Below are 62,575 nucleotides of genomic sequence, written 5' to 3'. Positions count from 1 at the left end.
ATAAGTAATAAAATAATTCGGGTTGTCCCTGATGGAGACAAATTCCCCATTGGAGCCAAAGATGGGGGATAATTTTTCTCCCTGATAGGGATTAGGGGCGGGGATGGGGGGTTATTCAATAATTGGGGATGGGAACAGGGAGTGTAGTCCCCACCCTCGAACCAACCCCATTGCCATTTCTAATCAAGTGGTATATATCAAAATCCACGGGAAGGTTTTGATTAGCCAAATCTCTTTAGGCATCATGCCTTTTTGGTAGCATAGATTTTCCTCTTTCAAAAGTGGAGTACTTCTATCACAAATTAAGCTTTGTTTAATCTTTTAATTTAAAAATAGAACAAATTTCTTAAAGTACCCCAGTGGTTTAGGAAATTGACTAACTCGCCCTTGTTGTTTACATATTGTCTTAAAGTACCCTTAAGTTTGTTGACAATTGTCTAAAACCTCTTTTGTCGTTGAACTTTTTGTCACAATCCGTTCACATGTGACATCACGTGATTGATATATTTTTTTTAAAATTCCCAAAATACCCTTTTATGATTCCACTCCATCTCCAACTCTGTCTTTGTCTTTGCCTCCATCTTTGTCTCCAACTCTGTCTCCGTTTATGTCTTGTTCTCTAATCGTATCTATTTAATCTTTTACACATCCATCGAACACCTGAAATTCTCCTCTATTTCGCTTGGGAGAAAAGTAGGAAGGAGATAAAGAATAGCCTAGTGAGAGTGCCAGAGCTATGCTCCTATATGAACCATACTTTCTTGGCCTCCCTCTCATCTTTCTACCCATCATGTCCATCCCCACTGCTCCTCCTCCGAGGCTTCTCTCCATTCTCATGCTTACTGCCATTATAATCACCTGTGGCACCACTCCCACTACTCCCGACCCTGGCCCACCTTTTCTCATCGGAGACTCAGTCTCCATGTTAGTGTTAGTTGGGGAGCCATAGACCATGCTCTCTATTTCTGGGCAAAAAATGCTCTAGACCAGTAGATTGTAATAAGCCCAACATAGGTGATAGAAAGGGGAAAGAGAAAGAAACAACCCAAGAAAGTTTTATCACCAATAGTTATTATATCTATCGATTATGCTCATTCTCTTCAACTAATGTTGTGTTTGGTTGCAATGCAAATTTATTTGCATTTATGCAAAACTATGGCAGTGCAAATGTTTTGGGTGTAAATTTTGGTATATTTTTGTCTCGAAATTTACCTTATTTTGTTTGGTTGCAGTATAAGTGAAGTAAAATAAGACCTCAAGCAAAATAAAGTAAAACCCAAAACAAAATTAAACCAATTTTGCATTTTGCATTTTTTTTTTCATTTGCACTCCTATACTAGTACAAATAAAATTGCACTGCAACCAAACACTGCCTAAATCAGTCATCCCACTTGAAAGTTTGATTGCAAGCTGCACTAAAAAAACTAACATGATAAGATTAAAAAACTGTTAATAAGTCGAAGCGATCAGTTTAGCTGGATTTCTGGAGAAGCAATTTCTTTGGTGGGATAGTTCGACCGTGAGGTTTGGGGATGCAAATGTATTAGACCTGGGCTGAGTGATAGTAGACCCGGTTCCAACTGTTAATAATAGATACAATACAGAATTAGCCCTATCCAATCGAGATTATCATGTCTGATCTAATAAGGTATCTTTTTTATGTGCTAAATATACATATTAGAACGCGGTCGGAACCAAGGGAGGGGACAAATGGTGTATAATTCTTGATTTTTTATTTTTGGTTTTATTTTGAAAATTTTTCGTAGTAGTGGAGGATAAATTTGATATTTCATTTTTTCCATTAGTAGTTAACGATGATGTCAATTATAAATAGTAAGGGTAGAGTTGGTCAATTTCCTAAATTTGCCTTTAAATTATCACACATGTGAATGTGGAGACTAATAGCAAGGATAAGTTTGGTTCATAAGCTTTCCTAGACTTTAAACAAGAGATTACAATCTCAAAAATCTATTTTGAAAGTTAAAAGAACGAGTTCCAAACCTGTAATGAAAACTTTCAAGGTTTCTAAGAGTTAAGCTGTTTGTAAGGCAAGATTACCCAATATAATTGACAATTTAGAAATTAACCATTAATGCTTTGTCTAAGAGGAGTAATTGATTAATACAGGGGTGTTCACCAACATTGTTGGCTTTATTTTTGAAAACAAAATCAACTATCGCGTCATCAAAAAATAACCATGCTAGTTGTTTTGTTTTCCAAAAAAATCCATATTGTCGAAGACCCTTGTAGTGAGCCATTGAGAGAGAGAGAGAGAGAGAGAGAATGCATTGCATTTAATTGGATGAAGAATTTCCATGATAATGGTAATTCAGATTGAGAGAGACAATCTGAATATATTCTGAAGAGGCACCATTAGAGATTTCTACTAATTATGGATTTAGATGAAATGGTTATTCACAATTAATTAATTGTTAATCATCGTTAAACTTTAAATTGATGTTTCTTAATCGTATTTGATCAAATAATGATTATTGCCGCATGGGTTGGCCAAGGGCAACAAGGTAAATTCACTCTTCAGGTTTTGAGCGTTAGTTGAGGACCTTAGGACCTTGGAAGAGGTTGACCATAGCCGAGGACAACAAACCGAGGTGAAGTACTCCTTTCGAGGACTACAAGTTGAGGCAAGTCCCTTGTGACTTGAGATATTGCAAGATAGGGAGTGTCAGAGGTGGATTCCCAAGGCAAAGGCTCCGACGCTCAAGTTAGTACGAGGTGTAAAGAAGGGGAGAGTGCAAAAGTGCTCATGGAGAGAGTCATCAGATGCACCAGATCTCCCTGAATTAATGCTAGGTAGACAATGTAAGTGCAGGAAGTAAATGAGTGAGTGATATTGGGGTTACTCCGTTTCCAACCCCTTTTAAGGGACTTCTTATTTACACTTGAGTGTGCGGGGGATAGGTGAAGATGAACGCCCCAAATGAAATTCATACGAGGCTAGGCTACAGGCCCTGGCGGGTATGCCGGACAACTATGTGATTGGCTCCGTATGGAGGCAATAATTATTGCTAACACTAGTAGGCATTAGTGGGCTGGGCCAAGCTAACCCACATCAATGACCATTATCGCAAATTTTGATATACTTTTATAAATAAAATTTTGTAAATTAAATTAAAAAATATAAATTAAATATAAAATAATACATATATTAATTACAGAAAATAATTATACATTATTTATGAATATACATACCTATACACACGGTTCAACCGCCGGATCGGTTTTTAAAACATTATTATCATCTTGTCAGTTGTCAATGGGCCATCTTGCAACTTGGCGTGTCTGCAACCATGATCGATAGATCAATAAGCCACAGTCCACACTCGCGGTGCACACGCTCGCGCATGGACACACAAATGGAAGAAGGGAAGAGCGAAGAAAAACAGGGCGTTGATTCTCCAACTCATTCACAGCAAACGGGTGAGTTTTCCCGCCTTTTCTTGGAGCTCCTATTCCAACTTTCTGTTTGTGTGTTTTAGCGTTTTGATTTTCGATTAAATCTATTCTGCTTTCTGAAACAATCTGATTTCAACCCTAAAACCCCCATCTTCGACTTGTCAAAATTTTGGGCACTCTTCTCGTTTTCTTCCTGTTTGAGTGAAGAATTCGAATGTGCACGTGGTTGCTCGGCCTATGAGCGAAATTTGGGTATCAGTGAATTTTAATTTAGAAAGAGGTAAAAAACTCGATGGATAACTCGGAACTTGGCCTTGTTGACTCGGCTATGAAATGCCTGGATCTGTTAGCATAGGAGATTCGGCCATGAGAGATGACTCAATGGTAGCATTATATGGTTCAAGGTAGCATTATATGGTTCAAGGATGGGTAGAGGGATGGAGCTGAGAAATATAGTGGTCTAGAGGCAGTAGTGGCCGGTTCCTGGTTGCAAGGTAGAATTCAAGGAACCTGGCAGTATAGACACACTGTTAGATCCATTTGTCCTACATTGGTAGCATGGGATGCTAATGTGAAGTGTCTCACATCGGTAGTATGGGATGTTGTTGTGGGGTATATATTTGCTTGGATTCCCTCCGTTTAACAGCTAGCTTTTAGGGGTGAGTTTTTGCACATAACACACATATTAAGAAAAATCAAACATTTACCAGAGGGTTGTACCAGTCACATGGGTACAACATCAGCAAATCACATGGCTGATACACTTTCCAAATAGGGGGCTAACAGGGGATAGATGTACTGGTGGATAACAGATGAGAATTATTTTTAAATCTGAAATTTAAAGTAAAATGGGTTTAGGTGGTGTATTACCGGCCTAGAAAAGAAAGCCTTTTGTACATAACATGAATTCATTTTTCACAATCAGTAATGCTACAATTGACAATAAATGATTTATATGATGAATTGGTGGAGCATTCTAAGACTAATATCGATGACTATTGGGATGATATTATTGGTAAAGTGAAGATAGAAGTTCCAAGTTTTAGAGGTGATATCAATCCACGAGCTTTTTCCAATTGGTTGGCAGAACTAGAGGGATACTTTGATTGGTTCGATATGTCAGATGAGAGACGGGTTAGATTTGCTAGACTTAAACTTGTAGACCATGCAAAAATATGATGGAGTGTGGAGAACATATAACAAATATGGGTAAGCGCCCTATCACCCGTTGGGAAGATATGAAGCATTACTTGGAGGAGAAATATTTGCCTAATGACTTCCAAGATGTTCTTCATGATGAGATGATGGAATTGAGGCAAGGCAACTTATTTGTGGCCGAGTACATGCAAAAGTTTGATGAGCGTACTATTAGATGCCAATCTACAGAAAGTGAGAAGCAAAAATTAGCCTGATTTCGGAATGATTTAAGGGCTAATATTCAAAGAGAAATGATGACTGCACGAGTTTATGATGTAGATGATGCTTTTCAGATGGCTCTTAAAATAGAGAAGAGCTTGAAGCAAGTGAATAGTAAGAGGTTTGGCATTCAAGCTGGGGAGGCAGCAGCATGTAAGAGTTTAGATGAGGGTAGAGCCACTAGACCTACATCTCATAATGCTGTTCCAGTAAGGTCTAATGGTTCCAAGTATCAGGGAGCTGATACCAAGGGGGAGAATATCATGATTGATGCTAATAAAAGGGGAACAACAGAAAATACTTGTTTCAAGTGTGGTGGAAAGGACCACTATGCATTTCAGTGCCCTAATAAACAAAAATCTACACATAGGGAGTGAGAAGGAAGGACAAGTGGAAGATGATGAAGGAGGCCTTGGTGAAGAAGAGTACACTGGATCTGAACATGAAGAAGAAGATGACAACAATCTTGTTAGAGTAGTTAGACGCATTTTAGCATCCTCCTAAGAAGAAAAGAAAGAAGATTGGCTCCATACAATGATTTTCCTAACCTTTGTCAACAACGGAGACAAGCTTTACATGCTAATAGTTGATGGTGGTAGCAACATGAATGTGGTTTCTGTAGTAACTGTTGAAAGGCTCAATCTAGTTGCACAACCTCATCCTCAACCATACAAGATTGCTTGGTTAAACAAGATGACACTTCAGGTAGAACAAAGAGCTCTTGTTTCTATTTCCTATGGGTCTTATGTTGATGATATTTGGTGTGATGTTGTTTCTGTGAATGTCACACATATTCTATTAGGCCGACCGTGGCTTTACGATAAGGATGTATACCATTGTGGGAAAGAGAATACATTTTACTTTCTATTTAATGGAAAGAGAATTGTTATGAAACCTATGTCAATTGATGAGATCAAGAAGCATACTAAGGCCCCTCAAGGCAGCTCCACCCTAGAAATGAGTAGTTGAACAAAAGAGGCAATCTCTCTTGTTGTCCAAAAAGCAATCTGAGGAGGAAAGTGTTGAGTTTTGGGCTGATATCGTTTGTTTTTATTTACATAGCATAGTTAAGGAGCTATTGGGCCCAAGCCTAGTAGTTTGTGTTTAAGTTAAGAGTGTTTATTTAGACTTTACAAGTAGCTGACTTACTAAAGGCATACTTGTCTTTTTATTCGGTTTTATTTGTGAGTATATAAGCTAATGAAAGGGGTGGCCAGACCTCATTTTTTTTTGTCTTCTCTCATTTTCTTCAATTTCCCTCATCTTTTCTTCTCTTTCTTTTTTTCTTCCTACACAGATTTTGTATCAAAACAGATCTTCTACACTTTTCTACTTTGTATTAGAGCAAGCTTAAGATTGTTTGAGCTGTTCATCATGCAACCCTAGATCAGCCGACTGCATGATGAGGTAAGGAGCTGATCGAGGACATCAGGTAAGCCCAATTTTTGGATTTTTTTGGTGGATTTGCAATCCCTTGTAACTGGTCTAAGGTTTAGCACCAAAATCAGGAAGAAATGGGGAAAAGGGAAGAGTCCTGATTTAGGACTCTTCAATTTTGACCTAGGAAGTGGTGCTCTGGTTTTTTAGGGTTTCTTGAGGCTTTTTGAAGAGGGTGGTTCAAGTCCTAGCCTTTTTGGTGGCCTTTGGAGTAGGGATGAGCATTCGGTTTATTTGGTTAAAAAGCGAACCGAATAAACCAAAATAAAAAAAAACTAAACCGAAACCGAATTACAAGAATACCAAAACAATTGAAATCAGAATTTTTTGTTCAATTTTTGTTTATTTTGGTTAAAACCGAATTTCATTAACATACATAAAATATTGTATATTATAACGTATAATATATGTGTATATATTAAATATTATAATATATATTATGAAATTGAATTTCATTATAATATACTAGTATATAATAATATATAATATATAATATATAATATATATTCCGCCTCCAAGAATGAATCCTAATATCTAGAATGACAAGACAACCTTACCTCGATGGGATCACTTTTGTATTCTTCCTTATGAAGAACTTCATCACTAATACAAGGGAAAGGAATGTTCTCCTCCAGTGTTTCCATTCTCCCCCTTATATATTATATATTATATGTTATATGTTATATGTTATATATATTATATATATTATATATTACATATTATATAATGAATTTTGGCTAATTCGGTTTTTTCGGTTAATCGAATTTTTAATTCTGAAAACCGAATTTTCCAAAAACTGAATTAACCGAACTGAAAAAAACCAAAACTGAATTTTTTCGGTTCAGTTTTTAGGTTTTAACAGAATAATGCTCACCCCTACTTTGGAGGGAGCGGTAACCTCTTCTCTTTCTTCTGCTCCCACAGAGATAAAGGAAATAAATCTCTTCTAGGGTACCAGGAAGGTCTTTGAGTTTTTTTTTTTTGATATATAATGGTAATTTTATTAATTAAAGAACTAAGTGTACATCATACAATTCCCCACAAAGAGGTGCGAGGTGCAGCCTCCAAACTACATCATAAAGCTTACAATTGAGCCCAAAAGAGCTGATTCCTATGTACTCCTTGTTTATCTAGGAAGTCTGCCAGCCCATTTGCCGATCTTCTTTTCTATTGAACTGTGACTGAAATATTTGATGTTAGTCACTTAAATCTTCTTAAAGCCCCCCTGTATGGCCAGGCTGCCATCTCTGGTTCTTTTAGCCATCCAATAACCAATTTGGAGTTACCTTCAATCATTAAATGCTCCATTGCCAACTCTTTTGCAATTTCTGCTCCTTGTAACACAGCTTGGAGTTCTGCATTTACTGAATCTCCCCACCCTATAGGACTAGAAAATAAAGCTACAATCTGACCCTCACCATTTCTAGACTCCCCCTATTCCAGATGGCCCCGGGTTGCCCAAACTACTGCCATCAAAATTTAGTTTAATGAAGCCTGCATCATGAGGCTTCCAATCCACCACCAGCTTGCTTCTGACTGTAGAACTCTTAGCTAGTTGTTCCCAATTCCTCCTTATGTCATAAAAAATGTAGGATGAGAACAGGTCCAAGGATTTTACCCAACTCATGGCCCTACATAAGATACTTTCTAACACACGTCTGATCCCTCTCCTTGTTATTAAAGATTCTAGCATTTCGTTCCTCCCACACAGTCCACACCAAAGCAGCTCTAACACACCACCACAAAACTCTTCCTCTTCTCTTTGGCCACCTGAAAGTTGTAGGATCAAAAAGATTGCAAATCTGCTCTGGTTCTGTCCACCTGCACCCAAAAAGATCAAAAAGCTCTTTCCAAAGGCCTACAACAAAAGGACAAGTGATTAGTATATGGTGGTCTTTGAGGTTTCTAAAGGAGATACATCTCTTTCTTTTCATCTTAAATTGATTTCCTAATTTATTTTGGGAGTTATGGAGGGTTTTGGAGTTGAAAACAAATTTGTAGGTGAAATGGGACTAGGTGGAGGAGGTGCTGGTGATATCTTTGGGGTTGGGACCATCAATACAGTCAAGTTGGATGGTACAAACTATTTGGAATGGTCACAATCTGCAAAGATGGCCATTGGGGTTTATGAGAAATTGGTGATCTCTTTGGGGCTGGAATCATTACTACAATCAAGTTGGATGGTACAAACTACTTAGAATGGTCACGATCTGCAAAGATGGCCATTAGGTCTTTTCCTCTACAAAGTATCACAGATGTTAATCTTTACATGGTATATGTTGTAATATGCACTTGTAGTTGCAGGGGTAATTTTGTCTTTTTACTTCACTTTACTGCCTGCTTACCCTAGTATAAATAATAATAGTGGGTGCCACCATTCTATTCTTTTGGCACCGAAACAACTTTTATCCTCTCCTCTCTGTTCCTTCCTCTTTCTTCTCTCTACAACTTCTATGCTGGATTATATTGTACAAGAACAGGCGCTTTAGCAGATCAAGCAGTTTCTTCTCTTCTCTTCGATTAAGCCTTCCTATTCTGGTTGGAGTTCTCAAAAAGACCTCTCGGTCTTATCTGAAACCTAGTTTTCTGTTGTTTTCTTCTTCCCTCCTTGGTTGGGAGGCCTATCTTTTGTGGCCAACTGGTTTTGTAATGTGGTAGAAGGAACTGTTTTGCTGGTACTTACCTTTTAGGAGTGTTCCTAGTATGATATTGATAACTACATTACAGAATGTGCTAAGGGGATATCTTGAGTCGCAGCTGCTGATTTTGTATTCAGTTGGAGAGCTTTTGGCTGCAGACATTGGTTTTCAGTTCTGGAAGTATTCAAGAAAGGAGGAAATATATTGGGAGGTTACAAAAGGAAAAAGTGGGTGTTATAGATGTAAGCAGTGATGTTGGGAAAGCTGGTGATTTCCATCACTAAAAAGGAAGAAGATACTGGACATTAATCATTGTAATTATGACACTTTTTACAATAAATAAAGTGAATGTTACCAATAAATGAAAAAAAGTTTACGTGAATGTGAGAGAATGAATCCTATCAAGCTCTCTCTCAAATTTATATATTCTCAGCATATGGGTACAGTAACATGGATAACTGTGTTTATGACAAGAATATCCCTATCCACAAGTTTTGTGAGATTTACAACATTAATTGTATTCAAATAGTTGCTTACTGTTCCTTTTTATCAGCCACAATTAATTTTATTAATGGAAAATTGATTGTGTAATTTTTTTTCAGTTTCTGATGATGATGTAATAGACTATTCTATCAAGCCAGAATTTTATGATTCAGACCTTGATGAAAAAGACGAACGATGGGTTCATAAAAAAAGAAAAGGCCGTACTTCTGATGCTGTGCTTAGCTGTCCAGCTTGTTTCACTACACTGTGCCTAGAGTGCCAAAGGTACTTAATTTTGTTTTATCTTTTAGTATAGTAGTATTATTATTGTTTTTTATTAGGAATTGTACATTAATTGCTTTTCTTTCATGTAATTGCACCTGTGGAGATCCTTTGCCCTTTTTTGCTTTTTTCATGCCTGCATATCTTAAGATGAACTCTGAAGTTGTACTTTCGTGTTTTATTCATCATGTGCAATTGGAAAATACTTATTTTCTCTCTATTGTTCTCTATTCTATCAGTAATTTATTTTCTCCTTTTTTCTGTCTTTTTTTATGGCGGGTGGGGGATGGGGGGGAGCAAGTCTGAAGATTCCACCAAGGAAACTTTCATTGGAAATCCAGAACTCTATTCTTTACCATGTTGTGCAAATCATACAACTTAACTCTTAAAAACCTTAACCGAACTCTATGGGGTTAACTAACTTCAATCATTGTCTTTTTCAATGTTCTCCTAGTAGAACCATCTACTTACAACAGATTGCTTCTTCTTACTGATGCTGTAGGTCGTCTTCTATGTACATGCTCAAATTATCTTAGTTTAATTTCCCTCATTTTATCACCTATTATGACTTCTCCTAGATTCCTGTCAATGCATTTATTTCTGTTCCCATTGCTCTTTTCTACTTTTATAGTCATAATTGATTAAAATTGAATGGTGGATAGGGGTGTCCAGTTGGTTCTATTGACAGAAGATGAGAACATCAATGAAGCTTCACAAGCAACTTTTTCCTGTCCATTCCTTTCCACCACTAGTTACTCCTTTAGTGGGTTTCATTGATTCTTCCATGAATTTCAGTAGTATGTGACTATTTATATTATTCAAATTTTAGATCTTATTGATTTCTTTTATCTATATTTATGCTACTAGAGGCAGAAAATTGAAGCAAAGTTTGTATCCAGACGCTTGAACTGGGACCTAGACATTTCTGCTATATCTTATGACTTGTTCAGTATGGAATGGAATTGTACAAACTCTTTGGTTATTCACTATCTTATATGTCTCATTTATTCTTGAGGGGGCATATTTGTAATTGTACTTATCCGCATGGACATACCTTTCTTCTAGTCCCTTTTCTTTCACAAATCAAAACTTCTGTTGAGAGATTCGAAGTAGAAGTGGGTGGACCCTTGAGTGCACAGTTATTAGTTAATGTTTTTGTTTCTGTTTTATGTTATTGGTGGACAGGGGTGTTTCTGTAATATTTGTAATATTCTGTATTATTTAGAGAGTCATAAGTAGCAACTAGAGGGTCTTACTCCCACGTTAGTTCTTTTTCTCTACAATCTGATTTCTTTCTCTCTTCTTTTTTTTTTTTTTTCCTTTTTTTTATATCTTCTCTTATACTTTTTCTGTTTAGCAACTATATTCTGAGCTGTTTTTCATTTATTTACTTATTTTTCTGATATCACACATGACAAATCGGTATTCGAGCAATGACCTCTCTCCCTTATCTGCACACAAGACCCATACATAACAAGGATTATTGATGTATATGGGAAATTGAAGGAATGGTCACGTAGGGATCATAATGACTGGTTTTTGGTGGATTTTTGGAGGTTGATTTGATTGGATGCCTAGAAGGTGATTCTAGAGAACTTTGACCAAAAATCATGAAAAATCAAAGATAGGAGAAGCTTCTGGATTGAGTACTCTGGAACCCATTTGAATTTGGCACTTGAGATTCTTTTGATCAATTTCATCCCTATTTTGAGATTGTCGCTTGTTTTAGGAGATTCTGGGGTGTCTGGAGAGAGCATCCACTATTTCTCTCCCATTGTTCTTGTTGTTAGGTTGGTTTACCCCAAGAATCCTTGGTTTTACTTGACTATATGTTAGGGGTATTTATTGCTATTGATTCATTGATTATTCAAAGGTATAATTAGAGTTTGTTTGAATTCAGTGGATCCTTTTGAGACTGATTCCAAGGCAGTCATGGATTAGAATCTTGATACAAGTATTATTGGGCTGACTGCAAATTCTTTAGGCTCAGTTTGGAAGGAGTACAAATACAAATATGTAGAGTGCAAAACCTTGTATTTTGTATTATTTTGTATGCGTTTGTACTGTACATATTTGTATTTGTACTCTTTCCAAACTGAGGCTTAGTGATTATTGTAAAGTTGGATGGTGTCAATTATCTCAAGTGTGTTCAGTCTGTAAGAATCTATATTGATGGGTGTGGAAAGCTTGGATGCATTACTGGAAATGTAGTGGAGCCAACTTCTATAAATCCACTTCTTACTACATGGGTATAGGAGAATTATGTGGTAATGCTGTTTGTGGCTGTAAATTCGATGTAGGTCCACATATAAGGGAATCTAGGATATTATTGTAGAAACCGTTTTTTTTTACGCATTGAATGTGTTTATCTGGCAAGAAATTAGTCATATTTGGAGATTGTAGAATGGGACAACTCAATGAATGAAGTGACTTGCAAGAAATTGGTGGAATGCATTATGGTGTTTAAGTTTCTAGTTTTGTTGAATCAAGAGTATGATATCACCAGACAGCACATTGTGATTGGATGATGTTACCCTATGTAGGCCTACTCAATAGTGCACAATGAGGAGAGTAGGAGATGGTGATTCTGTAGGCACCATATTCTGATTCTTCAGCCCATATTTCCATGAAGCTGAGGTCTTCAGTTTTACCAGTTTGTGGTTTTGAAGTAAAGAAGGTGGTTTGTGATTTTTGAAAAAGGCCAAAGCATACCATAGAGATGTTTTGGATGCTGCACCACGATTTGAAGTCCTCATCTAGCTCAACCACTACACCTATGCAACCTAGAAAGCATGGCTGGAGTTCCTTAAAGCACCGTTCTTCTACCTCTGTTTTTGCCCATTTGGGTACACATGCCGTTGCAAATCATGCATTTAAGTAATAACTCTCCTTAGGTTATAGGCTCTAGATCCACTAATCACATGCCCAGTGTTTCTTCAATGTTCCATTCTTAACAGCTTAGTTATTGGAAACACAAGGTTTCTATTGTTTTCTTATTTTTTTTATTGATACACAAGGTTTCTTTTGTTGATGGCTCTTTGGCCCTATCTATGGGAAAGGGAACATCAATATGTCTAATAGCTTAACTCTCCCATTTGTCTTGCATGTTTGTAAATTGAGCACAAATTTGTTTTATCCAAGTAGTCTTATTAAAAGCCTAAAATTTTCAGAAAATTTTCCTTGATCATTGTGTTTTTGAGGATTTGAAGTCTAGGAGAATAATTAGGAGTATGAGACAAATGGGATCTACCTTCTTTATGCTCAACCTAGGATAGATTCACTTGAAGAGGAGCATGTTTGAAATTGTAGTGTCTGAGTTTGCAGATTGAATAATGATGTTGCATACTTGTTTTGCTCATTTGTCATTTTCTTCCTTGAGTTTGCTATTTCTTAAGTTCTTTAAGGTTGTTAATATGTCTGATTTGAATTGTGAAAATTGCCAACTAGCAAAATATTGTAGAAGCTCATTTCATTCTAGTAATAAAAAAAGATCACATCTTCCTTTTGAAACTATGCATAGTGATGCATGTGGTCCCTATCATATTATTGTGATGGGTGGCAACCATGATTTCCTATTATTTGTTGATGATTGCTCTAAATTCTCATGGGTATTGTTTACAGGATGAGGTGCCCTAGTTGACTAGATAGTTTTGTCAGATGCTCTTATCTAGTTTGATAACATATTAAAATCTTCTGTTATGACAATGTTTGAGAATGTTTTGAGGAAAAATCGGCTGCTTATTTGTTAGAGCATAGGGTCATCTATCAAAACTAATGTGCTTATCCTTAGCAAAATGGGGTGGTTAAGAAAAATAATGGAAATATCCCTGGAAGTCAAAAGGAGTGTTATGTTTAGTCACTACATACCCATTCGGTTTTGGGGGGATTCTATTCACACAACTATCTATTTGATAAATATGATGCTATTGTCTGTATTTTGGTACAAATATCCTTTTGAACCTCCTATTTTCAAGGGCAATGCTATTCCCTATTGCAGTTAGAGTGTGATGCACACATCTTAAACCCTAAAAGATCAAAGTTTGACCCAAGAGTTATTAAGTGTATATTCTTTGTCTATGCACAAAATCAAAAGGGGTACTTTTGCTTTGACCTGAATCTAGGATTTTTTTTCTATGGATGTCACTTCTCTTGAGACGATACTATATTTTTTCCAGCATTTTGGTGAGGGGGAGAGTGACAATGTCTTTCTCGTGCTTCGTTACTATTGATGTTCTAGTGTTCATGCTAGCAGGTCTCCATTACCTTCTCCATCTGTAACCTTCTTGATTTTTTAGAATATTGACATCACTAATTAGTGGTATTTATGTAACTTTTCACTTATTAGTATTATAATACAATGAGATGGCCAACTAGACCTAAGAAAGTCATTTCTTCAAACATCCATTTTCCATCTCATTCTTTTCCCTATTCTTCTGCCTCTTTCTATCTCCATTCATTTGGTTCCTAATTACAAAATTTTATCGGGCTCTGATTGATCTGCTGGTGAAATTTTTTTGAAGAAGCCTTGCTCACCGCACTGGCTGTATAGATGACATTAGCGGACATATGATTGACATTCAATACCAAAAAAGCCTAGATTTTGTTAAGGATGATTTTAAGGTAATTTTAGTACACCAATCTGCAATACAATGGTTACTTTGCATATTGGACCATGGCTAAATATACATTTATGAAGTGGGAGCCATAGGCAAACATCACAAAACCTGTTTTAACTTTGTTAGGCCGGTTTTGATGCAATTTCCAGCATTTCTACCATGAGAAAAATAAATGTCATTAAAATCACTCTCTATGATATATATCTTTCTTCAAAGGATTCACAATGAGCCCAATAAGTTCCTCCGGCTCAGTTTGGAAGGAGTACAAATACAAATATTTAGAGTGCATAACCTTGTATTTTGTATTATTTTGTGTGTATTTGTACACTTTCCAAACTGAGCCTCCATGACATGAATACTCTTTTTCACATTGTAAATACTGCCATTGGCACTATAAGATGGTGCATAAATCCATTACCTTATCCCTAGAAGCCAAGTGTTATTTGTCCACTTGCAATACACATCTTGGTTCTTGCTTTATTAAAACTATATGGTGGTTCTTTAACGATTTTTTCCTTGGCAATGTCAAGGCCTCCTAACATTCCAGCTTGCAATCCTCATCTGCTACTCCCATCCCCCAATCCCCAATATGGGTATGTATGCATAGTCACACTAACGTGTCTATGCATGTAAATTTTCATACCCAAATTTGAAATCTGAAGGATTTTCAATTTTCAAGTCTTTTTTCACTGATCTTGGTTCCTTTTACTCCTTTTGGTCATTGAGGTGTTGGTTTCTTGCTTATTATGTGGTCTCTGATTTTTACCTCCCTTAATGATCCCTAGACCCAATTACAAACGATTGCTTCAACTGAATTTACTTTATGTTAGTCTCCAACTCATGGACATGAGGTATTGGAATGTGAACACTTATAAATTATGGCATGATATTTAAAATAACTTGTCATCCACATGGTGCCATTTAATAACAGTTTTATCATAATCAGACCACACCAGATGGTTGGACCATTTGAATATGGATCTAGCAACCAAAACAGCATTTTGGTTCCCTAGTGCTTAGAAATGTTGATTTGGTTAAACATACCCCAAAGTTGTAGCTCTCAAATACATAATAAAATGTGGTTAACAAATCACTTAGAAGCAAGCTAAAACTCTATTTTGGGCGTTACCTATGCAATACATTGTTCTGCCTTCGGAATACATTGTATTTACGAGAAACAAAGTATCCAGGAATCATAATACCCTATTTCGTACTGTTCAACTTGAATATGTCTTTATTTGTTCTAAAGCAACTTAAACCTTAACAGAATATGAAATAATAGTAACAAGGAACAACAAACAACCACAAACCATAAAAGAACAAATAAGAAGAAAGCATACATTGATTTTTAACATGGAAAACCTCTCCAATGTGAAGAGGAAAAGCCACAAGGCATTAACCCAAAAATCTCCACTATAACAACAATAATGGGAATACAAAGCTCCTCTCTAGCAGCAGCTAGAGGATATCAAACATCAAGAGAAACCCTCTTGGATTACAATCCAAAATCCTCACAAAAAATGGTGGTTTACAATCAACAAAGAAATAAAGTCTTCTCACCTCAATGGATGAACAAGAACTCTTGGGAATTAATCTTTGGAGATGATAAGCAACAAAACCTTGCTATGGATGCACCTTTGCAACAGCTTTCCTTCTCAAACAAAGAGAGGAAACTTCTGAGAAAACAACAAAGAACCAACTTATGAGTGTGTGGGCCCCATATTATGAGGAGGGAAAACAACAATTTCCTCATCCCAACTTATGAAGTGCTTCTATCAAACCTGCCTTCTTTCTACAAAGAACCAAGTTTCTTACTAGTCAAAGCTTTTGTCATCATATTTGACTCGTCCCCATTGGTATAGATTTTCTCAAGTTGTAATATCTTCATCTCCAAAGCATCATGAATCTAATATACCAAACATCTATGTGTTTGGGTCTTGAATAAAAGTTGAATTATTACTAAGATGGATGACATTTTAGTAAAGACATACTTTTTTTTTGATAAGCTTTAGTAAAGACATACTTCTCTTACTTTAACCCAAGCTCTTGCATGAACCTCTTCATCCATAGCAAATCTTTACCAGCTTTGTAATAGAAAAAATCCACAGGGTTCTTTGGTAGCTCTAAGGGATTGAGGCAGGGATCCCTTGTCTCCTTTGCTGTTCATCTGTGTTATGGAAATCCTCACACTTTTTAGTAAGAAGGCTGCAGATTCGGGCTTATGGAATGGATTTGCTATCTCCTCAGGAAAGGAGAAAGTTAATATCCTTCAGTTTGTAGATGATACTTTGTTTTGTGGATGCCTCTCTGCATCAGTTGGACACAGTGCTTGGAATTCTGAGCTGGTTTGAAGTGGTATCAGGTCTCAAAGTCAACCTTAGTAAAAGTAAGATCATCCTAGTGGGCCATGTATCAAATTTGGATGATTCTACACAAGTAATGGCTTGTCATATTGAGTTCCTCCCGGTAAAGTATTTGGGGCTGCCTCTTGGGGCCAAATTTTCTTCGTCCTTGGTGCCCAATCATTGAGAGAATGGAGAAGAAGCTGGCCTCTTGGAAGACAAAATATTTATCTTTTGGTGGTAGGGTTACATTGATTAAGAGTACCCTTTCCAACCTCCCAACATATTTTCTTTCTCTTTTTCCAATCCCAAACAAAATAGCGAAGTGGTTGGAACAGCTCCAAAGGAACTTCTTATGGAGGGGTTGGGAAGATGAGAAGAAAATTCACATTGTCAATTGGGAGCAAGTGTACTTTCCTAAGGTTGTGGGTGGTATGGGAATCAGGAAATTGAAAGAATTTAATTCTGCTCTTCTCAGTAAATGGATATGGAGATTTTCTTCTGAGAGGAAAACATGGTGGAGGTGTCTTATTGCGGCAAAGTATGGAGTGGTTTGGGGTGATTGGAGAACTCTAGATCCTTCCATTTGGGGGTAGCTCTCTTTGGGCAGGTATCTCTAGGTACAACACTCTTTTTATGAATGAGATCAGTTTTAAAGTCGGTAAAGGGGATAGAATAAAGTTTTGGAAGGTTCCCTGGTGTGTGAAGGGTCCCTTGGCTGAAGCCTTTCCTCGTCTGTTCCAAATTGCAGTGAATCAAGATTCTTCAGTTGCTGATAACATTTGCATCTCTGGGGATTCTTTCACTTGGACTCCTCTATGCAGGAGGAACTTGTTCGATTGGGAAGTGGATGAGTATATGGATCTGTTGGGGCTGATTCAAAATCAGAGAATTGATTTGCGTGTGGAAGATGAATGGTCTTGGAAGTGGAATGCAGATGGTAGCTTCTCAGTTAAATCCCTTTTTCTTAAGATGTGCAGTTCAGGTCAGGAGAACTTCCCTGCTAGGAAGATTTGGAGTCCAACCTGCCCCTCCAAGGTTAACTTCCTGGTTTGGACAAGGGCTCTGGATAAATGTTTAACTAGGATTAATCTGGAGAGAAGGGGTGTTCAGATTCTTGATGCTTCGTGTGTTCTATGGGGAAAGTGTGCAAAATCTACAGAGCATTTGTGTATCCACTCTCCGGTTTCCTCTTCAATTTGGGGACATTTTTTCAAGAATTTGGAGGCTTATTGGTCTATGCCTAAGTCTGTGAATGAGCTGCTATTGGGTTGGAGATCGGAGGGCCTTAGCATGAAAGGTAATCTTGTTTGGAATACCATTCCGCATGCTGTTCTTTGGTCCATTTGGACTGAAAGAAACAACAGAATCTTCTGTAATCAATCTAAAAGCCCAGAAGAGGTAGTGCAGAAAGCGGTGGGGAAGATTTGTTCCTGGGTGTTGGTGAATAAGGAGTTTAAAAATCAGAATGTATCTCACTTATTTTGCACTAAATCATGGATGTACTTGTATTCTGTTTTGGGCCCAGGTAGACCTAGTGGTCTGGGCCTTGTTGTAATCTTCATTTTTTCTGAATAAATTATTTTACCTTTTTCCAAAAAAAAAAAAGCCATGGAACTATCCCTTGAAAAAGTGACCAAGAAACTTGTAGTTTACTTATTTGAATCAATATCACCAACTATGTTTGCATCTATGTAACCATCCAATGCAAGTTTACTATTCTCAAAAGCATTTATTTGGAAGTGCTTTTGAGGTATCTAAGAATCCATTTCATTGTAGCCTAGTGTTCCTTTCTAGGATTTGAGAGAAGATGACTCACAACACCAACAACATGGGCAAGATTAGGGCTTGTGCATACTATTGGCATACATCAAACCACTCACACCTAATGCAATAGGCACCTTCTTCATTTCTTCTTTCTCTCTCACTTGTAGGACTTTGTTGAGAGCTTAACTTAAAGTGACTTGTAAGTGGAGAACAAATTGTCTTTTCCTTGTTCATGTTGAACCTCTCCAACACATTCTTAATGTACCTCTTAACCAAAGTTTTTTATTCTTCCTATCACGATGAATTTTGATGCCAAGGATTTATTTAGCTAGCTCCAAATCCTTCATAGAAAATAATTTCATCAATTTCTTTTTCAGATTCTCAATCTTTCTAGCATCATGACAACAATCAACATATCATTTACATAAAGCAAGAGAATTACAAACAAACAATTATTCAAAATGGTTTTGGTGTACCCATGGTCTACTATGAAATATTCGAACTTCTTATACCATTGCTTTGGTGCTTGCTAGAGTCCATATAGACTCTTTTTCAACTTGCATACAAGATGCTCTTTGCCTTTGACTTTGAACCCCTTCTATTGCTCCATGTATATCTCCTCTTCCAAGTTATCATGTGATGTAGAATGGGGTATGATCAGATGATGATGAATGTGGTGGGCTTTGTGGGGGTGAATGTGGGGTTTTGGGTGATTGGAGATGAAGAATTTGAATGGGAAAACAAGTAGAATGCTTGTTATTAGGTACACAACAAAGAAATAGGTCACTTAGAAGAAGAAATAAAAGAGAGAGGGCAAAAAACAAAAAAAAAAGGAAGAATAACTTTTGGAAACAACTAGAATGACTATTTATAGACTCAATTTATTAACTCGGATATCCTCTTTCAAACTCTAATTTGGACTAGGAAATTGACCCAACACAGCTCCTAATTGCTTTAGAACTAAGACAAAACCTTAACTAACCCATTTTGACACTTAAATAATGACTCTGAATCCTAAATAACTTTATTATTACTTTCCTAATCCCACTAAAACTACTTTAATTTAAAGACATTAGAATTACCAAAAGTAGTTATTAAAATAGTAATTACAAGATTACTATTTTAATCTTGTAATTTCAATTTTAAAATAGTAATTACAAGAAACAGCTCGTGCCTCTTTATGGGTTTCCTGTATTGCCTCAATTTTCTGGATTAATAAAATTATCTTCAATCATAAAAAAATGTAATTACAAGAATTACTATAAATAGTAAGTGCAAGAGTTACCATAACTAGTAAATTTGAGATAGCCATATAAATATAAAAGTAGAACCCTATTCTTAAGATACCCACAACTATAAAATAAAAGCTGAAAATGTATTGATATCCTATAACCCAAAAATTCTGAACTTAATATAGAAATTGGAAAATTGGTTTGTTCACGATAAATTCTTTTGCATTTGCATCACCATGTAATAATGTTGTTTTTTACATCAAGTTGCTTTTATCCCTAAATCCATACTCGAGCTAAAGCAAGAATCACTTGGATGGAAGACATCTTCACCAAAGAAAACCTCTTCAAAATAAATTCCCTTAATTTGAATGAAGCCCTAATAAAAAATAGTAAAAATATTTTAGATTATAGCAGAAGAGGAAGATAAGAAGAAGAAGATAGCAAGAAGAAGGGAGAATGGAGAGTTTGATAATCTCCTCTTTCTCCTCTCTAATCTTTTATTAATCTTACTAAGATTACATAAATTACAAGTCTGCCCATAAGTGGGCATCCACCTCATCAACATACTTAGAAAACATAAAGAGAACTAAAGGCCCATAAAGGCCCATTAAGAATAAATAGCAAGAAGAACTAATCAATAAGATAGAAATGGGCTAAGGCCCATTCGGCCCAGCCTCTCTACACTCCCCCTCAAGCTAAGCATAGATATCAATCATGCCCAACTTGCTTATATAGTGAACCGGCTTTCCTTTAGGAACACCTTTTGTCAAAACATTAGCCAACTGTTCTTCAGAAGCAATAAATGGCAGACAGACTTCTCTTGAAGCAACTCTCTCCCGTATAAAGTGCCTATCAACTTCTATGTATTTAGTTTTGTCATGCTGAACAGGATTAGGTGCAATGTTGATAGCAGCTTGGTTGTCACAATATAACACCATTGGCTTCTCACAGTCTATACCCAATTCTTCTAAAAGTGTTCTCAACCAAAAAAGTTCTTGAACTCCATGTGCCATTGCCCTGTACTCTGCTTTAACCGAGGATCTTGCCACTATAGATTTCTTTTTACTCCTCCATGATACAATGTTCCCTGCCACTGTAGCATAGTAACATGAAGTGGACCTCCGATCATCAATACATCTAGCCCAGTTAACATCAGTGTATGTTTCCAGCTTCATGTGTCCATGCTTAGCATACAAGATACCTTTCCCTGGAGTCCCTTTTAGATAACACAAAACCCTCTTAGCAGTTGCAAAATGTGTATCTCTGGGTGAATCCTTGAATTGACTAATTACACTAATTGCATAAGAAATATCTGGTTGAATCATGCAAAGATATTATAACTTCCCAACTAGTCTCTGGAACACTACCCTATCAGTCAACAGTTCACCATCAGTAGCTGACAGCTTATGATTTAGGTCTATAGGAGTGGAAACTGGTCAAGCACCCAGTTTTCCAGTCTCTACAAGAAGATCAAGAACATACTTACGTTGAGAAATGAAGAGACAGTCCTTAGACCTGACGACTTCAATTCCCAAGAAATATCTCAGTTCACCCAAGTCTTTAATCTCAAATTCAATGTTAAGAAATCTTTTGAGATGAGTAAATTCCTGAGTATCATTACCAGTAACCACAATATCATTAACATAGACAATTAGAAAGGTCATTAAGGAATCTCTCCTCTTGACAAACAGGGTATGATCAGACTGAGTCTGTGTCTACCCAAAAGTAATAAGGGCAGCCTGAAATCTGTTAAACCAGACTCTAGGAGATTACTTAAGGCCATAAAGGAACTTCTTCAGTTTATAGACTTTCCCTTGCATCTCCTTCCCATACACCTCTGGAGGTAAAGACATATAGACCTCTTCATGTAGGTCCTCATTCAAGAAAGCATTTTTAATGTCGAACTGGTGAAGTGGCCAATCGAAAATAGCAGCTAAAGATAGCAAAACTTGAATTGAAGTCATTTTGGCCACTGGGGCAAAAGTTTCTAGGTAATCAATACCATACATATGAGCGTATCCTTTAGCAATCAAACGGGCCTTAAATCTTTCAATAGTACCATCTGAATGATACTTGATAGTGAACACCCACTTATAGCCACCCGGTTCCTTTCCCTCAGGCAAATCCACAATTTCCCAAGTATTGTTCTTATCAAAGCATCTAATTCAGTCATCATAGCATCCCTCCATTCTGCTTTGGATAAGGCTTCTGGGAGTTACATGTGTGAAAACAAAAGGCAAGAAAGGAATAGTAGGAAGAGGAAATAAGGCTGTAGGACAGGTGTTTGGAAATGCAATGAGCTGTACATTTCCGTTTGCCTTTGCGAAGAGCAATAGGGAGATCAAGGTCAGGGAAGGTATCATAAGTGGTAGAAGGGGGTTGACCTGTTACCTTAGTAGTAGTGATGGGAGGTGCAAGAGGCTCATTTGAAGGTGTGGAAACCACTTGCACATCCTTGAGTCTTTGTCTTTGGTACCACCTTTGAACAATAGGATGGGAAGAAAATGTGGGAGGACGAGCAGGAGGAGGTAGGAACATGAGAAGAAGACCCAATAAAAGACTCGATAAGAGGAAACTCAATAGAAGACTCAAGGGGGATTGAAAGAGGGACAGATTGTGACATCACAAACAACTCCTCTGAATGCTCCCCCTTAGGAGAAGTACCAAAGAAAGGAACAAACTCCGCAAATGTGACATCTTTAGAAACAAAGCGAGTGCCACAAACTGGATCAAAACAGCAATACCCCTTTTGTGTAGAGGCATATCCCAACAAGACACACTTATGTGCTTTAAGCTTAAAAACTTATGTCTCTGATGACTGTGAACATGAACATAACAAATGCACCCAAACACTCGGAGAGGAAGAGAGAAGAGATCCTCATTTGGAAATAGGAGGCTAAAGGGGGTTTTAAAACCCAGAACTTGGGAAGGCATCTGGTTTATCAAGTATGTAGCTGTAAGGTCAGCATCCCCTCAAAACTTATCAGTAATATGAGAAGCAAAAAGGAGGTTCCTCACAACCTCAACCACATGTCGATTCTTCCTTTCCGCCACTCCATTTTGTTGTGGAGTGTAGGAACAAGAACTTTGATGAATAATTCCAAAGGTATCAAAGTAGGAGGAAATGCTTTTCTCAAAATATTCCTTTGCATTATTAGATCGGAATATTTTGATTCGAGTATTAAATTGGGTAAGAATAAGTTCATGAATTTTTTGTACAATATTTGGCACTTCATCCTGGGATCTCATAAGGTAAATCCAGGTGTAACGAGAGAAATCATCAATGAAAAGGGTGAAATACTTGTAACCCCCCATAGAAAATAAATGATATAGCCCCCACACATCAAAGTGGACAATATGGAAAGGAGAAACTGATCTTTTATTACTCACTCAAAAAGATTGTTTACAATGTTTTGCAAGTTCACATGACTCACAACGAAGACTCGATAAGGATATTCCCTTAAAATATTTTTGGAAACAAATGACTCAGTTGAAAAAGACAAATGACCAAATCTCAAATGACATAACATGACTCTATCAACTGACTCTGATGAGATAGACTCCAAAGCTATTCCACTAGGTGGTCCATGACTTCGATCAAAGATATTCAACAAATATATTCCATTCGCCTCATGGTCACTCCCAATCGTCCTCTGAGTTCTCAGGTCCTGAAAAACACAATGAGTAGGAAAGAAGGTTACGTTGCAATTCATTGATTTAGTTAAGCTACTAACAGATAAAAGGCTAGTGTTAAGCTTGGAAACATGAAGGACAGAGGACAAAACAAGGGAGTCAGAGGCTTTAATATTCCCTTTGCTAGAGATGGGAGCAAGAGACCCATCAGCAAGGGAAATCTTCTCTCTACCAGAGAGGAGCTGGTATGAACAAAAAATGTTAGATATGCTGGTCATATGGTCTGATGCACCAGAATCTATAATCTAAGGAATTCTACGATTACTTGAGATTGTAGCGTGATTTGTAGAAGCACGAATGCCTAAATGGGCAAATGTGGATGAAGAGGTGTTGCCTGAGGAGGAAGCTGCAATAGTAGTCTCCAAGTGATTAATTAACCTCCATATCTCTCAAATTCTGCCTTCACTGCTGCAAGTTGCTCCAACAAAATTTTTTGCACTTTCTCTATTTTCACCTTCAGATGTTGTAGCAACATTTGCATTCTTGGGCTTCCAGACTGACCACCTTTCTTAAAGTTGTTGTTTCGAAACCTATTTGGAAGAAGATCTGGATGAAGTTTCCAACAAGTATCCTTAGTATGTTTTGGTTTCTTGCAGTATTCACGTATCACCTCTATCTTCTCAGTTGACCCCTTTGGTTTTATTCCAATATGTGCAAAATGTTCTGGAGGTGGTGGATCCTATAATTGTACTTGTCGTCTGCTCTCTTCACTGCTCACCATAGAAGATGCCTGAGCAAGTATTACTTCATCTTTGGCCAAAATGTTCTGTCTCGTAATATCAAATTTAGGGTTGAGTCCTATAAGAAACTCAAAGACCCTGTTTCTTTCCACAAATTTCTTGAATGTCTCTGCATCCTTGGTGCTTTCCCATACAACTGCTTCCATAACATCAATCTCCTACCATAGTGACTTCAACATTGAGTAGTAGACAACTACACTCTTCTCCCCATGTTTCAGATTTTTCACATCATTCTTCAGTTGCAACATTCAATTTTTTAGATTATGTTTCTATAACACTATCCCAAATCTCCTTGGTTGAAGTCATCCAAAGATAATGTTTGACTTATGTGGGGCTGTATAGAATTTACCAACCATCCAATAACTGTGTAGTTATCCTGCATCCATTTCTCATATGTAGGATCGGTCTCTTCCGATTTCTCCTTCTCGTGAGAAACTCTAGTTTACCTCTACTACAGACATGAATTTTTATAGATTGTGCCCAAGCTAAATAATTTGTTCCATCAAGTTTGATTGTAGTCACTCCTATCAAAACGGAATCTACGGGACCAACCCCTGGCACTGGGATTTGCTTCATCTCACTTCCAGATTGCTCCATTGATCAAACGAAAAAGAAAAAACAAGATTTTCAAGCTTTATAGGCCCAACTAAGGTTAGTCCAACACTTAAAAATCCCAAAACTAGGGTTTCACTGTACTTGGCCTCTGGGGAGAAAGAGAAAAGATGTAGCCGCTCCAACCAAAGCTTCCCAAACCTCTTCCAACTACAACTGCCCACTTTTGGAGATCAAAAGGAACTCTCCAAGCCTTGAGCGCCACACCCAAATAGTCTCTTTAACCTGAAACTGGAAATTCTCTAGTTGGCTAGGGGGCAAAAAATCAGCAACCCCACTTTCTTGGTAATCTACAACCAGATTCTGACTCTCCAAACCCTCTACCAACTAGGCATACAAGTTCTTTGAATCATCATCAACTTATCTCTCCATACACTCTTCTAATTGAATGTGTATGGGAAAAGAAAAGAAAAAAATAAAATAAAAGAGAAGGAAGACCTACTTTAATACCAAGATATGATTCAGACCAATAAAAAATAGTAAAAATATTTTAGATTATGGTGAAATATAGAAGGAGAGAAGAAGAAAATCTTCTTTGTTGATCATAAAAACATATTGAGCATACAACTGAAATAAGAAAAGATAGGAAAGACAAAACCCTAGAATCTCTCTCAATCAGGGATTGACTAAATCTTTCCCTTAATCCTAGGATATGACTTTCCTAAATTTATTCAAATCTAATCTTTTCTAAATTTATTCAAATCTCTTAATCAATCAAATAATATCTTTCTTAATTTGCCGACACTCCCCCTCAAGTTGGTGCAAAGATATCTATCATGCCCAACTTGCTAACTTGAAGTTCAAATGGCTGTCTCAACAAGCCCTTAGTCAAAACATCTGCAACTTGCTGCGTGGTTCGTACAAACGGAGTGCAAATTATTCCTTCTTCAAGCTTCTCCTTTATAAAGTGTCTGTCAATCTCAATATGTTTAGTCCTGTCATGTAGAACCGGATTATGAGCAACGCTGATAGCTGCCTTGTTATCACAATACAGTTTCATAGGAAAACTCACTGATCTCTTAAGATCTGCTAGCACCCTCTTTAGCCAAAGAACCTCACACACTCTTTGAGCCATTGATCTGAATTCAGCCTCAGCACTACTTCTAGCAACTACACTTTGCTTCTTGCTTCTCCAAGTAACTAAATTGCCCCAAAGAAATGTGCAGTACCTCGAAGTTGACCTTCTATCAGTGATCGAGCCTGCCTAGTCCGCATCTGTATACACCTTAACTCCTCTCTTCTCATTTTTCTTGAAGAAGAGTCCTTTTCCTGGTGTGCCTTTTAGATATTTAAGAATTCGATACACAACTTCAAGATTTTCTTCATACGGGGAGTGCATAAATTGACTCACCATGCTCACAGCGAAGGCAATATCAGGACGTGTATGTGACAAGTAAATCAATCTTCCTACCAGCCTTTGGTATCTAACTGTATCTACTGGAACCCCATCTTTAACTTCTCCAAGTTTAGCATTAACTTCTATCGGAGTGTCTGAAGGTTTGCATCCACTCATTCTAGTTTCTTTCAAGAGATCTAGAATATATTTTCGTTGCGAAACCACAATGCCCTTCTTTGATCTTGCCACTTCCATTCCAAGAAAGTACCTTAGCTGGCCTAAGTCTTTAATCTCGAATTCCTTGGCTAAGCTGTACTTTAGTTTGCTCATCTCTTCAATATCATCTCCAGTCAAGATTATGTCATCAACATAGACAATCAGAATCGAAACCTTGTCTTTGGTGAATCTTTTTGTGAAAAGAGTATGATCAGGTTGTCCTTGACTATATCCTTGACTTTAACGAACCTTGTGAATCTTTCAAACCAGGCTCTGGGAGATTGTTTAAGTCCATATAGAGACTTTTTTAGCTTGCATACCTTAGTTCCAAACTTCTTAGTAAAACCATGTGGAGGCTCCATATATACTTTTTCTTCCAAGTCTCCATTCAAAAAGGCATTCTTCACATCTAGCTGATTCAGTGGCCAGTCAAGATTAGCTGCAACAGGTAGAGACCACCATCCTGTTTAGCACCCCCAATCATCTTCCCTGAGGTTAAATCCTGAAATTCACAACAAGACAAAAAATTAACTCGACAATTATGATCAAGGGTTAGTTTGCTGACAGATAAGAGATTGTATGATAGGTTAGGAACATGCAGAACACCTTTGAGGTTTAGAGAAGGAGAAATAGATACAGTTCCTTTCCCAACAACAGTGGCAAAGGAACCATCTGCAATCTTAACCTTTTGATTCCCTACACAGGGTGTATATGAAGAAAAGAGTTGCGAAGTGCCGGTCATATGATCAGTGGCACCTGAATCTAATATCCATGAGACATTAGATTTGGTACAAGCAATGGCTGCAGTGAAAAAATTATCTGACTGAGCTAGAGAACAGGATGGGTTAGAATTTCTTAACGATTGAGATTGAAACATTTTATATAAGTGCTCTATTTGTTCCTTTGTAAAAGGAAGAGACTCTGAGGATGATTGTTGCTCTGGATCCGAGTTGCTTACTTGAAGTGCGCGGACATCTCCCCTTGACTTGTTGTCACTGCTTGATTTTTTCTTCCAACTCGCCGGTTTCCCATGCAGCTTCCAACAGGTTTCCCGAGTATGCCATGGCTTTCTACAATGATCACACCAAGGCCTCTGCTTTCCTCCTCGTTTATCTCCGTCTAAGCCTGCACATCGGGCCACAAGAACGGACCCTTATTCTTTGTTTTTGTTTCACTAACATTCTTCAACATCACTTGCTGCTGTGCTTCTTCTCTACGTACTTCTGAAAAAACCTCTCTTATAGTAGGTAAGGGCTTTCGCCCTAAGATACGTCCCCGAACCTCATCGAGTTCTTTGTTCAAACCAGCCAAGAAGACAAAAACCCGACCTCTTTCTATCTTCTTTTTGTACCGAGCACTGTCACTCGGACTTTCCAATTCGTCTTCTTCAAATAAATCCAACTCCTGCCAAACAGCCATCATCTCATTATAATAAGCTGTTACTTCACGTTCACCTTGCTGCATCTTCCACATTCGGGTATTCGGTTCGAACAGTTGTGAATGATTGTCCAAATATGAATAGGTTTCCCTAATAGCTTCCCACACATCGCGAGCTGTCGGCAGGAATATGAATGGTTTTCCAACCACCGGATCTATAGAGTTGATCAACCAGGCGGTAACCATCGAATTTTCATAACGCCACTACCTGTACTTTGGATCATCAATGGTTGGCGGTTTCACTTTGACGTTCAAATAGTCGAGTTTCCCTTCGCCGTTGATCACCAACCGCACGGACCGAGACCACTCAAGATAATTTTTTCCATTCAATTTGTGAATGGTAATTCTCTGAAAGAGAAATAGCCGCTGACTGAATACCTCCCTCCGAAGACGTCATATCACTGGTAGCATCCGAAGATGCCGAACCAGAGCCAACCATGGTGGCCTTAAAATTCATGATCGAACCCTAAAGCTCTGATACCATGTGGAGAAATATATACAACTTAAATAAGAAAAGATAGGAAAGACAAAACCCTAGAATCTCTCTCAATCAGGGATTGACTAATTGTTTCCCTTAATCCTAGGATATGACTTTCCTAAATTTATTCAAATCTAATATTTCCTAAATTTATTCAAATCTCTTAATCAATCATATCTTTCTTAATTTTCCGCAAATCCTATCTTTCTTAATTTTCCAACACAGATTATAGCAGAAGAGGAAGAGAAGAAGAAGACAACAACAAGAAGAAGAGAGAAGGGAGAATGGGAGGTGCCAGTGGGTCGGTCTGGGGAGACCTATCTTGATAAGGCTGACACTGTTGTGCCACCAAGTCAGTTGGGGTGGCCTGTCTCAGCTGCCAGGGTGAGACCCTAGGCACATACAATGTAGGATTAATTGAATCTTTGAACTGGACCAGATTTCCAGTATTGCCTTGGACTTTGGAGATTAATGGGCAAAACTGGAAAGTTACACCCGACCCCTAGACTCGATTATGATATTGCACTAGGTGTTGGATTGGGCTATCTTTGATGTACCAATCAGTGAGATCCTTAGCGGGGGTCAAAACCTGGGTATGTTGGGATAGTTTGAGAATTCATCTGAGTGGGTGATCATAGTGACAGGATCAGCCCCTTTGTCAGACAAAGGTAATGATCGGGGATGCACTCATTGATGGAAACCAAGACTGCCGGCAACCGATTTCAATCGTTGAGATTTGCTTTTGCAAAGTATATTTTATATGAGATATAAAAGTATATATTATGGTTTCTAAAATGTTTGCAAAAGGTTTTAATTCCCGGGATCCATATAAGCAGAGAATGCAACACTGTTCCTTGCAGCTGAGGGAGAGGTCTTCTCTTGTCGGGTAGTGTATGATCATTATGGGCTGAGAGGTTGAGTGTAAGACCATTGATGATAATACCTGATGGGCTAATCTTGCATCTGCCCACAGTCCCTAGGTGTTACAAGGTGGCTTGGCCCAGGGACCACTTAGGGTAAGTGTTGGGCCCATAGAGCCCATTTGATGGGTTTCAGGGGGTGCACTATCCATAACAGTGCATTCGGCCTGGCCTTGTAACAAAGGCCGGGTCGAACCCATGTGGCTGATGTGTAGATCAATGCTTGGGTCCCACACCATACAAGGAAGCCCAACCGGGCAGCAAATAGGAGGACTAAGTGAGCACATAACCTTAATGGGCCTTAAGCCCATTTCAAACAGGGCTAATTTAATGAGTTAAATATGGGGCGAATTCTGAGATGGATTAGTAGATAGGATATGCTCTTAACTCTATCCACTCAGAGAGTCCAGATCTGAATGTGATTCAGATCTAGGAAACTCCTAATGAGATTAGGAGAAGGCTAATCTAATCTGCAGATAAGATAAGGGTTTATCCTTATCACCTAAAGGGATGTCTGATCCAAATATGATTTGGATCAGCAACTCCTAATGGGATTAGGAACTGATCCTTTAGGGTTACAAAAGAAGGAAGGGGCGGCAGCCTTTAGAAGACATACTCACATCCTCTTCAAAGCTGAAATAACAGAAGAAAAAATCAAGCAATCTTGCAGAATTCTTTCTTGCCGCCTCCATCTTCTTGCCGCCTACCTTGCCAGTTTGATCTCCAGTTGTGGGAGAAGTCAAGATTTGATATTGATATGAGTTCTTTGTGAAAGGACCGACAGGAAATTGTGCTCACGTGCCATCCTACTGTTTCTTGCGAAGGAATAGGTTCTTGGAGAAGAACATTGCTGATTCTGCTCCATCCTGCACTGCGCCATCTTCAGTGGGAGCAGTCTTTGGATCCTTCCTTGGGCGTGAACACCTCCATTGGGAGATATTACTTCTCCGTATCAGGTATAATTCTCTCCCACTGCTTTTGTTCAGATCTGGTTCAGTTTATGGTTCAAGATTAATCATTGAAAATATGATTTTCTAAACAGGGAATGCGATTCCCAGTTGAAGGGAGAGAAAATTTTTTGAAATTCGCCCACTTTATTCCGCAAGATTTGGGCGTCCATATGATGGATCTCTCATCCCTTCAATAAGCAATCGCCTGAGGGGAAACAAAAACAAAGGCCTAAGAAAAGAAGCCCCCAGCCCAAAAATCACCCTAAACAAGAATCCTTGACCCAACTAAAAAAGAAAGAAAGCACACTGCAACACTAAGGCAAAATCCAGACCCTACCACCCAAAATTGACACCCTCTGAAAACCCACTACCCAAACCCAACCAAGACTCCCACTCAATGACTCTTCTTATCAGCCTTTTGATAACAATCTTCTAGTCACCTTTTCTCTGATCTTTTGTGTTTTTTGATGAACTTATTAGGCCCAATGCCATATAAGCCTCCTTTTATTTGAGCAAAGACTTTTGAAAACTGGAACTTGCTGTTGACCTTTTCTGTTCTTTTGAGTTTTGAGTCTCCTAACTATTTTAAGTGTTTTCACAGCTTCTTCTAGACTCCCCTTCGGCTTTTGATCCCTATTTGAAACCAACATCCCCTCAGATAAATACTCCTTCTACTTGAAAGCATCCCCGCCTGCCCGCCATCTCTAGCCGCCCTGCTGTCTCCAACTATCACTTCCTTTTCAGAATTGTTGGAATTGCTGTCAAGCACCGGAATGGCACTACTCTCTTTTTCCCCATTTTTCTTCTCTACCGGTCAGATCTGAATGCTTCCTTTGCAAACTCCTCCCCTCCTAAGAAAAACAGCCCCAGAATTTTGCTGACTTCTACTTCTTTGTTTATCACTTTCTCTAAATTACAGTTCTTCTCTACCTCCTGGACCTCATCCATCATAAGTTCTTCATCAACCTTCCCTGAACTTCCTTCTCTAATTTCTTCTAAGGGGAAAGTTCTATACTTCTTCCTTCTATAAATTCGAACTCCATTTGCAATCTTATTTCCTTCCTCCTCCCTTCCCTTCTCTTCAATCCCTAATTCTCGCTCCCCTCTTTTCTTTTCAATTAAATCTTTTTCCACTTCTCCTACTCCCTTCCCCACTTATTCTTCCAACACTCTCATTTCCTCTGCTCGTAAAGCCCCGACCACCTCATCTCCTTGATTGATTTTCCCTTCTTCTTCTGCTCTATTTTCATCCTTCTTCAGTAAAACCTTAGTCGTCTTTTTGCCATTTTCTTCTTCTCTTGCCGTCGTGTTCTCTCCCCAATCATCTTTTTCATCTCTTTCCTGAATTCCTCCCACAACCCCAATGGTGTCCTGTTTGTCTTTGTCTTCTGCCCCTTCCTCTTGATGCAAATGATTGTCTTCACAGTCCACTTGAGTCTCCCCCTTCTCTTTTGCACTTCTTTTTCCATCCCCATCTTCCTGAATTGTTGTTGCAACCTTATTTTTAGGGAGGAACACTATCATTCTCCAAACATATCCTTTGGCATCGCAATCAACCTCTTCTATCACCACTTTCTCTCTCGCCTCTTTAATCTGCTCGTCCCCAATATACTCTCGAGCCAAACCCCCATCATAGTTGGGCCCACTCTTCCATTCCAGACTAAGTAATTTACCCCTTCTAGGCCCACTATTAAGTTTTTGTTTTAAGTCCACTTGTTCCAAGCCCATGTCGTTACCCTTTTTTAAATCCATGTGCTCCCCAAGAAAATCATGTGTGGACCCACTAAAGCCTGGCCCGACTCACTATCCTTGTTCATTTTTCTCTCGAAACACCTGTTCGTCTTCCTCTTCACCCTTTTCATTCTCCTTCTTCTTGAAATCAGCATTACAACAGGCCTTCTTTCGAAAAAGCACCAGAATATTCAATGAGTCTTGAGCTTCCAGTGCTCAACAACTCTTCGTTCATACTTTTTTGAAAAAGCACCCATCTATTTTTAAGTGCTAGGCATTTCCACTTAATCATAAGTATGATTGTCATGTAAGGATTTCACCTCATCTTGCATAGCTTTCAACCATTCCCTCATGTGTTTATGGGGCAAAGCCTTTTCATAGTTTTTAGCTCATTTTCATCAGTAACTAATACCTATTCATTACGAGGATGCATTTTGGATGGTTGTTTTGTCTAGTAGACCTTCTCAATTGTTGCTCAATTGGTGGTTTGAGAGTGTTATGGGACCGGGAATAGGATCTCGTCACGGGTCGGTCCACGGGGAGAACCTTTAGTTTCCCCTTGCCCCTCCCTTTGCGTGCTGACCCTATCGTGGCGACCTAAGGGGTGATTTGTCCAAGAGATCACCCTAACTCTCCTTTACTCTTCTCTTTGACTGAAATTTTGGATGCCTTTATTCAATAATAGTGGCTCCTTAAATAGGAGATTACAAGAGTCCTGCTCTTAGGGAGACTCCTTGCTGAATAGGGAGACCTCCAACTCTATCTTGATAAGATAAGACTGATAAGATAAGATAAGTCTCTCTTAATCCTAATCTAATAAGATAAGATAATTTCTCTTAATCCTAATCTAATAAGATAAGATGATCTAATCTACTAACTTAATAAGATAAGAATAACAAGATAGTCTAATCTAATATGCTGAATCGATAAGACTATTGCTGCCGAATTGGATAGGATGAGAACACCGGATCATTGCTGCTGCTGCTCCCAATACGCGTCCACATCAGAGAGAGATTTGATCAATTTGCTCTTTTATTGTTATGATCACTTCTTGTACCTCCCTATGAATTGTCATATCTTTTTGCACCTCTCCTCCATTTTCATCATGCATTATGGGTGGAGGATTTGGACCTAAGTCCACAAAACCTTCTTGCATAGACCTTATCTCTTCAACCTTCTCAAGGTCTTTAATGGTTTGATCTTCAAAGAATACATCTTTAATTTATCTTCTTATCAATCTGATCCCATAATCTATAACCTATGAAGATGCACTGTTTTGCCTTGCTATCAAGCTTGGACCTTTCATCTTTAGGAATATGAATAGATGCCCTGCAACCAAATGCTCTCAAATGCTCATAAGATACATCTTTCCCTTCCAAACTTTATCTAGCAGACCACCATTAAAGGAGCTGAAGGAGAAAGGTTAATCAAATTCACAACAGTTTTCATTGCTTTACCACAAAAAAAGGTTTTGATAGTTTAGAGTGAGAGAGCATGCACCTAGTTTTCTCCACAATGATGCAGTTCATCTTCTCTACAACTCTATTTTGTTGGGGTGTCTTTGGAACAATCTTTTCAAGCTTGATTCCATGGTCTTTGTGGTAGTTCTCAAATGGACCCTTATACTAACCACCATTATTAGCACGTATACACTTCAACTGCCATAGTTGTCAAGGCGACACCTAGGAGACAAGGCGCTTTTGGAAGATTGCATCGCCTAATCGCCAAGCAGTTTTGTACAGTGTTATAAAATGCTTTTATGTTTTTAATTTTTTGAGGTTATAATTATGAAGTAGACATTATTAAACCAAAATATTCATTTTGTGTGTTTATATACTAATTTCTTTTTATTGTTTTCTTATTTGTGAGGGTATAATCAATACAAACATTGCTAAATGCTGTATTGAACCCTCAAAGACTTAAAACCTGAACCAATAAGGAAGAACTTAAAATGTTGTCTAATAAACATGTTTCTTCTTCTTGTCCTATAACAAAAATAAGGGTTCAGCCCCTATACTTTTGAATTTTCTTTTCTTTATTCTTTTTCTTCTCATGAATATGTTGGAATATGTTGATTTTCTATACTTTAACGTGAAGTTTATACTTATGAAAATTATGGTAATTATTAAGGAAATATGGTTATGGAACCTAGGGAACTATCCTAGGATACATGATTTTTACTTAAAAATCCATCACCTAGGAAAAATCCATCACCTAGGCAACTAGGCGACAAGGTGGGCTGTTGCCTAGCTTGCCTTGGCACCTTGAAAACTATGTCAACTGCCTTCTAGTTTCTCCCTCAACACTAACATGGAAATGCTTTATGCTACTAGCACTTGGTCTTTGGACTTGAAGGCAAAAGTCCAAAATTTTTCGGAGTAGCCATCAATAAAAGTAATAAAATATAGAGCATCACTAAGTGTTTTAGCACTCATAAACATACATCAATATGAGAAAAATCAATAATATTATGACTTTTATGTGAAGTAGATTTTTGAAATGAAATTCTATGTTACTTTCCAGCAAAACAGTTAGAGCAAGTTTTTAGATGCATACCTTTGGCAATAGGTAGAATCTTCTTCTTAACAAGGGTCTTAGGCCCCTTTTCACTCATGTGGTCAAGCCTCTTGTGCCCTAGCTTAATGGAGGGATCTTCAACCTCATGCACACCCCCATGCAAGTAGTAGCTTGTGTCATATATAGGGCGTTTAATTTCTCACCTCTCACCTCTACTGAGATTCCACTTCCTTTCACCAAAGTAATTGAAATACCCTTTCATCATCAAGACAACCAGTGGAAATAAGATTGAGGCAGGCTTTCAGAACATGTCTTACGTTATTCAAGAGTAATTTGCAGCCAATGTTTTCAAGCAAACATCATCCATTCCGGTGATCTTAGATACCCCATCATTTCCCAATCTAACGTAGCTAAGGTCATCAATGTAGGATGTGAAGTCACACCAAGATGTAACATGGAATGAGGCACCTGAATCCACTACCCAATTAGAGTCTTGGCATGGACACCATTATCACCACCAATAATAGCATCACCATTGGTTGCAACTATAACAATACTTTTGTTCCTTCTCTTTTATCTTCATCTCTTTCCTTGGATTTATCTTTTAATCTTTCTATGTTCTTTCTTTATGTGTTTAGACTTGTTACAATGATAAAATTTGATTTCCTTTTGTTGAGAATTCTTAGACAAGGGTATTTTAGCCTTTTTCCTCTTCTCTTGTACTCTCTGTATTTGGGCGCCCAAGTAGGGGCTTCCTTGAGAGCTGCCCCTTCTTCAAGCAAAGTTCACTTGGTCTAATTTTCAAGAGATACCTATTTGTTGCAAGCTAGACAGATTTCTCTTTTCTCTAGATTGGGAGGAAGGGTGGCGGAGTCTAATGGTTAGGGCCTTACCTAGAACTACTTCGGATCACTGTCCTATCAGCATCTCTGAAGAAAGAGTCGGAGGAGGGCCCTACCCTTTTAGGTTTGAGAACATGTGGCTGCTACATCCGAATTTCAAATCAAAAGTGAAAGAATGGTGGGAAGAAGACCAAGTGAAGTTTAGATAAAAGGGTTTTAGATTTAAAAAAAAAAAAAACTGCAAAGGTTGAAGGGCAGGATCAAAGAGTGGAATAAGGAAGTTTTTGGGTTTTTGGAGGAAAGAAAGACACTCATCTCACATAGAATAGAGGAATTAGATGAGCTGGAAGGGGAAATGACAATAAGAGAGGAAGAGAAATCTAAGAGGTGGAGACTAAAGCATGAATTGGAAGAGATTTTGAGGAAAGAGGAGATTAGTTGGAGACAGAAATCTAGATGTAGGTGGCTAAAGGAAGGTGATGGTAATACAAGTTTTTTTTCCACTTAGTAGCAAATGAGAGAAAAAGAAGAAACTCTATTGTTCAGCTTGTGTGGAATGGACAAACCCTAACTAGGGAGGAGGATATAGCACAGGCTTTTGTGGATCACTTCAAAGGTATTTTTAATAGTCAGGGAGGCCTCAAAGAGCCCCTAGAAAATTTTGACTGGAGAAGAGGTCCTAGGGTACTGATGGAATCCCTGGAGAAGACTTTTGAAGCCCAGGAAATAAAAGAAGCTATATTCTCTATGGAAAGATCCAAAGCCCCGGGCTTGGATGGTTTTACGATGGCTTTTAAGATTGTTGGGAAATTGTGGGTGCTGATTTAGTGGAAGTTTTTGCTGAATTTTTTGAGAGGGGAAAATTCAACTCAGGGGCAAATGCCACCTTTATCACTTTGATCCCCAAGACCCTAGATGCCTCCCAAAAGATTTTAGACCCATAAGCCTTGTGGGTAGCATGTATAAAATTATCTCCAATGTGTTAGATGAGAGGATTAAAAAAGTTCTTCCATCTTTAATCTCTCCAAATCAAGGGGCTTTTGTGTTTGGAAGACAAATAATAGACCAAATCCTTATTGCAAATGAGTGTGTGGAGTTTAAAAAACGAAGAAAGGAAAAAGGGCCAATTTGCAAATTGGACCCGGAAAAAGCCTATGATTTGGTGGATTGAGATTCCTTCTAGAAGTGTTAAGGTTGAGAGGTTTTGGAGCGAGATGGTGCAAATGGATAAGGGATTGTATTTCCTCCTATCATTATTCCATCTCGGTTAATGGAGTTGCCAGAGATTTCTTTCTAGCCAAAAGGGGCCTTTGACAAGGTACTCCTGTCCCCTTTCCTCTTCACTCTAATAGCAGATGTGTTTAGTGATTTGATCTCAAGGGCTGATGCCAACAATTTGATACGAGGTTGGAGAATTGAAGAAATAATGTGGTGATTACTCATTTACAATTTGCAGATGATATTCTAATTTTTTGCGAAGGAGAAAAGGAGGATTTGACAAATTTACAGAGGGTGGTATCCCTGTTTGAAAAGGTTTCCAACCTCAAAGTAAACTGGAGCAAAAGTTGTGTAGCAGGGCTAAGTAAGGAGAGAGGTGAGGTTGAAAGCTTAGCTAGCTTGTTGTGTTGTGAAGTAGGTGAGTGGCCTCTACAGTACCTTGGTCTACCCTTGGGAGGGAACCCGACTTCTGTCAGCTTTTGGGATCTAGTAGTGGAAAGATTCACAAAAAGGCTTGTTGGCTGGAAGAGAAACTACATTTCTCTAGGGAGTAGAATAACCCTAATAAAGTCAACATTGATTAATTTGCCAGTCTATTACCTCTCAACCTTTAGGATCCCCTTAAAAGTGGCCAATAAAGTGGAGAAACTGATGAGCGACTTCTTGTGGGAGCCAAGGGATACAAAAAATGATCATTTGGTAAAATGGAAGGTGGTTTCAAGGAGTAGGGATAGTGGAGGCCTAGGGGTAGGAAACATTAAACTTAGGAACTTGGCACTACTAGGTAAATGGTTGTGGAGGTTTCCCTTGGAACAAGACAACTTATGGCATAAGGTCATTGTAAGCATCCATGGCATGGCAGACAACGGATGGGACGCTAGCCTTGATCCTAGGGCAACAAGGGCTTCTCCTTGGAAAGGAATTCACAGTTTGCTATTGTCTTTCCTTCAGCTGGTCAGGTATGATGCTTGTATGGGTAACAAAGTTCGGTTTTGGGAGGATATCTGGCTTGGGGACATTCCTCTCAAAGACAGATTTCCACCTATTTTTTCTTTGTCCCTCAATAAAGGGAAAGTGATTTCTTCATTGCTTGTTAATGAAAACTCTTGGGATCTAGGATTAAGGAGAGGGTTAGGGAACATGAAATGGTCTTAGTAGATGAACTAATTTCCCTTCTTAATATTGCATTCCTGGACCCCTTTTGCCAGGACAGCAGAATCTGGTCAGAGTCTCCCTTTGGCTCCTATACCTGTGCCTCTTTTTTCTCCGCCCTCCTTCATTCCTCGCACCCAGGAGGCTCCTTTCCTACAAAGGAAGTCTGGTGTAGTCCTGTACCCCAAAAAATAAGAGCCTTTTGTTGGGAGGTGGTGCTCCAGAAAATTAATACTCTGGATAATTTACAAAAAAAGAAGGCCAAATCATTGCCTTTCCCCTCATGTTTGTTGCCTTTGTTTGGGAAATGGTGTGACAGTTACACATCTGTTACTTTCTTGTCCCTTTGCTTCTTGTGTGTGGAATTGGTTCTCTTCCTTATTTGGCTGCAGGTGGACCTCTCCTCTAGATGTGACAAGTCTTTTCAACCCAAGCTTCTTCCTCCTATCAAAGAAAAGGGGGAGAGTGATGTGGAGGGAAACAAGAGCAGCCATTCTCTGGTCTTTATGGGAAGAAGGGAATAACAGAATATTCCAAGGGGCACAAAGATCAACAGAACAAATTATTGACTGCATAGCCATTAAAGTCATACATTGGCTGAAAGTAAGTAACTTATTTAAAGACTTTTCAGTGGATGATTTACAAAGGGGATGGTCAGCAGTGGCAAACTCTTCAACCAAACAGCCTGTCCCTCAGCCTTCTTGGACACCTACAGCACAACAAAGGGTCAAATTGAAATTTGATGGGAGCTCCATGGGTAACCCAGGGCCCTCGGGAGTTAGGGGAGTCTTTAGGGATGGGAGGGCAAAATGGTTGCACTATATTCTGGTCCCATAGGAGTGGGAGACTCTATGAAGCTGAAACTTTGGCTATACTACAAGGCCTGAGATTTGCAAAACAATGGGAATTTCAGAACTTGGAGGTGGAAGGGAACTCTAAATTGATAATAGGATGGCTGCAAACAAAGAGAGTGGGTGTATGGAAGTTTAGATAGGGAAGTTGAAGTAATTTTCAAATGGGTTAGGATATCAACAAATTCTGTGGCAGGTAGCTTGGAAAAACAAGGGACCTTCAGGGAAAACTTTTCTTGGGCTGTATTGTAATTCTTGATGTCATGTTGGGGTCAACACTCTTTGTTTGAGTGGTTGACAGTGCAAGATGTAATTTGTTATCCTTAATGAAGGTCACCATTTCCAATCTTTATATATATATATATATATATATATATATATATAAAGAACTTTTGAGGGTGTGAACAGTAACCAACACACACCTCTCGACACATCTTTCTTCTTCTTTCCTCTTCTTTTCTCTCTTCTAAACCCTAGATTTGTAACTCTTGTTTAACAACTTGGTACCAGAGCGGGTAAAGTCACTTGGGAGTACCTCTCCTGCTGATCCTCTTCCACGAGGTGAATTTCTGACATCGGATTGCTGGCGGATGACTTCAGCAGTCTGTACAGGTGTTGGCGGCAGTCAATGAATCTTGTCTTCCAAACTAAGAAATTTGATGCTATAAACTTGAACATGGTACAAGAACTTTCTTCCTTATCACTTTGGACAAAGGAAAATCACATCACAACCGCAACTTTAATACAGTTTGTAGGTCCTGAATATATAATAAAATGTGGTTAACATATCAATTGTGTTGTAAGGCTGATTTAATTGTTACTTTATAGTTGCTGTTAGTAGGCTGACTTCTTAAGATATTGTCAGTTAGTTACTTGTCCTTTTTTCCTTCTTAGTTTGGTTCTAGGGTGTGCCGCCAGGGGCATGCTTGTAATTTCTATTCTTTCTATTAAGTTAATATAAATAGAGAACTGGCGGAAGCCAGCAGTATCTTTTTTTTTTCCCTCTCAATCGTATCTCCCTTTTCTTCTCCCTCTCTCTCTCTCGTCTCTCGTCTCCCACTCTCCATGAGTGATTACATGGTATCAGAGCAGGTCTTCTGGGCTGTAAAAGACCTACGATCCCTCCTGTTTTGAGCAAGGTTTCCTCTTTTAAATTCTTGGATGTGGAAGACAGAGAAACCCTAGTAGGTTGCTGGCGGAAACCCTAGCAGATTTCTTGGTCGTAATACCAAGGAAATCCTAGTCGGAGAAGGGCGATGCTGATAGAGACTCCCTTCCTTCTCTGTTCGATGCTGTGAAGTTGATTTCAGGTTGGCACCTTCGTACAGGTGTTGGATAGGTTTGTTCTTGTTTCTGTCTTCTTTGGCCAATGGTATGAAGGGCTTTTTCCTTGGTTATATATATATATATATATTTCTTTGGATGTTGGATTGTTAGACTGTATGAGCTGCAGTCGGACTAATAGTAATGTCTGCCTTGGTTGTGTTGAACTGATTACCGGGCTGGTTTAATGACTGAACCATCTCAGAGTTGATTTCAGCAGTGTCTTGTTCTCTTCCTCACATCCTAGTAGTAAATTCCTTGTGGGTTGGTATTCTGTTTGTGGCTGTTGTGTAGTTGTGTGGTGTTTGGATTGTTTTTCAGCAGCATCCTATGGCGAATTATGAATCAACCTCATATGGGGTTACACCAACCCGTAGCACAGTTGGTATGGGAGGTGAAAACATGATTTTTCCCATGCCAATTACCCCTTTAAATGGTTTGAACTACCTGGATTGGGTTAAAAGCGTAAAACTCTATGTAACGGCAAGGGGTAAAGCTGGTTACATTAATGGAAGGGTGAAAGAACCCAAGGGTGAGACAACTGAACATGATAGGTGGGACCAAGAAAACAGTATGGTGATGTCTTGGCTCCTCGCAGCCATGGAACCTGATGTGATGAAGAACTTTATGTGGGCAGACACCGCTAGTGAGATCTAGGAACAAGCCAAAACTACCTATTCTGAGCAAAGGCATTATGCCAAGGTTTACCAGTTACAAGCTGAATCTTCAACTTGTAAACAGGGAAACCGTAGTTTGTCTTCATATTATTCAGCCCTTACCTCCATATGGAAAGAATTGGATCATTATCGGGCTATAGAGTGGAAACATGATGATGATGCTAAGGCCTATAGGAAGCTGGTCTCTTAGCAACGTGTGTTTGCCTTCTTGTTGGGATTGAACCCTGCATATGAACCATCGAGGGTTTAGATCCTAGGAAGCAAAGAGTTGCCGACAGTTCACGAGGTATACTCCTTTGTTCAATCGGAAGAAAACAGGCAGAGTGTAATGGTTACGACTAAGGGGGAGCAACAAGTTGCTTTGGCTGCAATGAATAATAACTCCACGGGGAAGAAAAGTGACACTAAGAAGACTGATGATAAAAATAAGTTGTTCCGTACCCACTATCGGCGTTCACGGCATACATGTGACACTTGTTGGGACATCCACGGGAAACCCAAGTGGGCAATGAAGAATCAAGAACAGGGTAAAAGTCAAGGTCAGAAGAAGATGAACACAACACAGAATGCAGTACATGTGGCAACCCAAGATACTCAGGTTGCTGGTAGTACCCGGGACCACCCTAATAAGTCTGACCCCAAGGAAGCCAAACTTGTTTCAGACTTATAGCCTTTTGTCAGGAAGGGATAGAGTGAGACTTGCAGATGGTTCTTTTTCCTCCATTGCAGGCCAATGATCAATATCTTTTCCCCATGGCCTTAACCTGAATTGTGTATTTCAATCAGTGGCATTACAAGCTCTTTAAACTGTAGTGTAACCTTTTTTGCTAACTTGTGTTTTTCAGGATCTAACTTCTGGAAGGACGATTGGTAGAGGGAGCCTAGTGGATGGTCTCTACATTCTCGACAACAAAGCTGGTCTTTCGGTGTCATCCTTAGAGTCACATAGTCAGTCAAATAAGAGTCAAATTTTTTTTTGTGGCATAGTTGTTTAGGTCATGTTTCTTTTGAAATAATAAAGTCTTTGTTTATGGTTTTATTTAAGTCATGTTCAGTGTCAGAGTTCCAGTGTCAAACGTGTCAGTTGAGCAAACAATGTAGAACAACTTTTCACTCAAGCAATAAAAGATCAAATGTTCCTTTTCATGTTGTGTATTCTGATGTATGGGGTCCTACCAATGTAATCTCTGAGGGTGGATATAAGTACTTTATCACATTGATCGATGATTACTCTCGCTATACATAGGTAATTCCTATGTATAGTAGAGACGAAGTTCCAAAGATTGTGTAAGACTTACAGATGATGGTATTTACGCAGTTCCATGTTGAAATACAGATCTTCCAATCCGACAATGCAAAAGAATACTTCCATGGGGAGCTTAATGAGTTCTTTGTCTCCCATGGATCTATTCATTGGAGCTCATGCGCTAGAGCACCGCAACAAAATGGTGTTGCAGAAAGAAAAAATACACCTTGAGGTAGCTCGCGGGATGATGCTACATATGAATGTTCCAAAAAGTTTTTGGGTGGATGCATACTTGCAGCTGCTTATGTCATCAATCGCATGCCCTCCAAAGTGTTGAACTACATGGCCCCTCATCAATTATTGTACCCTCAGTCTCCTTTATTTTCCATTCTCATGAGAGTCTTTGGTTGTCGTGCCTTTGTCCATGATTTGTCTCCATCTTGAGGTAAGTTAGACCCTCGGTCCATTCCTTGTGTCTTTCTGGGGTATCCCTCCTCTCAAAAAGGGTATCAGTGCTTTGATCCCGTTAGTCGTAAGTTTTTTGTGTCTATGGATGTGTCCTTTGAGTCTGAGCCATTCTTCCATGCTTCTCCTCAGGGGGAGAGTAGTAGTGTGGAAGAGGAGAAGCAGGTTCAAGTATCTCTTCCTTCTATTCCGGACCTTGCTCCCTTCCGTGTCTTCCAATGTACACGTCGTAGAGATTAGCGATGTGATAGAGATGTGGAGCAGCCAAACACTGAGCAACTGACACCATTAGACTCCCAGAAGGTAAGTCCACTCCCTAACCCTACTCCTACTGTGAATGATCTTACATTCCTATTGCTCAACGAAAGGGATTCAGGTCATGCACTACCAAACACCCCATTACCCATTTTGTCTCCTATGATCACATTTCCCCCTCGTACCGAGCCTTCCTATCTGCAGTTGATTGCATCCCTATTCCCATAAATGTTGCAAAAGCCTTAAAATGCCCTGAATGGACAGCTGCCATGAAGGAGAAGATTAATGCTCTTCACAAAAATCAAACTTGGGAATTGGTGGATCTTCTAAAGGGGAAAGACCTCGTGGGGTGTAAATGGGTGTTCACGGTTAAGCACAAGGTAGACAGAACAGTTGAAAAGTACAAAGCAAGATTAGTAGCCAAAGGGTACACACAAGTATACGGGGTTGACTATGATGAGACTTTTGCTCCAGTAGATAAGATGAACTCAATTAGGGTTCTCCTGTCCTTAGCTACTAATCTTGACTGGGAATTGCATCAACTGGACATAAAGAATGCTTTTCTGAATGATGACTTAGAGGAGGAAGTATACATGGTTCAACCCCTTGGATTCTGTGCCAAGGGAAGTGAAAATAAGGTGTGCAAGCTGCGAAAGTCTCTTTATGGCTTAAAAGTCTCACAGAGCCTGTTTTAGTAAGTTTCACATGGCAGTTCAACAGATGGGCTTCAAACAATGTCAGTCTGATCATACACTTTTTGTGAAGAAATGTCAGGAACAGGTTGCTATATTGATAGTGTATGTGGATGATATCATCATTATAGGAAGTTGGAGCTCAGAGATACAAAAATTGAAACAATTCCTTGCATCTAAATTTGAAGTGAAAGATCTAGGTCCCCTGAAGTATTTCCTTGGGATTGAAGTTGCCCGCTCAGAAAAGGATATCTTTATCTCTCAAAGGAAATACACCCTTGATCTATTACATGATACAGGCAAATTAGGTGCTAGGCTGGCAGATACCCCATGGATGTTGACCATAAGTTAGGTGACTGTGTTGGTGAACCTCTGAAAGATGTGAAACAGTTCCAAAGGTTAGTGGGAAAGCTGATTTATTTGTCCATGACCCGTCCAGACATTGCCTAATCCGTTGGGGTCCTAAGCCAGTTCATGCACTCTCCTAAGAAACCACACATGGAGGCAGCAGAGAGAGTTCTTAGATACTTGAAGAAATATCCCGGAACAGGTCTACTATTCAGTAAACACAATCACCTAAAGGTGGAAGTCTTTACAGATGCTGATTGGGCAGGAGCTGTGGATGACAGAAAGTCCACGAATGGGTATTGCACATTTGTGGGAGGAAATCTAGTAACCTGGAAGAGCAAGAAATAGAGCGTGGTAGCAAGGTCAAGCGTTGAGGTGGCTGAAGTCCTTTGGCTAAAAAATCTTCTAGGGGGGCTTGGAGTTGTTCATAGTCCTATGTCTCTTTACTGTGACAACAAGGCTGCAATAAACATCGCCAGCAACCCTGTCCTACATGAGAGGACCAAGCACATTGAGGTGAACAAACACTTCATAAGGGAAAAATTGGAAAAAAGGGAAATTTGCATCCCTTATATCAAATCCAAGGAACAACTTGCTGATGTTCTCACAAAAGGGCTTCCATACTCGTAGCACAATGAGTTATGTGACAAGCTAGGCATGATAGACATATTCAGCCCAACTTGAGGGGGAGTGTTGTAAGGCTTATTTAATTGTTACTTTATAGTTGCTGTTAGTAGGCTGACTTCTTAAGATACTGTCAGTTAGTTACTTGTCCTTTTTTCCTTATTAGTTTGGTTCTAGGGTGTGCTGCCAGGGGCATATAAATAGAGAACTGGCGGCAGCCAGCAGTATCTTTTTTTTCCCTTTCAATCGTATCTCCATTTTCTTCTTTCTCTCTCTCTCTCTCTCTCTCTCTCTCTCTCTATCTATCTCTCTCTCTCGTCTCCCACTCTCCATGAGTGATTACAAATTGGAAGCAAGCTAAAACTCTGTTTTAGGCATTACCTGTGTAATACACTGTTTTGCCCTTTGGAATACGCTGTAGTTGTGAAAAACAGAGTATTTGGGAGTTGTAATACCCTGTTTTGTACTGTTGAACTTGAATACGTCTTATTTGTTCCAAAGCAACTTAAACCTCAACTGAGTACGAAATAACAATAATAAGGAACAACAAACAATTATAGACAAGAAGAAAGTATATACTGATTTTTAATGTGGAAAGCTCCTGTCTAGCTCATATACTGATTTTTTAACTTGAATACGTCTTATTCCATAGGGCACTAACCTAGAAATCTCCACTATAACAATGATAATGGGAATACAAAGCTCCTGTCTAGCAGAAACTATAAGATATCAAACATCAAGAGAACCCTCTTAGTTTACAATCCAAACTCCTCACCAAAATGGTGGTTTACAATCAACAAAGAAATAGAGTCTTCTCATCTCAATAGATGCACAAGCACTCTTCGGAACTGATCCGTGGAGATGATAAGCAACAAAACCTTGATATGGATGCACCTTCAAGCAGCCCTTGTTAACCTCCAAGAAAACCTTGTTTCCTTCTCAAACGAAGTGAGATAACCTCCAAGAAAACCCTAGCTTTCAAACCCCAAAGTCTTCTTACCAGAGAGATTGAGTGAGAGAATTGGACCTTTTTCCATTCTCCCCCTTTTGTCCTTTTTTCCATCAGCCCTTGTTAGTGTGTGGACCCCACCTCATAAGGAGCCCAATACAACTACATGTGTTAATGGGTATTGTAATCTCTAACATTTATATTTTATGCTTATTTGAATGCAAAATAACTTTTAAAATAATTGCTAATCAGTTTAGTATATTTTAATTTTTTTTTTAATTTTTTGTTTGAGCAAGTTGAATGGTTGGGCTGTTCAATCCATAACCCAGAGACCAAAACAGGTCTAATTTCTGGTCTTAACCTTATAATATTTTTTTATTAGTTTGAGGTGGGGTACATGCCTGTGGTCATCCCTCTCCCCTTTGCACCCCCCACTAAACTGCTACACTCTTTCAGTTGAAAATTATTAATTTGTTATTAGAATATAAAAGAAAGAATAAAAGATGGAAAATAGTTGCTCATACTTATTGGGTCTTGAGAAAATATTATATTAGATTTTTTTTTTAACTCTATTTGCCCCAGTTTCAACAGTCCTCTACAGAAACTAGTGATTGTCAAATATCATATACAAAAATGTGTATGGTTTAATTTTCTTTGCATCACCACTGAACTAAAATTTGGGTCTTGCAGGCATGAGAAGTATGTAACACAGTACAGGGCCATCTTTGTTGTCAACTGCAAGATTAGAAGTGATCAAATATTGCGGCAGAGCAAACGAAAATCAAGGAAGAGTAAGCGTACAACAGATTTTGGTGAGAGTGAAGATCATGTGGAGAGTGAAACATTTAAGCCTGTTTGTTGCTTGGTCTGCTCAACAGAAGTAGGTGTCATTGACAAAGAAGAGATCTATCATTTCTTTAATGTTCTTCCTAGTGAGTCTTGATCTGCTCAGTGTCATTGGAGTACATAAATAGGTTAAGTAGTTCAAATTTACTTTCACTGGCTGCAACTTTCCATCATCAGGTATCCCAGTTTTTTTCTTTTTTACTTTTTATTGAAGTTCCGCCCTTGCCACTTGAGCACATATACATCTCTTATTTTGTCTTCGAGTGCTTTTAAATCCCTTCAACCAAATAAAGGAACTAGGCTGGGATAAAGCGATTATACCATCTTGCTTCAACGTTTTCCCATGATGCCAATTGGAGTCCATGAATAAATCAACTGAATATTGAAAGGAAAGTGTGATGATAGATAAAAACTAGAGAAATTATTTTTGTTCTTATGGTAGATAACAGCTAAACTTTAATTGTGAATAAAAAAAGAACGTTCTAAATATAGCTGAATGTAGCAATCCCAAACATAGTCTAGCTTCAACTATCTAACCCTTCCCATTTTTACTTCATAAGCTTGCCTTACAATTATGCCTAGAAAATTTGAACCCTATTCACCCCTTGTTTGGCCTGTGTCAGCCAAGCCATTTTCCGATCTTTGCACCAATGGATAACTAATTGCCACATGCCAAGTCTTGAGTGAGGTGCCTTCTTTCCCCTAAGATGTATCTGTAATCTGTATTACCACAAACCTTGGTCAAGATTAAGCATTTGGCACTTGTTCTTTTGCATTAAGCATGGGTGAATTGACAGGAATTCACTGAGGCCAAGCACTTGGCCCTTGTTTTTTTGCACTGGTCATGAATATATTAACTAAACATACACGGGAGGTTCTATGATGTATGGTGTTTGCTAACGACATAGCATTAATTGATGAAACTAAAGAGGGATTAAATGCAAAATTAAATTTATAGAAAAATACTCTAGAAATTTTAAAATAAAGGACTAAAATAAAAGTATATGCAATGTAAATTTAATAACAATAGGAGTGAAATCAGGGTATACTTAAAACTGGAAACCAAGATAATGTGACTTCTTCCATTATCTTGGACCAATAATCCACAAGATGAAAAGAGGGGTTCTTTTAGAGTCTTATGTGATGGGAGAATATTACTCGAGCTGAAAAGAAAATCTTATAGAATAGTTATTGTGCCAACAATGATGTACTGAGTAGAGTAAGTTTAGATGGTTTAAACATGTGCAGGGAAAACTATTTACAGAATCATTAAGAACTGATTTATTATGAGGTAAAGGGGCTGGAAGAGATAAGCCTAAGGACAGATCTAAAAATACATGGGTGAAGTGACTGATTCAAACAATGAATATAGCACTGAACAGGATTCCTGTAGCTGGTGCTCTGGCCCTGCACAGTTGGGACAATGCTTAGATGATGATGATGACGACGAGGATCTACCATTGATTTATTTATAGGGAAAAGAAAGATTTCTTGCATCTTACATATCTTGTTGAAGGTCTATCTTTATCGAAGATCCTATAACAACTCTTTCTAAAATTATATGACACTCGGCTACTAAATGCTGCTTTTTCTCCTTATAATGAAGCCTTCTAAAATTCAAGTAAGCAACGGTTTTGTGCAACTCTTGGATTCACCTGCATACATGGTGGCAAGGTCCCATAATTTGAAGAGTTGCATTAAAGTTGCTGTTTACTAGAATTTATCAAATTTCAGGTTAGGTAGGATTTAAGCGAGACAAATGCAAACAGCCTTTCATGACATTGACCCGGCAAATTGGCAACACAGTCTGCCCAAACATGGTTCCATGTATCCCAATCTACAATCCTACTGAAAGGCCCAACAAGGGGCCCAATCTGAAGCCCACATAATTACACAAAAAAGAAAGGCCTTGCAAAGGCCCAACTTCAGTTCAGACCTAACATGCTGGGGCAGGGCCATTGTTACGAAAGTTGGCTGGAGAGCGGTTGTTTGTCTGGGATTTGTTCTTCAAAAGACAACAACTTAAAGACTAATCCATTGATTGTCCCTCATAATTCAGACTCTGCCCTCTATGCATGTACATGTATTCGTGGGAAAAAGTCAGACATCCCTTTGTGGAGAGTGTAGGTATCATTTACATAATATGGTACACTGATGTTACAGGCCTTTTCAGGATTAGATGTAGGCATCACATGAGAGTCCAAGCATTTGTGTGTAAGTGCATAATGGTGTTTTGATGTTTTTATATGCCAACCACCATTGCGTTCTGTAGCCGTTGCTGATGGCAGCCAGCGACCCATTAAAATGAAAACCGTTCAAGTCCTAATTTTGAGTGAGTAGTCTTTGTTGTCTTCAAGGGGACAGGAGGTACTGTGTACTTACCTCCATTACGTGTCTAGTCATCAGAAATTGGGGGAGGCAGACTACAGCTGTTAGCACTTCATAAAAAGTTTTTAGCTCATGAACTGGTCCCCATCCCAAATTTTTTGAGGCTGATAAACCCAGATTACCATTGAAGGAGTTACTAACAGCTGCTGTAATGGTGGCCATTTCTCTGAACTTTTTAGCCTTCCAAGTGTTTGATAAAATGCGCAAGAACGTGTGGTAAGACAAGTCGTCAGGGCTCAGGAGGGACCTGAGCAATCCAGAGGTTTAGTGTTTTACTCGTGGCTGCTCACTGCTCAGTGGGGGCAGAAAAGGGCTCCATATGTTTCTGTCTCCATACTCCATTCATGGGCCAATTCCTGCCAGAAGCGCCTACCACGTGGCCTTGTTAAGCCCCCCTTTTATTTTCTTCTGGTAAAGGGTGAGGCTTTTCAGTGTTTATGTTACTCTGCAAAAGAAATGGTGGGGTTGGGGGATAACATAAATTAAAGAATTGAAGACATCATCAACCTAGTAGAGGGCCCACTATTTGATAGATGGTGTGGATTGTTCTCATTGTAGAAATAGGGCCTGGATTCCCCTTAGGGTGTTAATAGATTATATTCCCTAGACCAATATAAAAAAAAAAAATCCCTAGTAACGACCCACTCAAGAAACTTCAGTTCTAATAAATTAATTTAGTATTCTGAAGATATCTGCATTGTTTATTAACATAATACAGTAGTGGTATCTGGTACGAGAACAATTGTTTGCATGTTAAGGGGCTGTTTGCTAGGGTGCTGTTTGCATTAGCTTGCTGGAGTTTTTGAAAAAAGTTGAGAGCCAACTTGACTCTGGTTGAGGCTGCAGAAGGCGGGAAAATGGAATGAGAAAGTGATAACCAAAAAGAAATGGGTCCATTGGAACAGGGATTTGACGGCAAGTTCTGACTCTTCTGGGCAATGCCCCGTGAAGAAGCACAAGTGGCACCTGCCAAACAGACCCTAACATACTTGATGCATCAAAACCTGCAATCTCGGGGAAGGGTATGCACTCTGCCATAAAAAAAAAAAAAAAAAAAAAAAAAAAAAACTGCTTCCCTCATTTTTATTTTTCTTTAATTTTATTTACTGGTCTGAGCTCTCTCCAATCTATTGTGAAAGACAACAAGGATTTCTCGTGTATGGGGGGGAGACTTGAATGATTTGTATCAGATTATAATATTTAGGTTGTATCAAGAATGATTGTCACTCTATATAATTAATAAGATTTTATATGCAATATTATATCAAATATTCAAATGGATTATAGGCGAATGTTGTGCCATTTTTGTTTAAATAATGAAGTATTTTAATGGAAAATGACTTAAGTGCATCAAAGCTAATTAAACTTAGGTCGCTGACACGGCGTGTAATTTAATATTATATATCGGCATTATTTTATTGAATAATTTGTCTGTAATTTAATATCACATTAGCATTAATTTATTGAATAATTCGCTGTTAATACAAACAACAATGTGTATGGAATGCTTCCTCAGTTCCTTGTATGATATTAAAACTCTCTCTCTCTCTCTCATAATCATTGGGATATTGTATTGATGAAGGGCCCATTAGTTTATAAATTTGGGTTGTAGATTGTGAAGCCCACGGAGGCCCACTTTGTGTTTCCGCTTGATTCATGGAGTCCGTTGTAATAAACTGTGAGTACGTAACATTCGGTTACCGTATAGGCGCACACACTATTTTTTATTTTTATTTTCCCATGAAGAAGGAAAGGGGTCCAGTATTTGACCAATTTTCGGTTGGAAACCCAAACCTAAAATAAATGGGCTAGATCATGTTTATATTATTCAACCAGGGGCTCTGTTGCCCTGGATTTCCGGTACTGGACCATCCCATTCATGGGCTACATAACCAATCAGAATTGAATACGAGTATTGATACTCTTGATGTGCAATACTTGCGAGATCACATCAGCACCCCACATGCATATCTCACCGTATATTGAAAATATTTTCCATACTTTTCTAAATATTTGTGTGTTTAGAGTTTTGAAATTGATTGAATCATTGAAACACTTTTTTTTTTTTTTACTTTTTTGATTTGATAATTTGACAGGCTACTTGTCATATCAATTACTAAGGTTCAAAGCAAGTAAAATCTTCTAAATGTCATTATTTGGAGTACCAATGACCCTAGAAATCGAGGCAGAAGCACAACACTGGCATGATAGTCTGTGGAGTATGGGCAGTCATCTGTTTACCTTTCATTTGTTTTTCCTTTAGTTGGAGGTCAACTCATGGATCTCTCCAAGCCTTGGAAAATTTTCTAATTTTCTAAATTACTTCTCTCTCTCTCTCTCTGTTTTTTCCCTATTCTTTGCCAGTTACTACAAATAGATGAAAGAAGAATTATCAATGTCCAACTCACTTTGGGCCCTAATGTCTTTTTCTTCTGAAAAAAAAAAAAACATCAGATCTCAGTGAAAACAAACCAAATCAACCAAACTAATTTCAATCTTCCATTGAAGACAATGAATCTTACACCTATTTGTCACCGAAACCCTGCTTTCACGACGATGTACCGGTCGCCATCCTTAGGACATGGAGATATTTGATTTGGATTTCATTTTCGTTTTCTGTAGGCAAAATTGACAGGTAAGATGAAGATCGTAACATTGAGTAAATAGCTGGTTACAAAGCCATCCAGATTAGTTCTATAAATTCAGAACAGTGGTTGTGTTGACAAGAGCATTTGACATGATGAAAGCCAATGGAAGAGACCTCAGACGTCTGGTGTTAATGCCCTATCGGATATACGCCAAAGGGGGGATGAATCTCTCAATTCAATTGTTGGATATGGTTTAATTAGAGTTGAAAGCATCCGACAATTTATCAAATTTTTTAATGCAAGTTGGTTGACGGTTAGCTGCTGTGAAGATGGGCTCTATGAATTTCTTTACTCTGGCCCCAGTTGAAGAGCTCTTTCCCACCAAGTTATTCTATTAAGTTTATAGAGAATCCCTGCTTATCTTATCATCTAAATAATAATAGCTCTCATGTCTAAATCTGTACAAGCCATTAAATCAACCATAGCCTCTTTGATTGGTTTGAAGAAAAATGTAGGGAAAGGTTTCTTTACCTTTTCCTTCAACGTGCATTGAAAACATCCGCCCATGTAAATTCCTTTCTTCGGGCTTATAACTTGAGATGGATCTCTTGAAAGCAAAAAGTGTAAGAACATGCTGATGAGAGCATTGCATCCAACCATACATCCGGAATATCTCCCATGAATTTAACATCTCGGTGCTTTTGTCTTCTAGTTCTTGTATGGATCTTTGGTTCAATGATGCATGGGTGCCTCAGGTGCAGGGACAGTTCTAGGTTCCATTTGGATAAGCTTTTACTTTTGAGCTTTGGACTTTGAAACCAAATTTGAGCTAGAAAGTGTTTTGAGCATTTGATAAGAATTACTTGTGGTTATGGGCTTTGAAAGCACAAATCCTGAAGTTTATCCAAACACAATCTTAACTTGCCTGATTGGGACGTAGTCCGAGTCCGAATGGCGAAAATCGGACGGTTAAGATTGCCTCTTGATTGAGAGCCCCCCTTGTTATCTCATAAATCTGTTATATGGGTCTTCTATTTGTACAATTTTGGTTGAAAACTTCACGCTTGCTGTCTCTAATAATTCAGATAAGACCATACTAATGATGGTACAAGGTCCACTCAATATTTTCTTGGATGATAATTTTGTGAATTACCTTTCTCTTTAATAAAATGCAACAATCCCTCGTTTAATAGCTTTGAAAGTATTTATTTTTTGATAAAGATGACAAAAAAATATTTGTACAAATTTATTTTTATTATTATAAATGTCTCTCTATGTTAGAATTGTGATGTGTCCATATCCATTACTTTGGTTAGGAGTAATAATCTAATCTGTGAAATTTCTTGAAAACTTATTTATTCTTTTTTTTTTTTCCTTATTTTCTTTCAAACCAAACACAAGCTAAGAGATACGCACCCTGGGGCCTTAAAACAGATTTTTTAATTGCAGCGGATGAGATTCTATTCAGATTTGATCTGATTATAACGACTTCTACCTTTGTAAAAGATCCATATCCCACCTTGGTTTGATATGAGAATATGATCTATTTACGACAGTTTGGTTTGGCACGGAAATAAGGAATCTTATTGGTGGGAATGGGACCCACCAACCAGTGGTTTTACATCAGGGGTAAAATTTTGCCCAAATACGAATGGACAATTTTACACTCACGGCATTTTGATTTCTTTTGATCCCCCGCCGAACTCACGTCACCTAAACACCTACCCTTGCTTTTGCTTTTGACACAGAGAGTCCAAACACTACCTAGAAGTCAACAGAAACGGTGGTGATGGCCAGAGAGAATCCATGAGCCAGGCCCCCCACCTGTAAATACACTGAATGGATGTATAGGCGGGGGGGGGGGGCCCATGCTTTGCCCGTGCCTCACGTGCCTTGTTGGGTTCGTGGGTAACATGTTTTGTTTACAGTTGCACAACATGCGCAGGTTAGATAAAGGCATCATCAATTCAGAACCAATAAGGCAAAGAAATTTAAGGGAAGTTACCAACTGACCAACCCTGATAAGATTTTGGAGTTAAAAGTGGGACCCCCTGCCCTGCTCCTGAAAAACAAACCAGAGCAAAAAAATAAAAATTGTAATTTGCTTAAAAATATAAGGGCCTTTTAGTCTTTGCACATCTTCTCTTTCACTCTAGTCTCTAGAGTGCCTAGGACCATACAGGGATGCATGCACCATGGCATCCACACCGTAGATCTTAACAAGCACGGTTCCTTTTCGTAATCTCCACCATTCAAACTTGTGAAACCAAGCCCATATGAATGCCAATAAAAGGTGGCATGTTTATAATTTAGAATGATATTAATGTCTTTTCTGGGTAATTTGGGCTGAAAGCCGGACAGATGGTGATGGGTCTGATGGGGCCTATAAGCATAATTTTGCTTCACCAACCCCTCTCTTTCTCTCTCTCTCTCTCTCTCTCTCTCTCTTCCTTCTTACGCTTTCAAAAAAATATTATAAATTGAAAACGAAATGGGGTCTGTAAATTGTAAAATATGTAAATGTATCGGCCGGTACACTTTTATCGGCCGGCCAATAACTCATCTTTTATAGTTTTACCAGTAGAGAGCAGAGACCGATGAGATGCACAGACTGTTGTCAAAAGATGATCATTTTATTAGAGGAGTGTATTACATATATTAATTGTGGGTTATCAGTTTAAAATATAGCTTCATGTTTAATGTTTTTTTTTCTTTTAATTTAATTTAAAAAAATACAAAATTTTATTGGAATAGGGAAGCAATATGAGGAGGAGAGAGAATAAGCTGATGATGTGGATAAAAAAGGTCCAAGCTCCAACTAATAATATACAAAAATTGTCCATCATGATTCATTCGTGAAATTTCATCAAGTGATATTCTTTTCTCTTCTTTTTTTTTCTTCTTTTTTTACTTATTTAATTTGATATATCATCGCATATAGATATGATGGGCATTAAGATTTGAATTTATTAATAAATTCGGCATCAAGTCACCTATTCAACCATTAGGCCTTTTTTTTTAACCAAATCGATATTACCGTTTTTTGGAAAACCAGTAACCAAAATTAAACCGAAACCAATCGATTAACCCGTTGACCATTCGGTTAACTGTCGGTTCAGTTCGTCATTTTTTTGGTTTTTTGTTTTTACAATATATGTCGTAAATATATATAATAAAAATTATAAATATATATAATATTATATTTTAAATAATAAATAATATATCATATATTATAAATACATAATGCATATTTATTAATTTATAATATATAAAAAATATTAAATATATATATATATATATAATATACATAAATATATATAAAATATATAGAAATATATGTATACTGGTTGGTTTGGTTAACTGCTAGTTTTCTATATTGGTTAACAAAAATCGAACCAACCAATTTGGTTAACCGGTTTTCCGGTTCTGTTTCAATCGATTCGATTTTTCGGTTTTTTTTCTCACTCCTATCAACCAAGGACCAAAACCAATGTATCCAAGTCGAATAAGTGCAATTTACTATATTAGCTAGTCCTATGGTTAAAGTCTGAGAATTATAAAATCTTAGGAAATGTAAGATTTTGATCAAAGAAAAAAAAAAAAAAAAAACATAGACATGTCAAATGTCAAATAAAAGGGGAAAGTTGCATCAAGTTGGTGGTTGACACTAAAACTTTTGCCGAAATTTTATGATCATAGATCTGGTTTACCTTTTGTACTTATATTAGAATTTTCCTCAGAAATCATGCGTTACAACTAAACCCAAATATAGTGTCAAGTGAGCAGGAACATGCTAGGATTGTCATTGGAAGTGATCAACCACAACATCATCTGATTATGGTGATAAAGAGGAAAAGTTTCCCACATCTTTTTTGGATAGAGGCAAATAAAAAGTTAGTCCAGCACAATTTCATTTAGCCACTTTGAATGTAATAAAACTAATAGAAAAGATTATAAAATTAATAAACACAATGAAGAGGAGAATAATGATTACTGCATCTTATAGGAAACTAAATGGAAGTAAAAAAAAAAAAGTGAATATAGAAATGAAGTAGCAATAATAGTATAATGTGAAAAGAGTTCGTAATAGAATAATTTTTAATTAGATATTTTAGGGGAGAAACTCATTAACATATTTAGTGCTTATCCACCACAAGTAGGTTTGAAAGAAAATATTAAAAACCAATTTTGAAAAAATAAAACTCAGGACTAATCTAAGTGGGCATGTGGGGAAAAGAAGTACAATTATGACATGGTGCATGGAGGTTTGAAGAAAAAGAAATAAGATATACAATTTTAAAATATGTGTTACTTATTAATTAAAAATAATAAACATATATTTTAAAGAGAAAAAAATGAACATTTAATAACATTTAGAAAACTCTGGGAGAGAATAATTGAGCAAAATCTTACTATATAAAATAAACATTCTAGAAAACTAATTTGGGTTTATGCAAGGAGATTAATCATTGAAGCCCTCTTTATTAAGATATTGATAGAGAAGTTAAGAGAGAAGATAACTCATATGATTTTCATTTATCTAAAGAAAGCATATACATGATAGAGTGACATCATATAATAGATTGGAAAAAAAGGAATTTTAAATAGGTATGTTTGACCTAATTAGGGATTAAATGGTGATGCAAAACATTAGTGATAGAACACTTTCTGAAATGACATCAGATTTTACTGCTACTATGGATTTTCACCATGATTCAACACTTAGTCTTTATAATAATAATAATAATAATAATAATAATAATAATAATAATAATAATAATAATAATAATAATAATAATAATAATCATGGTATACTTAGGATTGAAAACCAAGAGATAATTCAACATGAGCTCTTTGCTACCCTGGTTCAATAATTCATATAACAAAGGAGAGATTGAGGAGAATGTTGTTGCTCATAAAATTGGAGTAGGATTGGCAAAATGAAGGGGTGCATCTAGAGTAGGGTAATCATGGGTTGGGCTGGACATAATTCTAGATCTATGACTTTTCTATATACAATATTTTATTAATATGTGTATAAAATTTATTTTGTACATTATATAATATAAAATATTATATGTAATATGTATCATATTATAGTATATGGTATATATATATATATATATATATATGTGTGTGTGTGTGTGTGTGTGTGTGTGTGGCTAGCTCATGCTCGAGCTAGGCCTAAAAGTTTTGGGCAAGGCTAGGTCAGGCTAAAAATGATCACCATAATTTGGAATATTATGTTATAGGTGAATACCACTTCAATTAAAAAGAAAAACTCTATAAAATAGTTGTACAAATAGCTATATTGTATGAAGTAGAGTGTTGAGTAGTTAAAAAACAATATGGTCAAGAAAATGAGTGTATAGAAATGCGAATGCTTAGATAGATGAGCAGTAAATCTAGAAAGGCAAGGTGCCTACAGGATCCTTCAAAAAAATAAAAAAGAAAAAAACTAAAAAAAAAAGGCAAGGGTTAGAAATGAAGTCATACAAAGAAATCTAGTAATAACTCCAATAGGTGATAAAATGAGAGAAGATAGATTGAGATTGCTCAATTACATGCATAGAAGACCAACTACAACAAAGTTGAAGGTGCTAGAAGAATTAGGGGCAAACTGAAAATGATTTGGGTGGAAATAATAAGAAATGATTTAAGCACCTATATATAATTTTAGTGATGGATACATGACCCCATATAGTTGGAACAGGGCTTAGATGATGATGATTAAAGGAGGTTGATCATTGTGCAATGGTAAAATATTTGGCTAACAAGCATGAGAAATGTGGGTTTCAAGTCTAAGAGTGACCATTTTGTGTCAAGACCAAGAATAAGATATATATATATATAAAGATAGAGAGAGAGAGAGAGCATAACTATAATATTATGATACATTATAGGTTGAGCATTCTAAACCCAATGATCAGGTTCAAATAATGTTTTAAATTAACAATATTTATATTGGGTTTAATACTAGCTAGACAAATTTGCTTTTGTAATCTCTCCATGTGAAGTGTTTAGCTATTAAAGGATATTTTGGAAACATAGAGATGTTTTTTATATTAATATTGGTAAATTTCATTCCTTTCTATGCATATAGATGAAGTTTTCCCTTTTGCATTTCTACAGTTCTACCCATAAAATAAAATTTGATTTTATAATTATTGTAGGTTAATAATTTTGCCTGTGAAAAAAGTAAGTGATATGTTAAACAACACAAGTATTTTTTTCTTTTGAAATGGTAATTTTTTAATATTTAAAAATATTAATTCTATAAATCATGATCTTAATATTTTATATATAAGTTATTTGTTCCAAAGTAAATGTGGTAATTTTCGTGTGGCAAAGTCTATTTTGTTATGTCTCATCTTACAAAGTTTCTAAATATTAGAATTATTAAAAGAGAGAATCTATGTATTTGAATAATAATTTGGTTATAGAAACAAATAATAATGATAGGCATAATAAAGATAAAAATAGAATTATGGAAATGCTTCATATAAGAAAACCTGAGTAGGTGTTTGGCATCGGTGCTGGGACCATCACACTATTTTCTCATAAAAACGGTGCTAGGCATGTAGAGTTGTAAGAAAATGGTGCTTATTTTTTGTTTGGAACCGATGCTGCCACATAGGCGTTTTATGAGAAAACAACACTGATTTTGTTTGGTATCAGTGCTGGCAGCAACGTTTTCAACGTCCAAAATGATGCCACATCATTGCATTGCTGGCAGCAAGGCATCGTTTTCTCAGAAAACATTGAATTTGGCGTTGCTCCATACCACACTTTCCTGATTTCCAAGGCATGGTCTGGAGCAACGTTTTTTTCTGAAAAAATGATACTAAATAAGAGAGTGTTGTTTGAAGCATCGCTTTCTTTGATGTGGCACCGTTTTCTCAGAAAACGGCATCAATGCCAAACATAGCTTGAGATTTTCCCATTTTATAAAACTTTTTTTAAGTTAAACTTAGAGTCATGGCCAGAGGTGTAAATATAAATACTAGATGGGAGAAAATGCATTGCTATGCATGCTATAGAAGAGAATGAAACTCAACCCTTTTATATTATATAATAAAAATTACATTTCAATGAGAACGTGTCAACCATACAAGCTAGTTGCTTTTACTACCCCTAACATTTGCTTTTATTTTTAAAAGACTTGTGGTCAATTTTTTTTATTCTTGTTACAATAAAAATTATACACACCGGACTGTGCTACTTATCAGGAGTGAACACGCCAATGCTCACTATGGGTCCATCTGTACTGAATACTGGCATGCTCAATCGTGACTTGTAACCCAACCCGGTGTGCATGATTTTGTCTCCAGCCAATCTCATTAGAGGTAGAGAGAGAATAAATAATAACTGAAATAATGATACAGGGAAATGTGCTGCAATTTTGCAAATTTGAACATGATCTCTTCTGAAAATCACATGATTGATGAATTCCCCCTTCTGTTTCTTTTTCAATAGTAAATAAAAGATTGAAGTCATGGCCATTTTTTTTATAAATGAAAGACATCGATCTATTTTGGAAAAAAAAAAGTGTAATATCTATATTTACATTAAGGCTATGTTTGGTTTGATAAAAAATAAGAAAAAAAAACAAAAAATTGGAGGGGAGCTTTAATTTAAGCAATTTCACATCAGGGCCAGAACTGAAATCTAATTGATGCATATTATTGTCATATACACCCCCATCGAGTCCCTTATTAAAACCATGACCCAAAACAAAGTACCTAGAAAAATTGTGACCCCACAACTCTGGTACAATTTTAGTGCAGGGCTAATAGAGTTGTATTAGGCCCTTGCCTCCCTAAAGGGTGGTATTGGGCTGAATGCCTCACAACGGTGGCATGCTTTAGTTGGTTCATTCACCTTTCTCATTGAAGCCATGTCTCCCAACCACTACATGCCTCATACCTCAAGGAATTAAGTACCCTTGCCAAATGCTCAAAGAAAAGAAAACATGAAATAAATAAGCAATTAAAATTGAAAAAGATCAACTAACCAAAGTGGAGATCCTTGAGTTGTTTGACTTGTGATATATATGTTGAATTAATCATCCTTTCCAGTGTTCTCAAAACTGGACCGGACTGAGAACCAATCATCTGATTGGTTTCGTTTTACCCTAAAATTGCGTTTTGATAAAAAACTGTTAATTTGGTTAGTGAACCATTGACTCGGGTGGTCAAATTATTGATCCAAATAATGGCTTTTGATCATTTTTAAAAATTTTTCATGTAGTTTATTCAATTTTCACTAACTACACCCTTTAAGTGGTAGTACACTTAAGCATATTGGTGATAACATTTATTTCTGCAACATGGGTTTGTAAAATTTTATATTCTAAATTATGCATTGATATCATTTTTACAATTAGTAAATAATTTAAGAATATTTGTAGAGAACATAAACATGTTTAAAAATCTTGCATATTAAGGTTATTATTGTTACTTCATCAGAGCATAACGAATTGCACAAACTGCAACATCAGGTGCAAGTTGCAACATGTACAGTCTATGGTGCTTTCTTGGTATTGATACCACAAAGCATGTTTCGATACCATAAAATTTGTAATTTGTGATATATTAAATGAAAATAATTCTCTTAATTTTATCTCTAATTATAATCATGTCTTTTATGTGGTTTATTAGGGTTTACTTTTCGAAGTTCTCGTTTTCCTTTATTTGGTTAGATATTATTAATTTACTCAGTTAAAAAGTGATTAATTTGATAGTGAAGAAATATAATAAAATAATCCCACATCTCTCCTTGTTATGCAATATATACTTTGATGTTTATGGGTCTGAAATTAGATGTAGATCATTCCAATAATCCTACAGTTTTATGTGTTGTCCATGACCTAGATTATTTCAATTATATCATGATCCTGAGAAGTCACCAGGGGAATCATAACCATTATTATGGCTTTATAAAAAATTTTATTAACCAAACTATAACTATATATGATCCAATAATTAATAGGCTTTCCCTTAAAAATATAACTACTGAAGATTCCTTTTGTTGTTGCTATATATGTTTATTTCTTTGTTGTTGCTATATATGTTTAGGCTGCATTTGGCATTCCTTATTTTAAGGATTTATCTCCTTTTTGTAGTTAAAAGCTTAGTGTCCATAGAGATATTTTAGTCATGGTTTTTAAAACTGACCTGGTGACCGAACCGGTCAGGGGTCTAGTTATCGGGTCGAACGGTCTGACCATTCGAATCGAACACTCAGTCCATTTTGACAAAAAAAATTGAAAAAATAAAAAATGATCAAAACCGTTCAAATGGTTTGAATGGTTAATCGCCCAGTTCAGTGGTTCACTAACCAAAATCAATGATTTTGGGGAAAATGGAACTAGTCGCCTAACTGATTCCCGATTTTTTCGGTCCCACCGTCCGATCCGGTTTTGAAAACCATGATTTTAACTACAAAAAAAAAATCCTTAAAATAAGGAATGCCAAATGCAAAATTAATGAAGTTACCGTCCTTGTATGGATTGCACATATAGTTTGTAAAGGCAATAACCCTATTTTCACCTTGCACTTCGGTCAAGGTAGGTTGTCTGTAATTACCAACATTTGTTGGTAGAGCTCATTCTTCAAATGGCATGGCTTCCTCTTTGAATTCGCATCAGCACCCCACACAGAGCACACCCCACACAGGAAATGTTCCCAATGCATGTTGAGATGTGCATGTGGGGTGCCAATCTGAACTCTTTATATATGCAATATTGTATTTGATTCTTTCAAATGAGCATCATATTTAAAAATACTACAAACCCTTACTGATGGTGTGCAATTCGGCCGGTCCTATCTGTCAATGATTTTGCCTCTGACTGGAGCAACGGGGAGCCTGAAACGGAAAAGATGAGGGAACTCCGAGGGGAACCCAGTGAGATAACTCCAAAGCTCAAGTTAGTATTCTCTCAAAGGCAAGGTAAAGACCAGATGGCGCAAAGTTCACATACCTTGTTGTTGGGGGTAGGGGCCTTTTATAACCACTTCGTGCACTCACTCCGAGGCTTCTGTCAAGTCGGATATGATCACTTCTGTGTTTCTGCCAGTTCGGGTATCATCCCTTCTATTGGGATAGAACCGCCACTGCTCCTTGTCGAAGCCGTCTCTGTAACTAGAGACGGCAGTGGCAGGTGGCGGTGGCAGGTGGCCGTTTGAAGTGCGGCTGTCAAGCGTCAGATCCCAAGTCAGTTAGGTGCGCCGCCCTTGGATACGAACTTTCTCAGTGTCAGGCATGGTACGATTTGTTCAGTTTGGCATCCTGGAGGCGAAGTGCTGGAGTGGTGAGCGAGGTGAAGTCTTGAGTTCGGAGGTGTGTCCCAAACTGCCATAAGGCAGGCCAGTTCGGAGAGTGTGTCCCGAACTGCCACAAGGCAGGCCAGTTCAGAGAGTGTGTCCTGAACTGCCACAAGGCAGGCCGGTTTGGAGAGGAGTGTCTCGAACTGCCATAGGGCAGGCCGGTTTGGGTTACTGTCATTTGAGTGGCTCGGGGCCTAAGGGAGAGTTCGGGCTCCTGGTTGAGAGTTCGGGCTCCTAGTAGGGAGTTCGGACTGCTGGTAGGGAGTTTGGACCGCTTGTTCCTCCCTTTGGTGCTCGCGCCTTAGGCGTGCTGTTGTGCTGATCTGTTGCCTTTGCCACGTATTGCGTAACTACGAGGTTGGGCCAAATCTTCCTTCATCAATTGCCCCTCACTCCTCGTGCTAAGGGTCTTGCCCTGGCGCGGGGAGTTCGCGAGGTGGTAGGTGGATTTGTTCCGTACTTCGAATCTTGATAGCGCGAGATGCGTTGTCGGGGTTCTTTGGGTCTCTCAAGTGCCCAAAAGGCAGGAGACGCGCCTACCTGCTTACAAATGCGGACAGATGTGGCGGCGCGCGCTTATTTCAAATTTCAAAAAAGCGTGCCACTGGGAGACATGACAGCGGGTCATTTTGATTTTGAAAAGGCATGCCGCTGCCGTTTGAAAGGTGAGGAGACGTGCACTGGCCACTCTGTCAGTTTCAGAAAAAGACATGCGTCGTCGTCTCGTCAGTTTCAGAAAGACATGTGCCGGCGTTTTGTCAGTTTCAAAAAGACGTGCACCAATCACGTCTCGGTCTCAGGGGACGTGCGGTCAACGCGAATGCAGGCTGTCGGATTTGGCTCTGATCTACACTGTTGGTTCTTGGTTACTATGGGTATAAATAGTAGGGGACCCCAGTTGACTTGTCACTTCTACGTTTGGCTTCTTGAGCTCGCGTCCAAGTCTCAGCTCACGTCCAGGCCTTTCAGCTCGCGTCTAGGCTTGTTAGTTCGTCTTCAAGGTTTTTTGCTTGTTCCAGTTTCTGGAGTCTGTTCAAACCTTTTTTCGGGTGAGTACTTTCCTGGAATCCACCTTTTCTCCTCGATGTCTAGCTTGGATAGCTCGGACGGTTCTTCAAGTGGGTCTGATGTAGGTTCTACGAACCGAGTCGCATCCCCCGATGGCCTTAGTGAACCTGAGGTGGAACTTGAGGATGAGTTTGAACCCGTAGGCCGAGCCGCATTGGGCAATTTGGCGTCTACCTCTCGTCAAGGTCGGATGCTAGATAGGTTTGGTTATTCGACCATGACACCCGAGGGGCTCCAATCTCTTATTATCTCTTACAATTTTCCTGGGGGGTACGCCTATTTTATTCCTTCGGGTAGCTTTCCTTGGGAACACGGTCCTGATGAGATCGTGGTATTTCAGGAGCAGCTCGCTGCGGGGCTGCGATTGCCTTTCCACCCCCCTCTTTTCGAGGTCATAAACCACTTCGGCATTACCGTTGGCCAGCTTCACCCAAACTCTATTCGTAACTTGGTGGGG

General features: G+C 38.0%; 1 protein-coding gene across 1 annotated transcript; it reads left to right on the top strand.

Moving 5' to 3' along the window:
* The first annotated feature begins 3,238 nt into the window (after nt 1-3,238).
* On the top strand, nt 3,239-45,984 carry LOC148864157 (E2F-associated phosphoprotein). The gene is made up of 3 exons (XM_088980944.1): nt 3,239-3,438; nt 9,509-9,674; nt 45,591-45,984. Exons 1-3 carry the CDS (start codon nt 3,309-3,311, stop codon nt 45,841-45,843), a joined length of 549 nt encoding a protein of 182 aa, XP_088837070.1. The 5' UTR covers nt 3,239-3,308; the 3' UTR covers nt 45,844-45,984.
* Nucleotides 45,985-62,575: the final 16,591 nt, after the last annotated feature.

This window comes from Nelumbo lutea, chromosome 3 (assembly GCF_056320005.1).
Source record: "Nelumbo lutea isolate HS-2025 chromosome 3, American lotus-T2T, whole genome shotgun sequence".
NCBI classification, from domain to species: Eukaryota; Viridiplantae; Streptophyta; class Magnoliopsida; order Proteales; family Nelumbonaceae; genus Nelumbo; species Nelumbo lutea.
Note: the sequence above shows the minus strand (reverse complement) of the source record. Positions and strands in the feature narration are given on the sequence as shown.

Excerpts from the sequence above, each read along its gene's own strand:
- LOC148864157 (XM_088980944.1), top strand. The coding sequence starts at position 3,309 with ATGATCGATAGATCAATAAGCCACAGTCCACACTCGCGGTGCACACGC. Across the intron at positions 3,439-9,508 it reads AACTCATTCACAGCAAACGG|TTTCTGATGATGATGTAATA; the intron begins GTGAGTTTTCCC and ends ATTTTTTTTCAG. Across the intron at positions 9,675-45,590 it reads CTGTGCCTAGAGTGCCAAAG|GCATGAGAAGTATGTAACAC; the intron begins GTACTTAATTTT and ends TGGGTCTTGCAG.